At 46.4% G+C, this 71505-nt stretch overlaps 2 protein-coding genes across 3 annotated transcripts in view; one reads left to right on the top strand and one right to left on the bottom strand.

Moving 5' to 3' along the window:
• TMOD2 (tropomodulin 2) overlaps window positions 1–9480 on the bottom strand; it is a 50595-nt gene extending 41115 nt beyond the window's left edge. The window contains exon 1 of the mRNA XM_082198767.1: window positions 9309–9480. The gene's annotated coding sequence lies outside the window, so the exon portion shown is untranslated. The remainder of the gene's footprint in view (window positions 1–9308) is intronic.
• An 11879-nt stretch (window positions 9481–21359) lies between these two features.
• LOC309518441 (tropomodulin-3) lies at window positions 21360–68215 on the top strand. Of its 2 annotated transcripts, none has more exons than XM_082198763.1 (10): window positions 21360–21454; window positions 37568–37773; window positions 40907–41063; window positions 51578–51700; window positions 52105–52194; window positions 55096–55226; window positions 56118–56225; window positions 57054–57197; window positions 58709–58853; window positions 65773–68215. In XM_082198763.1, the coding sequence occupies exons 2-10, from the start codon at window positions 37648–37650 to the stop codon at window positions 65805–65807; spliced, it is 1059 nt and encodes a 352-aa protein (XP_082054889.1). In that variant the 5' UTR covers window positions 21360–21454; window positions 37568–37647; the 3' UTR covers window positions 65808–68215. The 2 variants fall into 2 exon arrangements, with proteins under 2 accessions (XP_082054889.1, XP_082054890.1); XM_082198764.1 differs by lacking the exon at window positions 21360–21454 and adding an exon at window positions 24304–24327.
• Window positions 68216–71505: the final 3290 nt, after the last annotated feature.

Genomic DNA, 71505 nt, shown 5'->3' with positions numbered 1-71505 from the left:
GATGGTGCTGCCAAGACTGGCAGGTATCCTGTCCCACAGTGAATACTTTATCACAACACTCATTTTTATTTCATTTATTGATTTAAGGTATTTATAAACCTTTCGATTATTAGCATTTCTAAGCACTGTACACAAAAATGCAGAGAATAAACCAATAAGACATCATCAGATCCAACACTACATGGAAGTGCCTGCTGGAATAAGAAAGTCTTTGTCATGCACCAGAAGTTTAGCAAGGAGGGTGCCTGTCAGATCTCGGTTGGGAGGGATTTCCACAGACTAGGGACTCAGCTAGGTTAGTAAAAAACAAACAAACACAATGCCTTGAATGCATTATAAACATGTAACACCAGATGGTGCCGGAGAGGAAAAGAAACTTCTATGCAATTTTTACATAGTGTTTTTCCCCCCCTTTTGGCGACATTTTTCCACCTTCGCCACATCAAGCAGTTGGTCCCTTACCTTTCCCGCCCCGACCTGGCCACAGTGATCCATGCGACGGTCACCTCCAGGCTTGACTTCTGTAATTCGCTCTATGCAGGGCTGCCCTTGAAGCTGTCCCAGAAACTCCAGCGGGTGCAGAATGCTGCAGCGAGGCTCCTCACGGGGTCTCTGCCATGGGAGCAGATTCACCCAGTGCTTTTCAAACTGCACTGGCTCCCGGTGGAATACAGGGTCAGATTTAAGGTGCTGGTTTTGACCTTTAAAGCCCTTCACGGCCTAGGACCCTCGTACCTACGGGACCGCCTCTCCCGGTATGCCCCACGGAGAGCCTCAAGGTCCATAAATAGCAACACCCTAGAGGTCTCGGGCCCTAAGGAAGTTAGATTAGCTTCAACCAGAGCCAGGACCTTTTCAACACTGGCTCCAGCCTGGTGGAACGCTCTGCCTCATGAGACCAGGGCCCAGCGGGATCTGATTTCTTTCCGCAAGGCCTGTAAGACAGAGTTGTTCCACCTGGCCTTTGGCTTAGAATCAATTTGATTCCCTCCCCCTCTTTCTTTTTTTCCTTTCTCCTCCTGTGATGAGGCTGCATCTTAATGTTTTAATGTCATATTTTAATCTTGTTTTTTAACTTGTATTTTAATCAACTTGTTTTTATTATTGGTTGTTAGCCGCCCTGAGCCCGGTCTTGGCTGGGGAGGGTGGGGTATAAATAATAATAATAATAATTATTATTATTATTATTATTATTATTATTATTATTATTATTATATAACAATTTAATTTCTGACTTATTTATAGCGATCCCCCCACCCCGTGTGTAAATCCATCCTTGGGCCACAACACTGAATGCACGGCTTATCTAATAGCTACTCTGAGCCACGGGGGACCGCCAACAGATATTTTCCCCATAATCTCAGTGATCAGGCAGCACTGTATTTTATTTACTGCTTCATTCCGTTTATATCCCATCTTTTTCTCCAAGTAGCTCAAGGGGGCATACCTGGTTCTCCCCTTCCTCGTTTAACCCCCACAACAAGCCTATGATGTAGGTAGGGCTGAGAGTCAGTGACTGGCCCAAGGTCACCCCGTGAGTTTCATGCTCAAGTGGGGATTTGAGCCCTGGTCTCCCAGGTACAGTCATACCTCGGAATAAATATGCTTCAGGATAAGTATTTTCAGGTTGCGCTCCGCGGGCGACCCGGAAGTAACGGAGCGCATTACTTCCGGGTTTCGCTGCTCACGCATGCACATGCACAGAAGGTCAAAAGGATGTCACGCACATGCTTGGAAGCGGCAAAACACAACCCACGCACGCGCAGACGTGCAGTCGCATCTTATGTTCTATTCAGGATGCGAACAGGGCTCCGGAACAGATCCCGTTCACATCCCGAGGTACCACTGTACATGTCTGACACACTAATCACTACACCATATAGCTCCAGATCACGCACTCAGGCTCAAATGATTCACCATGCCCACCTGCATCCATTGTGGCTAAAGGTAAAGGTAAAGGGACCCCTGACAATTAGGTCCAGTCATGGTTGACTCTGGGGTTGCGGCGCTCATCTCGCTTTATTGGCCGAGGGACCCGGCGTACAGCTTCCAGGTCATGTGGCCAGCATGACTAAGCCGCTTCTGGCGAACCAGAGCAGCACACTGAAATGCCGTTCACCTTCCCGCCGGAGCGGTACCTATTTATCTACTTGCACTTTGACGTGCTTTAGAACTGCTAGGTTGGCAGGTTATGCATCTTTCGGGTGCGTATTAATCGGCCTTTGCCTGTACACACTAAGAATAGCATGTGGGATACAGTAATGCTTTGTAAACAAGCATTTTGGTTTCCCTGCAAATGTCCGGGTCCTCAAACACTCTGCACTTCAATCGGGAGAAAGCTGGTTGTGAAATGTAGACCACTTATAAATGTCATCCCCAACTCCTCAAAAGATTCCATCAACGGTGTCTCCGAAAAATTTTACATATCACCTGGGAAGACAGGCGAACTAATGCCAGTGTACTGGAAGAAGCAAAGATCACCAGTGTTAAAGTGATGATTCTTCAACATCAACTTTGTGGGACCAGTTACAGGTAGGTAGCCGTGTTGCTCTGCCATAGTCGAAACAAAATAAAAAAAATTGGTATGAGAGCTCACACCAATAACAAACTTAGTTGGTCTATAAGGTGCTACTGGAAAGAAAACCCCCCCATCACAGCCTCTAACTAGGACAATGACCATTGACACAGGCACCATACATACATCCCCAACTCCTCAAAAGATTCCATCAACGGTGTCTCCAAAAAAATTTACACATCACTTGGGAAGACAGGTGAACTAATGCCAGTGTACTGGAAGAAGCAAAGATCACCAGTGCTGAAGCAATGATTCTTCAACATCAGCTTCATTAGACTGGTCATGTTGTGCGGATGCCTGATGATCGTTTTCCAAAGCAACTACTCTATTCCAAACTTAAAAATGGAAAGCGTAATGCTGGTGGTCCACAAAAGAGGTTTAAAGACTCTCTCAAGGCAAATCTTTAAAAAATGTAGTATAAACACCGACAACTGGGAAACACTGGCCTGCGAGTGCTCCAATTAGAGAACAGTTTTTACCAAAGGTGTCATGGGCTTTGAAGATGCTTGAACTCAGGATGCAAGGGAGAAACGTGCTAAGAGGAAGGCACTCTTGGTAAACTCTCACTATGATCAACTCCCGCCCGGAAACCAATGTCCCCACTGTGGAAGGATGTGTGGATCCAGAATTGGCCTCCACAGTCACTTACGGACTCACTGCTAAAACTGTGTTTATGGAAGACAATCTTACTCGGCTATGAGTGATCGCCAAAGAAGAAAAAGAAGAAAGAAGCAGGTTGGATAATGGATGATGCACATCCAAAAGAGGTCATGTATTAAAGGTGCTCTCAAAGACATATCACTCATGAGCTGGAAATATAAATCTGCCTTCCAGCCAGTTCCAGATCTTAATACATAATGAAAAGTCTGGCACATGATGTTCTGCTCTGTGCCAAAAGCGGTGCTAAAAGGCTCTCCGAACATCACCTGGCAACATGTGGAACTGACTTAGGTCACCTCCAGCCCGCCAGCATTTCATGAGAGAGATCCAAGCGCATACCGGAAATTTAGGTTTGCGCAACTGAAGTAGATGAAAGTGCTATGTTGCAACACACCCAGTCTTTTCGCTCTTAGGAAAATACAGTGGAGAGCTCAGGACGAACACATGATGAACAGCAAGGCACATAAACACCCCAGAGGCAAGTCTGCTTGAGTGCTCGTTATTGTATAACCTCCCCACCAGCAAATCAGAACAAATGCTCAACAAAGACCAGACATAGTCTAAGCTCTGCAGAGGGGGCGGATAGCTCAGTTGGTTAGAGCATGGTGCTCATAATGCCAAGGTTGCAGGTTCAATCCCCGTATGGGACAGCTGCATATTCCTGCGTTGCGGGAGGGTAGACTAGATGATGATGATGATAATAAATTTTATTTATACCCTGCCCTCCCCAGCCAGAGCTGGGCTCAGGGTGGCTAACACCAATAACATTACAGTAAAAACATAATAGGGGGAAAAACCAATTTAAAATACAGGTGAAAATGCAATTTAAAATGCAGCCTCATTTTAAAAATAGCCCATAATCAAAACCATAAGGGGAGGGAAACATCATGGTCAGACTGAGTCCAAACCAAAGGCCAGGAAGAACAGCTCTGTCTTGCAGACCCTGCAGAAAGATGTCAAGTCCCGCAGGGCCTTAGTCTCTTGTGAAAGAGCGTTCCACCAAGTCGGGGCCAGTACTGAAAAGGCCCTGGCCCTAGTTGCGTCCAATCTAATCACCTTACGACCTGGTACCTCCAAAATGTTGTCATTTGTGGACCTTAAGGTCCTCCGTGGGCCATACCAGGAGAGGCAGTCCCGTATGTACATGGGTCCTAGGCCGGTCCCTTCCAACTCTGCAATTCTATGATTCTGTAAGCTTCGGGCCAGAAAATCAGGACAAACACTCAGTAAACAGGATTATTTGGAGGAGCCCACATATTGAGTCAAGTTCCTCATTGATAGAAAGTCATGTATATTCTCAAGGGCAGCATCTCTTCAGGGCTTCTTGTAGAATCATAGAGTTGGAAGAGACCGCAAGAATTATCTATTCCAACCCCCTGCAATGCAACACGGGGCTTGGACCCACATCTCTGAGATCAAGAGCCTCATGCTCTATGGATTGAGCTATCCCAGCTTACTCCCATAGGGCTGATGTCCCAGTCTCTGCTAGCTGGGATCTGAAATGCGAATACAGCAGGGGTCCCCAAACTAGGGCCCGCGGGCCGGATAAGGCCCAAGGGACTTGTCTATCCGGCCCGCAGCGACCCCCGCTGCCCGCTCTTACCGGAGGAGCACCAGAAATAGCTTGTGCTCATGCGCAAGTGTTATTTGTGCATGTGCAAGCATTATTTCCGGTGCACATCAGAGTCGGAGGAGGCCCATGCACATGCGCACAAGCTATTTCCGGTGCTCCTCTGATCCGGAAGAGCGTCAGAAATAGTGTGTGCGCGGTGGAAGAAGATTGGAAAAAGTTTAAAGAATATCTACAGAAATACTGTAAAATTTATGAATGTTAAAGGGACGTTGGATGGAAAATAAGCAGTGTTGGTAAAAAGATTAATAAGAATATGTAAATATAGGTTGATAATGAGGGAAAATGTATTTTCAATAGAGGCTAAGATTTTGAGTAAAGTTAAGGATAGAGGGTAAGGATTTGCTGAACTAAATATCTGAACTGGAATACAAAAAGGGAGGTGTGAGGAGGTCAAGAAACTAGTGATGAAGTATAGGATATGAAAACTCTTTTTCTGTCCTGTTTGTTGGTGTTTTTTGTTTTTTTGTTTTTTACTCTGTTAAATGTTTTTTTTTATTCTGTACCTTTATTAATTGTTCAATAAATATTACTTAAAAAAAAGAAAGAAATAGTGTGTGCGCACCCATATGGGCACTCGCTCCCCTGCCCTCCAGCCTGCCGCGTGATTGGCGCTGGAGACACCGGCCCGAGGCGTGGTAAGTTTGCTGACTCCTGGACTGCAGCTTCAAAGCATGTAGAACGAAGCTAATTCAGCACTACTTAGCACTCATCTCATCTCATCTGCGCATCACTTCTCAAGAAAAAGGGGTTTTCGTTCAGTAAGGCTCAGCAGCAGCGGTGGGGAATCCCCTATCTGGGGGGCCGCAAGCCAGTGGCAAGTGCGGCAAAGGCTGGGGTTGGCAAACACACAACCACTTTCCATCCTATGCCCAGGCAAACGAGAGGAATTGTCACAGTTCAAGGACACATTTCAGCCAAGTAAAAATCACTAGAGGAAGGCGGGGAGCAGGATCCGTGCTGGGTGTGACCTGGGAGGGAGGGGCAGCATGGGGTCAGCAGAGTCCCGAGGGCCAGGCAGAGATGCCTGGGGGGCCACGACCCCCAGGTCTGAGGCTCACCACCCCTGCTTGACAGTTCCATTCTCAGGATCCAGCTGGTTGCCATGTTTTGGATTTGTGGGGAAAGAGAGAGAAAGGAGATTTAGCTCTTGGGTACAGTGGCTGACGATCCTAAAAGCTTCTTGCTTTGTCCTGAAGCAAAGATGTGAAATGGTTTGTTGTAATTTTTTTCCTTATTGTGCTTCTTTTGGCATGAGCATTTGGCAAGATGCACTCTCCTTGTTCTTAGCCTCTGCTGATTACACAACCACAGCTGGATTATACAGAGGTCCTCTGCAGGGGATGCTCAGTCAAAGATAATGCGGGAGAAAAGCTGTTTGACTCGGGCAGCTGGGTCCATTTTAATCTCTTTTTTTTAAAATGAACTATCTTAAGGATGTTATCTGGTTGTTGTTGTTGTTGCATTTTAAAAAATGCATATTAAGGGGAAAGGGTCAGCAACCCTGCAGTCATTTTTGTTGGAAAATTGGGTCTTTCTATCATGTGTTGGCGCAAGAAAATGCAAATCCACCCACAGTGTGAGGAGCACTGTGAAATATTCGCGGAAAGAATCTGTGCATTGTATCTGCTAGCATACAAGAACCTATTTTATTTATTCGTTTGTATTTTTTACTTAATGCACCATCCTGTCTCCAGGTACTGTTTTATGTTATGCATTTATCTTATTGAAAAAATCCCTGTCCAATCTATTAAAAAAAAATACAGGACACTAAAAGTAATATTTTAAATTGCTCTTCTTTTCAATGCCCCACCCATTCGGAACTAAATAGCACAACCACCTCCCTTTCTTCTTATCTATTACATCTGCGGCACTGGGGAGAATCAAGGCAATTCTGAAAGGTTAACTATGCTAGGTTGAAATTCCAAACACACGGACTAAGGTGTGTAAGCGCCATTCAGCACAATGGGACTTTACTTCTGAGGAAACACACACAGGGTTGTGCTGTTCATCTCTTGCAGCAGCTGGGAAGGGGGCTGCAGTTCAGTTTGAATCACAGAATTGTAGAGTCCGAATGGACCCCAAGGGTCATCAATTCATCTAGTTTGCTTTGAAGGAATGAGGTCCCAGGTTCCATCCTCTCCAAATAAGGGCTGGGAATTTTTCACAGGCTGAAACCCTGGAGAGCAGCTGCCAGTCAGTGAAGACAATACTGAACTAGATGGACCAGTGGTCTGACTCAGTATAAAGCAGCTTTCTAGAAACCCACCTAAAGAATCCTAGGTAAAGGTAAAGGGACCCCTGACCATTAGGTCCAGTCGTGACTGACTCTGGGGTTGCGGCGCTCATCTTGCTTTATTGGCCGAGGGAGCCGGCATACAGCTTCTGGGTCATGTGGCCAGCAGGACTAAGCCGCTTCTGGTGAACCAGAGCAGCGCACGGAAACGCCGTTTACCTTCCCGCCGGAGTGGTACCTATTTATCTATTTGCATTTTGACGTGCTTTTGAACTGCTAGGTTGGCAGGAGCAGGGACCAAGCAACGGGAGCTCACCCCGTTGTGGGGATTCGAACCGCCGACCTTCTGATCGGCAAGTCCTAGGCTCTGTGGTTTAACCCACAGCACCACCAGCATCTCTAGGACACCTTAAAATGCTTAAAGGGGGAGGGGAAAGAAGAGGCAGAACAGCCTTTTCCCATCATCTAGTTCTGCCTCTCCCACGCCACCAGAGAGCCTACTCAAGAACCATCTTGCCCTGAACAGAGGAGAAAGAGAGATTTTTTTAAACGCCCCCACCCTGTCCTTTGTAGCTTGTGCTTGCTATTTTTATACTATTTTTAAACAGGTGCCTACTGTTTTAGCATTTCTATGTGAGCCGTTTATCGAGGACCACTAGCAAAGGGCTTTATAAATATCTTAAGTGCACACACACCTATTAAAGAACCACCACATGCCACAGAATCGTAAGAGTCAGAGAGAGGGCTCTCCAGGTGTCATCTAGTCCAGCCCCATCCTGGTCAGGGCAGGAAGTTCAGTTCGAGCAGCCCCTTGCTCTCCCACCAGTCGCGTAGCGTGGGGGGTGCAGGGGGGGGCAGCCGCACCGGACGCAACATCTGGGGGTTAGGGGGCGCAAATCCATGGGTTAGGGGGCGCAAATTACTTGCCTTGCCCCGGGTGCTGACAACCCACGCTACGCCACTGTCTCCCACGGACCACCTGACAACACCCACTTCTCATGATAGAAGCATTTTAAAACACACACACACACACAATAGCAACAGCAATCCATTATTATCCTAAAACACACACAAACACCAAGGAGCCCAGTGCTGCAAGATCAAAGTGAAACCTCTTTGGGATGAGGAGAATTATTGCTATTATTATTCATTTTTTTACTATTATTTGTATGTGTACCCATTCCCTCTGCACTTTTCTGACCGAGTCCCCTTTGGCAAAGCTCTAATCCGGATTCCTGCTCATAGGGGCCTTCGCACACACACCCCAATAAAATAATTGAGGGGGCCTGCCTCCCCCCAAGTTAATGGGCATTGCCAACAAATGGTGTGTGCATGCTGCGTCTTGCGATCGATTATGTAAGGGTGAGGCTTACCTGGGGGACTCCCCCCCCCATATATTTTATTCAGATTGGCATCCCTGGCCCTGCTCGTCTTGAACCCGCTCGCCTCTGCCCCTTTGCCCATTTCCTGGCGAGTGACTCCCTTTGGCAAAGATCTGCTGTATAATTGGAAACCGCTCCTCCGTGCCCCACCTCTGCTTCCCGGGCGGGTTCTCCCTGGGAAAAGACCCGAGAAGGCCCCACATCCAATACATCGCCCCTCCCCATAGCGCCGTCCCCCTCCCCCCAACCCACACACACGGCCCGCACCGCCTGGCAACAGAGGCGGCTGAGCCTCAACGGAGCATCATTGCATAGTACATCTTTAGGAGATGTAATGCAAGCAGCGGGCAACGCGGGGACCATTCTGTCCCCTCCACGGCTCAAATAGAGGAGTGGCTTCACCCCCAGGCAGATCCAGGAGAGGTGGGGTGAGAACGCACCATTGCACCCCATTGGGGTGCCAACCTGAATAAAATATTGGGGGGGGGGGAGCCCCGCATAATCGATCACAAGATGCGGGGCGCACATACCATTTGGATGGCAATGCCCATCAACTTTGGAGATCCCTGGAGCCCTCAAATATTTTATGGGGGGGGGGCAAGGGACCTCGGCTCCCAGGAATTGGCTGCTATGTACCCCATGCCATCATCTCCGGCTCTCCTTGCAGAAGGGAGTTTGGCTGGTGAAGGATGCTCGGCTCCATCCTTTTCAGGGCAGGGCGGGTGGGGTGGCAGCGAGCGAGCGTGCATGCATGCACGCATCCCGAGATGGGAGAGATCCGGGGGTCGGGATCGGGATGGGGGGGGGTGACGACCGCAGGCTTACCAGCTGCTGCGCCGTTGCCCGCTGCTCCTTGGGCGGACGCACGATTTATCCCGTCCGCCTGCCGGCCTTTCTCTGCATGGCGCGCTCCCCTCTCGCCCGCGCGCTCCCACCCACCCACCAAAAAAGAGAAAAGCCCACCCCAGAGGGCTGTCAACAGGCAAGGCGCTCCCTCCTTCTCTGCAGCCAAGCCCGGCAAGGCGGTTGCGCAGCCTCCGCGCCGCTGCTGAGCACTCTGGGACTCGTAGTTCTTGGGACTCCGGCGCATCCCTGGCCTGCCCGGGGTCTGCCCGCTCCAGAACCGCACCTAATGCATTTTTTTGGGGGGGAAATTGCAATGCAGGAGTCTATTTATCTATTGCATTTGCACCCCAGCTTTTCCTCCAAGGAGCTGAAGGTGGGTCGCACAGCCATAGGCTGTCAACTTTTCCCTTTTTTGAAGGGAAATTCCCTTATTCCGAATAGGATTCCTCGCAAGAAAAGGGTGAAGTCAGTGGCGTAGCGTGGGTTGTCAGCACCCGGGGCAAGGCAAGTAATTTGCGCCCTCTAACCCATGGATTTTAGCACTCGGGCAGAGAGCTGCGAGTGCGAGCATGGCCCCCCCCAGATGTTGCGCCCAGTGCGTCCGGCCCCCCCTGCACCCCCCACGCTACGCCACTGGGTGAAGTTGACAGCTATGCGCACAACACAGGCATCTTTCCCCACTCTCCATTTCATCCTTACAGCTTCTTTGGCGATCACTCGTAGCCGAGTAAGATTGCCTTCCATAAACACGGTTTTAAAAGTGAGTCTGTGGAGGCCAGTTCTGGATCCACATGTCCTTCCACAGTGGGGACATAGGTTTCCGGGCCGGAGTTGATCACGGGGGGGGGGGGTTGCCAAGTGTGCCTTCCTCTTAGCACAATTCTCCCTTGCGTCCTGAGTTCGAGTGCCTTCAAAACCCAAGTCACCTTTGATAAAGGCTGTTCTCCAATTGGAGCACTCACAGGCTACTGTTTCCCAGTTGTCAGTGTTTATACTACATTTTAAAAAGATTTTAAAGATTTGGTATATAGAAAAATCCTAGGATTGGAAGGGACCTGAAGAGTCATCTAGATTCTAGTCCAACCCTCTGCAATGCAGCAGTATATTTACCGTATTTTTTGCTCCATAACACTCACTTTTTTCCTCCTAGAAAGTAAGGGGAAATGTCTGTGCGTGTTATGGAGCGAATGCCTGCGGGTGGCGGAGGGATCTGCTGCAGTCGTGAGCAGAGGATCCATGGTTCCCCTTCCTTCCCTCCTCCGTGGCTCGCTTTGCTCACTTTGAAACAGCAAAGCGGGAGAAGAGCCACTGAGTGGGGAGAAGAGAGGGACAGAGAGCCTGGTTACAAAGCACGGATCCACATAGATCCTCAGGATTTTTGCATTGGGTCACCCCAAATTCACCATCAGATCACATAGCATGTCCATGGCTACAGCTTGCACCAAAAAAATCACGCACCCACTGTTGCCTGGGGCCGCAGTGGTGCAAAAACGTGGTTACAAAGCATGGATCCACATGGATCCTCAGGATTTTTGCATTGGGTCACCCCAAATTCACCACCCGAGAACATAGCATGTCCATGGCTACAGCTTGCCCCCCCCCCAAATCACGCACCCACTGTTGCCTGGGGCCGCAGTGGTGCAAAAACGTGGTTACAAAGCATGGATCCACATGGATCCTCAGGATTTTTGCATTGGGCTACCCCAAACTCACCGTCAGATCACATGTCTGTGGCCACAGCATGAACCACAAAAATCATACATCCACTGTTTCGTTTAGAATATTTTTTTTCTTCTTTTCCTCCTCCAAAATCTATGTGCGTGTTATGGTCGGGTGCGTGTTATAGAGCGAAAAATACGGTATTTACTTTATTTGCATGACACCTTTTGCTCCAAAGAGCATACAGGCTTCCTCCCACCCCTCCATTTCATCTTTATAACAATATGACAACACCTTGTGAGGTAAGTTAAGGTGACTGGCCCATAGTCACCTGGTGGCCTTCCCTGGCTGAGAAGGAATTTGAACCCTTGCCTCCCAGCTCCTAGTCTTGACAATGTAGCCACGGGGCAGCCAAGGGGCAGACCAGCATGTTGCTGGTCAACAACTCCCATCATCCCTGACGATTGGTCCAGGGCCAGATTAAGGCCTTTAGAGGCCCCAAGCTCTGAAAAGATTATGGTACCTCCACCCAACCCAATATGTAATTCGAAATCAAAACAATGCTATAAACCACAACATAAACTTGTAGAATAATAAAACATAGATTTACTGCAACGCGTAACAGAATCTGATTTCCTCGCGTTATTTCAATTTGTGTTAACAGGTCAGGATGCCTCCATTTCCACCTATTTGTAGCCTTGCAACTGGGGATTATTTTTCGGTGGTTAGCGGAACAACATTCTGCATATGCTCAGAGGCATGTGCCCAAATTCTGGCACACAAGTTCCGAGGTTGAATCTGATGTTCAGGAGGACGAGGCATGGCTCTCATTGAGCCCATCATGATTCGGGCTGAAGGTCGCATTGGGAAATTGCCAGCCCTACTTGGCGCTGCCAGGGCATTCCTGCTGGTAGGGGGTTGGACTAGATGACCCTTTGGGTCCCAGTTCTACACCTGGCGCCTTCTGTGTGCAGAGCAGATGCTCGGCCGCTAAGCTATGGCTCTTCCCCTACAGTAAGTCAAAATCCAGACCTCATGCCTACAACATCCAGCCTAATTTTTGTTGCTGTTCCCTTCCCCTCAGTCCCTTGGTTTGTTGCCTGGCAAGAGTTACGGAAAACTCAGAAAGTTTGCTCACTCTTTTGTGACATTCTGGTTAGCCCCAATACCAAAGTATTGCCCAACTGTGGGTTTTTGCAGGGGGACGGTGGTTCCTAATGGGGGAACCTATCTTTGAGTTTTAAAACAGAATGTTTAGCAGATCCTTCACTGGGCAGAAGGAACCATAAGCTTAGATCATGTAGATCACGGGTGTCAAACACAAGGCCCGCGGGCCGAATCCGGCCCGCCAGACCTCGTCATGTGGCCCGTGGCATCAAGGGCGAGGAAGTGAGCTTCTCATCCTTTTTACTGGTCCCGACCCAGATTTTAGGGTCCGCACTCCGGCGGAGGCTCTCTGCCTTTCTAAAAAGTGACCCACACAAACAGCCTTCCCTGCCTGCTTGCAGACAGGACTCCAACCGAAGCGCCCCGTCGGCGCTGCCTACCGGCCGGTCCCACAACTTTCGCCTGCCTCGCGGGCCGGGCAAAGAGGCTTTCTGCTCGCTCGGTCCAGTCCAGGACTCGCTGCGGAGGAGGCGGTCCCGCGAAGCCGAGCTCGGAGCCGGCTGCCTCCGCCCCTCGGAGCCTCCCAGGCGCGGCTGCTTGAGGGGGCGGGTCACGCGCGCGACAACTTTTGGAGCGTGAGGGAGCCGCGGAGGCTGGCAGCGAGGGCAGGGAGCGAGAGCCACGCTTGGGACGCCGCTCGCTCGGGCCGCAAGAAGAGGCCACTGCGGCGCTGCAGCTGGCGAGGAGATGGCTGAGGGCGCGGGCGGCGGGGCCAGGGGCTGGCTGGGGGTCGCCCTGGTGGATAAGTAGAGGGGCCGGCAGGCGGGGAAGGGAACGGCAGAGGCGAGTGGAGAGCGGGGACCCAGCACAGGTCTTGCCGCAGGCGGCGCGCCCCGGCTGGGCTTGGAGAGGCGAAGCTGCTGCTGGTTCAGCTGCGCAGAGTGGGGTGGAGGGAGCCGGGCAGGTGGGCGGTGTGCCACACCGCAAAGCAGGGGCGCCTCCCACCCCAAAGAGGACCGTGCCGGCATCTGGAGCAAAGTGGGAGCCTGCCAGCAACTTGGCTGCGGGAGCCTGGCTACGAAACACCGCCCCCCTCCCCACGCCAATACATCGGCTTTCTCCGGGCCGGAGGACTTGGCGGATAGACCCCTCCCCGGGAGCAACTGCAGCAGCTCAGGCCCCAGCAGGACATCCTGGCCACCCGCGCTCGCAGTGCCGCTGGGGCTCCCTTGCAAGGAAGAAACTGCTGCTGCCCAAACTGCAGCTCCGTATCCTCCGACTCCTGAGTGCGGCCGCAGGGCGGGGGGAGGCAACATTTGCTTCTGCTCTGCTCTGTTGGGACAGGCTCCTGTCTCCTCCCCGTTGGAGCTCCAGTCTGCCTGGAAGCCCATCTCGTCATCTTTTTAAAAAATCATTATTATTTCTTCTTCTATTCTTATTTAAAATCGTACTGGAATAGATATATTAAATAGTGTATAGGTTCAAGACAACACACACCAGTGCCTAAGGAAAAATAACTTTGATAAAGTCCTACAGATACAACCGGCCCTTTGAGGGTGACCAAACTGCTGATGTGGCCCCCGATGAATTTGAGTTTGACACCCCTGATGTAGATAAATCTCAGTCCTCCTAGCTCCCAGAAGAGTGGTCTCGAGTGGGAGTGGGGCAGATTACTTACAAGTAAGGTTATAACACACTCTCGCATGCATTCAAGGTTAAATTCCCATAAAGCACCGTAGATTTCCCCTGCCTCAGAGAATTTTTGACTGTTAACTTTTTATTATCTCATCATAACCAGAGAACTGGGTCCTTCTGGAGGAATAAAGGTAAAGGGACCCCTGACCACTAGGTCCAGTCGTGGCCGACTCTGGGGTTGCGGCGCTCATCTCGCTTCATTGGCCAAGGGAGCCGGCATACAGCTTCTGGGTCATGTGGCCAGCATGACTAAGCCGCTTCTGGCAAACCAGTGCATCGCACGGAAACACCATTTACCTTCCCGCCGGAGTGGTACCTATTTATCTACTTGCACTTTGATGTGCTTTTGAACTGCTAGGTTGGCAGGAGCAGGGATCGAGCAACGGGAGCTCACCCTGTCGCGCTGATTCGAACCGCCGACCTTCTGATTGGCAAGTCCTAGGCTCTGTGGTTTAACCCACAGCACCACCCGCATCCCCTCTGGAGGAATAGTAATATCCTAACTCACTGAGACTGAAAGGTGGGGACTGCCTCTCTTCCTCCCTGAACGACACACCTGTCTGTCCCAGCCTTTCCTTGGGGGCAATCTTAGAAATTATCTTGATCACAAGTTCTAATTATAGCAGAGCACCATCCTTCCAGGTTCATGTGGAAGCGCTTGTTAAAGAGGAACGTAACCATAAGCTGCAATCTTGATTCCTAAACTGGAACCACCAGAAAAGCCAGTCTGGTAAGCATCAAAGAAATCTTCCCCTATCATTGATGTATAATGAACCATGCGCTCATTTAATTAAACAGTGTGCCTCTTTGCAGTGACACAATATAGATGACTTAATTATGAGGAAGGTATTGGAACATGTCATCCCAAGACGCTTAGCTCATTTCTGTCACCACCTGTGAAGATATGCACTCATCAAAGGACCTGCATGTATGGGGCTGGCTCCCCACTCAAAAATGCACTCTTTCAGTGCACCTTATTCCTGATACTGAAACGGCACCAAGATTCAGGTCGTGATTGTGCATCTGTTCACCTAGCAAAGCCATTGAAGTGTTTTTCTCAGCCTTTGGCTAATTAAACAATCAATGGCCTTTTAAACTGCAGGTGGGGGTTTTGTGGGTTTTTTTGTTACTATGGTATGTATTTTCTGTACTTGAATATTGTAAAATACCCTGTAATAATAATAATAATAATAATAATAATAATTATTATTATTATTATTATTATTATTATTATTATTATTCACAGGAAGGGTGCAAGTGTACTCCAACAAATATAGGTTTGCACAATTAGTGGATTTAAACACTCAATGGTTTGCCCTAGTTTAAAAAGTCCATCTTTAAAAAGAAACAGACTTCTTGCAGTTAGGAAAGAGATGGGGAAATGAATTCAAACATGCAGGATGAGCTAATGATTAACAGGAAGACATCTAAACACCACACAGGCAAATAAGGATGAATGTTCTTTGTTGTATAAGTTCGCACAAATAGATCGGGATGAATGCTCAGCAAAGACCAGGCGTAGTCTAACCTCTGCATAAGCTTTGTGCAAGCAAATCAGGATGAATGCTCAATGACATATGAGGAAGCTGTAAACCTACATCTGCCAAGGCATACTATTATTTTCTCTTTTCCTCTCCCAAGCTCAAGCCATTCTATGATGGGAATTCCAGGTTAGACAATCAGGGCTAGTTCAAGACATGTGGAGGCCAAGGATGAGGTCGTTCCTCCCAACCAACTGCCATAAATAGAAGCCTACTGGATTGACAGCTGACTCTTCAACTTTGCGATAGAATTGCATCCTCCACTACACCTGAGAGCTGTAGCCCAGGTAAGGGGATGCTGTCACAGCTCTGTAGAGCAAACACTTCTGTCCTCCTAAAAAGGAAAATGGCCCAGAGATATTGGAAGCAATGGCAAGGATGGGATAGGACTGCTGCTGCACACACACTTATTGTGTCAATCAAACAATTTATTGGATCAATGTGGACTCCTCCCCCCCCCCATTTACAGAAATCTTAGTCAATTAATCCTATGCAACTTTATTCATCTGTTAAACCTGCACAAATGTGAGTTGACAATTAAAAGTATTGGGGGAAATGACAGGGGGGAACATGTACTCCACCTTGAGCTCTATGGAGGAATGGTGGGATATAAATCTAGTAAATAAATAAATGGTGGAATGGAGTGTTCTGGAAAGGGGTGTGACTTGCTGGCTGGAATGTGAACAGGAACACTGTGCACCGCTGCGTTTTGTTGCAGCAGGTCCCGCTTGTTCTAATTAACAAATCACAGATTCCCTCTTGCAATGTTTCATTGGGCTCTTTACTTGAGTTTCTGCAAAAAGAGCTTCTTTCTGTCTTTGTTCGTCTTTCTTTCTTTCTCTCTTTATATTTCTGAAAGACATAAGCACTGCCAACTACTCATCTCTTCTGTGTGCCTTTTAAACATTTTGTGTTTCCCCGAGAGCTGGTACAGTTTAAATTTCTGTTTCATGGTAGATGTCAGAAGTTAGGCTACTCCTCTGAAAAGGAAGTTTTACTATTACTATATATTTTTTAAAAAATCTCCCTTGCTCAAGCATGTAGTTGCAAGTTTGGGAAAAGACTCGCCTTCTAAGGAGCACTGGAGAATTATAATAGACCTCTGCTCAATGGCAGGCATACTCTTGAGCATACAAAAGCCTCTCTTCATCCAAACTATGGGCAGGGTGCCAGAAGTACTCAACTTGGCTTGGTGGCATCTCTCAGCGCCACCCCCCTTCCCGCCTATCACACTCAGAGGAAACTGTCACAGCCATTATACAACTCAAGCAGATCAGTAGCAGAAAACTCCCGGTTTAGCATAGAGGGAGCTTTTCATGGGATGGAACAAAGAGCTCTAAGATAGCGTTGTCTTTCATGTGGGACTCTCCCATCCCGAGCCCCCAAGAAGTGGGGAAACGACAATGGACCATAAGTATTGTTAAGGCAAGCGGTAAAAGCAAGGCTACGTCATGGAAAAGCCTTGTAAGATTCTGCAGTTTACAAAAACGACATTAGTTGGGCTAATGACACGAAATGCGGTGTATGTGAACTACCCGATGTTCACATGAGGTCTGAGAAAGTGCCAGATTCCAAACTCATCCGATAATAATTGCCACCGAAGCGACAAGTGACACTTTGGCCTTGTTTTCCCTATTAAGAAAGCATATCATTTATTTAGGGGACACGGGTGGCACTGTGGTCTAAACCACAGAGTCTCTTGGGCTTGCCAATCTGAAGGTTGGCGGTTCAAATCCCTGCAATGGGGTGAGCTCCCATTGCTCTGTCCCAGCTCCTGCCAACCTAGCAGTTCGAAAGCATGCCAAAAAAAAGTGCAAGTAGATAAATAGGTACTGCTCTGGCGGAAAGGTAAACGGCGTTTCCGTGCGCTGCTCTGATTTTGGTGTTCCGTTGCTCCAGAAGCAGCTTAGTCATGCTGGCCATATAACCCGGAAAAACTGTCTGTGGACAAACACCAGCTCTCTCGGCCTGTAAAGCGAGATGAGCGCTGCAACCCCAGAGTCGTCTGCGACTGGACTTAACTGTCAGGGGTCCTTTACCTGTTTTACCTTTATCGTTTGGTTATTTCCAATTTGGGGGGGACGGGGGACCACTGATGCATTTTATTCAGGCTTGTAGTCGACCTGACCTTTTCATTGGCCTGATGAAGTTCTGATCAGCGGTTTGAAAGTTATTAAGGTTTTTCCTCCCCATGTTAAGACCTATGGCAAAATAGGTTGTGCCCTGCTGTCTTGGCAATGGACCACCTAGGGATGCAGAACTCTGTTTCCCATGTGGTGCTTCTGCTTATTCTGGGCACCATTCTCTATCAAAAATGTAATAGACTCTTCCCTGCATTATGCAGTTCTTAGTACTACATCAGTTTGGGATCAGAGCTTTTCCTTTATGCATCCTTGAACAAGTCTTTCAGGTGTGTCTTCCTGATCATCCTGTGTGTTATGTACTGAGTTGAATAGGATCCAAAATGCAGCAGTCTGATTGGTCCTAGAACAATAGGATTCAGAATGCAGCAGTCTGATTGGTCCTAGAACAATGCAGCAGTATGATTGGTTGGCAGGAACCACCCAATCCTGCTCCAGATAGAAGTGAATCCACAACCTGATTGGCTTACAGTAGAATTCCGGAATTAGCCAATCATGTGCAGCCCATTGTGTAAATAATGTATATAAAGCAGATACTGTGAGGGGACTTTCATTCATTCCTCCTGACCACTATGAGCTGAATAAAGAGCATGAAATCACTTTGCGACTCTGAGTATATTTCACTGTGCTTTGATGGCAAATGATATCAAAGGCCGTCCATCTCCGGTCAAACTCTCTCTTGTCCTGCCACCACTATAAACATATTGATTCATGTGCTAAGGTGAGTGATTGCTCAAAACTGAACCTGGTTTGAGAGAGGTAGTAAAAAGGATGATCCTGTTTTTGTCCACTATTGTGGATGGTGGTGGTGTGAACTGAAGTTGGCAGTGCTCTGGGTGGATACAGAAGACCTGGCATTTCAGTGGCAGAGGCATTTCTGACTGTTAAGTCGAAGGTATTGCTTTGCTACACGAGTTCCAAAATTTCTGTTTCTTTTTAGAGCATAGTATGAGTACTAAGGGACGCGGGTGGCGCTGTGGGTTAAACCACAGAACCTAGGGCTTGCCGATCGGAAGGTCGGCGGTTTGAATCCCCGTGACGGGGTGAGCTCCCGTTGCTCGGTCCCTGCTCCTGCCAACCTAGCAGTTTGAAAGCACGTCAAAGTGCAAGTAGATAAATAGGTACCGCTTTGGAGGGAAGGTAAATGGCATTTCTGTGTGCTGCTCTGGTTCGCCAGAAGCGGCTTAGTCAAGCTGGCCACATGACCCAGAAGTTGTACGCCGGCTCCCTCGGCCAGTAAAGCAAGATGAGCACCGCAACCCCAGAGTCGGCCACGACTGGACCTAATGGTCAGGGGTCCCTTTACCCTTTACTAAGCTGAAACTATTTATTTTTCTTTTCTTTTCTTTTTTAAATTTTAAATTTTTATTGGAATTTTATTTACAACATAACACAACCCCCAGCCCCCAATACACATTAAACGTGAACATATCATACAGTGAACATAACATACAACAATACAAACAACCAAATAAAAGACTTCCTTTAACTTGTTTCTGGCCTCCTTATTTACTTCTTATAAACTGTGTCCTTTATGAATAATTATTAAGATTTTTCTAATTATAACTTAAATATCCACAAAGTCTCCTGCAGACATTAATCGAAACAAGCCCAGGTATGTATTTTAGGGCACTGTTTTGTGAAGTATTCTCTGCATTTCCCTCATGCTTTTTGAAACTCTTGTCTAGTGTGATCTCTAATTGCCTCTGTTAATCTAGCCAGTTCAATATATTCTAACAGTTTATCTTGCCATTCCTTTTTTGTTGGCACAGTTTCTTTTTTCCAGTTTTTAGCAGTTAGGATCCTTGCCGCTCCTGTGGCATAGAGGAATATTTTCTGATCTTCTCTTGCTATGCCTGTGTCCGTTATCCCTAGTAGAAAAGCTTCTGTATTTTTCATAAATTTATACTTAAACATCTTTTTAAGCTCGTCATACATTGTGTTCCAGAAGCTTTTGATTTTTTCACAAGTCCACCAAACATGTATAAGTGTCCCCTCCGTTTTACCACACCTCCTGCATAGATTTGTTTTTCTCTTATACATTTTAGCTATTTTGGTAGGTGTTAAGTACAGTGGTGCCCCGCAAGACGAATGCCTCGCAAGACGGAACACCCACTAGACGAAAGGGTTTTCCGTTTTGGAGGTGCTTCGCAGAACGAATTTCCTATGGGCTTGCTTCGCAAGACGAAAATGTCTTGCGAGTTCCTGCGGGTTTTTTTCCCTCCCCCCCTTTCCCCAAGCCGCTAAGCCGCTTATCAGCTGATCTGCCAAGCCGCTAATCAGCTGATCCGCTAAACCGCTTATCAGCTGATCCGCTAAGCCCGCTAAGCCGCTAATAGCGCTAATCCGCTAAGCCGTTAATGGGCTTGCTTCGCAAGACGAAAAAACCGCAAGACGAAGAGACTCGCGGAACGGATTCTTTTCATCTTGCGAGGCACCACTGTACCATCTATAAAACATCTTGATTAGGTTTTTCCTCAGTACTTCACAGGCTGTAAATTTCCAGTTCTTTCTCCATAGTTCTTCTTCCCATGCTGATAAGTTAATGGTTTTCCCAATATCTAAAGCCAACTTGATCATTAGAAACTATTTATTTTTCTTTAAGAAACATGCATGTTGAAATGTATGTTTCTTTTCTGTTCCCCTTATGTCAGCTCAGATAGTCAGTAGAGCATGAGACACTTAATCTCAGGCTCATGAGTTTGAGCTCTAGGTTAGGTAAGTTTCCTGCACTGCAAGAGTTGGGACTAGATGACTTGCATGGTCTCCCTTCCAACTCTACAATTCTGATTCTATGAACTTTAATTCAGAGAAAGGGCTGTAAAAGTCACTGCTTTGTAGGTTACAAGGGCAAGGGTCCTGTCCCCCCATCCCTGCCACTCAAAAAACCTTTGTTTACACCCCCACCCCAACCCTGGATGAATTGGTGGGAAAATGTGGAAAAGAAATTACTGGCCTCTGGGTGGAGTGTGTGCCCATGATAAGTGTCCATAAGGCCTCTCTGGGTAAGAACTGGAATGGGAGTGTCTGCAGTACCCTAGGTGAGACACGGATGCTTGAAGGTTGAGTCTTGGATCCAAATTACTGGAAATAAGATATAGTACATCATCTGGAGCATGTTGATATTTTGCATACTACTTTTTAATTTCTGCATTAGGCAGTATTTTCTCTCCCATCTAGTTTTAAGCTGTTAAATTGTTTTATTTGTATTGTTTTATACAAACACATGGATTGTGTTTTTTTTACATATATTGGTTGACGACGTTGTTGTTGTTGCTGCTGCTATTTATTTTGAATTGACCAGGTTACACCAACACCTTCCCAGTGTTGGTGAAGAATGCACCCCCCTCTAATCAATTTCATGAAACAATTTATTTTAAAAATAACAATACAGGCACTCAAAATTTGCAGACAAAATGTCAGTATTATTATCATTAAGTATATAAATTATGTTATGAATCCGCTTTAGTGGTTTATTTTTAATGGAGCAAGCAAATTATTATATTATATTATATTATATTATATTATATTATATTATATTAGGCCTGCAGAAGTGGAATGCCATTCGGTGGAGTGCGAGACCCTTAATGTCAGGGTCGCGGGTTCGAACCCCACGTTGTGCAAAAGATTCCTGCATCGCAGGGGGTTGGACTAGATGACCCCCGTGGCCCCTTCCAACGCTACAATTCTATGATTCCTTCTTTGGGGGAATCCCAGGTCTGTATGTGCAACGGAAGATAAGGCGGCGGCGTCATCCCCGGGATTCTCCGCTCCCGCTCCATCCCTCGAGCGAGAGGCTTCCGGACTACAGCCCAAATCAATGGCGGACTACGCCTCCCATGATCCCACGCGAGCGCCGCCTCGGAGCCCGTCCTGGGAGGGGCGCGCAGGCGCAGTGGCCGGGCGGAGACTCGGCAGCCGCAGCCTTGTACGTTTCCTCCCCTTCTTCGAAAAGGCTGGGAGAAGTTCGCTGCCTGGCTGGGTGAGTCCTCCGGGGGCGACGAGGGTGGTCGGGGCGGGGAGGGCGGGGTGGAACTAGCCGGGCCCGGGTGAGGCTCTTGCATCTGGAGGGAACCTCTGTCATTTTGGCCGCACTTTGGGAAAAGTTGGGGGGAAAGATTCCTGCCTTGCCGGGGTTGGACTAGATGACCGCGGGGGACCCCTTCCAGCTGCATAGGAGAGGCGGAAAGCGGAGGGAGCTAGCTGCCGTTGTGGGAAAGCAGGCGTAGCTGCTGCTGCTGCTTCTTATTGATTATTATTGATTATTTAAAAGGGTGGTATGCACAAGGACAAAGAGTCAGTTGAAGCTTTCTTTTGTGGGAGCAGTTGCTCTGCAGATCCAGCAACGCGGAGCAGGATCCGGAGTCGCTCCACTTCCACACCCGCTTCAGTTCTTCCCCCGTGCCTCCCTTCCCCGCAGCTCTTTTCCTCTGCAAACTTGACAAACTCACACCCAGGAAGCTCAACTCCACCCCTTGTCGCATCGTGAATCTTATCCACCCCCCCTTCTCCGTCTGCTCTGCAAGGATTTCCTCCCTCTCTGACTACATGCCGGCTCCCCAACTCAAGGAAACTTCCTTCCTATCTCTCTCTCTGAGGGGAAGAAAGGGGGGGGGATGTTTTGCAAGTGGGGTTTGGTGTTCTGTTGGATGCTTTTGTCTCCCCACCCCACCTTGGGCTTTTTTGCTCAGGACTGCAGCGTGCAGAGCTTAGGGTGTGTGTGTTTTTTTGTCACCAATATGATTTCCCCATAAAGAGGACAGATGTGTCACTTTTGTTTCGCAGCTGATTAAAAAATGGCCAAGAGTTTAATGGCAGGTGAGAGTGAGCCTTGTTTTGCCATGGTGCCTGCCTCCCCTCGGCTGTGGAACATTTTGTACTACGCCCAACATCTTGGTACAAGCGAGTCCTCTTTTGCTTTTCGGTGTTTGCATTCCTGTTGCATGCAACAAAAGATCGCTCTTTGCATTACATCTGTTCTAGGTGTGCAGGGTGAATGGAAAGGGAATCCTTTCTCACCACGGTCCAGAGTGAGCAACTTTTAATTTAGACTCTGGACTTGCTAACCTTAATGCCCTTCCTGTTTCCCCAGTGCCGGCTGAGGTGGTAATGTAGGAACTAGGAAGTGACTCGCACCATATCTTTGAAACACATTCTTTCCCTCGAAGAATTCTGGGCACTGTAGTTCGCAAAGGGCTGCTGGGAACTGCAACTCTGCGAGGGGTAAACTACAGGGCCCAGAATCCTTTAAGGGAAAGCATGTGCTCCGATTGTGCTTTAAAGGTACGGTGTCTTCATAGCCTTGTTTTGGAACACCTTGTGCAACTGATGCTCCTATATTTCCACCCTATAATGGTCATTGGGATCCCACCAAATTTTCTGGGCACATCTGTAGGCATGGATTGACATGCCCATCTGGGGGTGTGAGGCTAAAGACAAGGAACTGTCGCTGCCTCTCTCAAAGAAGTACATTATTTATATATTTACAGTGGTACCTCGGGTTAAGAACTTAATTCATTCTGGAGGTCTGTTCTTAACCTGAAACTGTTCTTAACCTGAAGCACCACTTTAGCTAATGGGGCCTGCTGCTGTGCCGCCGCCACACGATTTCTGTTCTCATCCTGAAGCAAAGTTCTTAACCCGAGGTACTATTTCTGGGTTAACGGAGTATGAAACCTGAAGCGTATGTAACCTGAAGCGCACGTAACCCGAGGTACCACAGTATTTCATTTGCCGTTGGGTGGAGGGCTGTCCTACATGCCTGTCTGATTGGCTTTGTGCTGGTATGCTGTTGAAAATGCTTTCAGGAGAGTAGGGTGCTAGAAATGAAAATAGTACCGATGTTACATGATAATCTGCGTAAAGAAGGTGGTCTTAAAGGGAAATGTGCCGTGGAAGCCCATCATGTATGCCTCGTTGGCATCAGACCTTTCTCAAGCAGCTCACCAGGCTGAGGAAGGCTAGAGGCTCATTGCATGAGGTGACTGAAAAATACAGCAAATAAACAATCCAAGCTTGTGGCTATCGGGCCTGTGCTTAAATAAAAGACTGGCCTATCATGGTGGCAGTTAAACAAACAAACAAATGTCCTAGAATCATAGAATCACAAAATTCTGGAGTTGGAAGGGACCATGCGGGTCATCTAGTCCAACCCCCTGCAGTGCAGGCTTCTTTTGCCCAAGCCGTGCCTCGAACTCGCAACCCTGAGATTAAGAGTCTCACGCTCTGCTGATGGAGTTGTCATTGGCATCCATTTAGCGTACTAGAAGAGTTCAAAGAATGTCAACAGTGTCTATTGAAGTATTCCCATGTTTGTAAGGTGTTGCTTTCAGAAGTTGGGGTTATAGCCAATGCTAGTCCAGACCCCATCCACGCTAAACATTTAAAGCAGTATCATGCTACTTGAAACAGTCATGGCTTCCTCTAGTCTTGGGAACTGTGGTTTGTTATGAGTGATGAGAGCCGCTAGGAGACCCCGATTCTCCTCACAGAGCTGTAACTCCGAGGGGTTTAACAGTCTGTCCCTCTTCCCAGGGAACTCTGGGGATTGTAGCTCCTTGAGGGGAAAAGGAGTCTCCTAACTCTCAGCACCTTTGACAAACTAAATTTGAAGTGCTGTGACACTCCTTCAAGTGTATTGTACAGATGGGACCAAAGTTAATGAACATGACTAACGTCTGTTTAAGCAGATGACTAACTTACGTCCAGGAATTTCACTGGGTCTACTATGAGCAGAACTTGGTTCAATACAACCTCGAGATCTCCTACTTTTCCTTTTCTTCTGCTTGTATTATTGTGCTACAGTTTCAAATGAGGTGTTTTACCTTCCATGGGACTTTTTAAAAAGCTGCACAGGTATGTGTCCGTCCCCCCCAAGGTATCTTGACTCAGGAATGCTCACCTGATGTTGGTGTGCCTAATAAAATGTTAGGTGTGCACCGTCACTCTTATTAATGCAAAGCAGTTCCGGTGCTGAGTGGCGTAGCTGAGTAGAAACAGGAAATAAGAGCATTCGAAAGGTATGTTTGGCTTCTAGAAATGGTACTTTGAATGGCAGGGCTCCCTCCTGTCTCTAGGCTCTGTTTGCTATGTAAATGTGTACATACTCGAAATGTTTCCATAATGCTTGGGGCATCTCCTAGACCAGTTTGTTTGCTTTGGCCTCCGGGATATAAAGTTCAGCAGTGGGACGGTTGTGGAAACAACCAGAGCGATTGTCTTTCTTCTTTTAAAGATAAACAAACAGTGGGAAGAGAACGGGGTGGCAGGCAAAGCACCCCAACCTTAGTCCTCGTGATGCTGGGTGTGTCCCTCACGAGACTTTTTTTGAGTGGTGCGTTCTTGGGAAATCTTATAGCAAAAGCAGATGTGAGGAGTTGCGAGCTGATTCCCAAAGGGGACAAGTTGTCGCTGCTGGAGGAAAGGGAAGAGGGGGAAATTGGTTCAGGCCAAAATACAAATTAAAAAATAAAGAAATCTGGCTTGGGATACCTAGAATCACTGAGTTGAGAGGGAACCATGATCAACCAGAAATATCAATTAGGCTTACACTCTCCCCCAATCTACTGATAGCTCAGCCCACACCACAGATGTGGCACCTCAAGTTCAGGGACTAAATGTTGCCCTCAAGCCCTTTCAGTCTGGCCCCCATGACCAGGGGTTGGCAACCTAAGGCCTGTGGGCCACAAGCAGCCCACAGGGGTCGTTTAACCGGCCCATGGACCTCCACCGTCCACTCAGTCGGCTTTTGTGCGCTGGGCTAAACCGGCGCGGAGGAGAGCAGGGACTGCCTTCCGCGATGCTGGCCGGCTTCCCATTGGCTGCAGGAAGCTCCTGCAGCCAATGGGAAGCTGCATATGCCTCCTCCACGCTGGAAGGAGCACAGGAAATAGTGTTTGCGCATGCGTGCGCGCGCACTCCGGTTCCGGGACCGTGAACCGGCCCAAGCTACAAAAACTTTGCCGTTCCCTGTTCGTGACTCTCCATGGACCTGTCACACACCTGTTTGCACACTCAGCAAATGTTTTCCCTCTAGTTGGAATGCATCTCTGAACCCTGATAATACTTCACTTTATTTTATTGTTGAAGTTTCCACAGTACAATTAGAAAGAACAAACCAATCTACAAAAAATTAAAGAAAATAAACCATGGAAAGAAGAAATGGAAAAAGAAACTACAAAATCCTCTTTCACCCCTATATCTTAACTTTCATCCCCTACAGAGGAAGGTGTGCTCTCCCCTGAGCTCGTCCCTCTCTTGTCACAGTCTCCCACCCTTTGAGATCTTCCCTTACCCGCCTCTCACACGGGGTCCTCAAACTCCTCCTCCATCATCTGTATACAGTTCTTACCAAAATACGAGAGAGACAACAACAGCAACAAACAAACAACTACCAAGGGAAAGGAAAATAGAGGGGAAAAGGTAGGACGTCCAGCTAGAGCCATCTGTCAGTTGTGTATGCAATATTTTTTCCAAATCGTCAAATGCTTAATCTAGGTTATTTGATTGTTCCTTCCTTTGCTGGAAGTTGTTTTTTCAGCCTTCTACCCGGTACAGTGGTACCTCGGGTTACATACGCTTCAGGTTACAGACGCTTCAGGTTACAGACTCCTTTAAGCCAGAAATAGTGCTTCAGGTTAAGAACTTTGCTTGAGGATAAGAACAGAAATCGGGCTCCGGCAGCGCGGCAGCAGCAGACGCACCATTAGCTAAAGTGGTGCTTCAGGTTAAGAATAGTTTCAGGTTAAGAACGGACCTCTGGAACGAATTAAGTACTTAACTTGAGGTACCACTGTACTGTCCAGTTCATTTACGAAAGTGTAAAGAAAATTCTCAGTTACTGTCTTCACCATTATAAAACATTCCCTCTTTATTCTTTTATCTCCTTCTCCAAAAGAAAAGCTGGGGTTTTTAAAATCTCTGTTGGTATATTAACACATAGTAGTTCAGTCGCTTTATGAGCTTCGTTTGCGTCCCAGTCCATTTCCTGTGTCATTTCCATCTGAATATCAGTTCTGTACCTGATAATGCCTTCTGATGGGTGGCTGTGCATAGAAACCAGCCAGCTCTACCAAGATAAAATATATTCCTCCACCCACTTTTGCCCGAGCCCCCAACCACCACTGGCAGTCGTCCCCCAGAAGAGAACATGGCCCCCAGGTTGAAAAGCGTTCCCCATTCCTAGCCTGCGCAAACCAAAACTGAGCAGAGAACAATTGCACCACAACAGGATTGGGCCATCTCTGGGCCTCCCAATGTTGTCGGGCTACAACTTTTGACGGCCCAGCCAGCGTAGACCAGCTTCTTGGACCTGGGGAGGGGCAGGGGAGGGTACAAAATGTGCCCGTGTCTGGAATAGAGAGTCGCGAAAGAATGCTGGCAGACTGTGCTTAGAGAGAGGAAATGGAAAATCACTGTGGGTGGGTGGGAAGATGCAATGGAGTGTCCTGGGAAGAGGATTGCTGGCTGGCTGAAAGATTGAATAGGAGAACGTTTTTGCTGAATCCATAAGGCAGATTTTTATGGCACAACTGGAGCAGGGATGTCCGAACTGGTTTCCCGGCTGTTGAAGAGTTAACGCTGCTGCCAATGTGGGGGTTCTCTGGTGAGAAGGTTGGAATTGGTCTCCCTTAAGCAGCTGGAACCCTTTCAAGCCTGTGATTGATGGTGGAAAACTGATAAACTTTGCCTACAAAAGACCCTCCCTTCTCCTGTTGAGGTTCATCCAGAGGCTGATTGGAATAAGAGGCGGACCAAAAATAAGGACCATGTTTTAAGGCTTCTTAGTTCCAAACCAGCTCTTGTTTATTTGCCTCTGATGTCATTTTCTATTTTAAAACTTCAGCAATGGGGCTTTGTTTCGCAAAGATCCTCAGTAAATTTGGAAGCCCTGCCCGCCTTTTAAAGAGAAAACAATTAGGACTCTGTAACTTTGCAGGTCACTCGTCTCCAGTAACCTCTTTGTAGCCTTGCTAGTGCCTGAGGTCAAGGGGTCCTGAGTGCATGTATTTTGCATGCCTCTACTAAAACATTTATTTAGGTCTTAATTCAGGACAAATAGCAGCAGCTCCGTTGCTGCGGGTAGATAGCTCCAAAGTTTTCAGGCAGGGGACCGAGAAACTCTGGAACATTGCTGCCAGTCCAAGTTCACTCTACATGAGTTAGATGGACTAATGACTCAAGGCCTGGTATAAGACAAATATGTTTTATCTAAAGCAAGTTTCTATCCCTCATCGTTGCAGAGGAAAAACTTGAATATGCTATGCATACAGGCCGCCGTTTGAATCCCTGGTATCTTCAGCTTTTGGATGAAAATCCACAGGTGAATCACATGCTTTTCACGCCAGGGGCCCTAGGTTCGAATCCTGGCATACTTGGTCATTATTATTAGCATTTTCATTGATGCATTGCTTCCCATAGTGTTTTAACAATGAAGTCACTGATGCTGAAAGCACATTAAAAATATATATATCAAGTCTGGTACAGATAGTACTGTAGGATTTGGAAAGATCACAGAGCCGCTTCCTGGGAAAGTGTAGTTTACTAAGGTTGCTGGGAGTTGTTAGGTCACCTCTTTCCCTATCACAGAGGTACAATTTCTACAGTGGTTTAACAGTCAGTCCCTTTCTTGCTAAATGTAGGTTCCTGGATTCTGGGGGGGGGGGGAGCCATGACTATTTTTTATATATATAAATATTTTTATTGGTTTTTGTCATACAAAGTTATAAAAGATACCACACAATTTATCACAAATACAATCTTATTGGACTTCCATCAACACCTCTGATAATCCTCCGTCTTAATCACTTCTTATGCATTTCCTAACTTAATATTGCCTTTACATCTCTTAACATATCATCTCTCCTTTTCCATTTTTTACAATATTTCTAATATTAGCCCTCACAGAACTTCTTGTAAACCTACAAACGTAGTCTGATCGTCACAAATACTTTTCAAATAATCCATAAATTTACTCCAGTCTTCGGTAAATTTCTGGTCCCACCGGTTTCGGATCCTTCCTGTTAGTTTGTCAAGTTCCGCATAGTCCATTAATTTCATCCTCCATTCTTCCATCGTTGGTAGTTCTTCTTGCTTCCATTTTTGGGCCAATGGGGAAGCCATGACTAATACAGTGGTACCTTGGGTTAAGTACTTAATTCGTTCCGGAGGTCCGTTCTTAACCCGAAGCACCACTTTAGCTAATGGGGCCTCCTGCTGCTGCCGCGCCGCTGGAGTACGATTTCTGTTCTCATCCTGAAGTAAAGTTCTTAACCTGAAGCACTATTTCTGGGTTAGTGGAGTCTGTAACCTGAAGCGTATGTAACCCGAGGTACCACTGTACTGCCTATAGTACAGAGGAGCCCTAAGTTCCTGTAAGAGAACATTGTAAGCAAAGCATCACCTGATCAGGGTTTTTTTTGGGGGGGTGGGGGGTGCTGTTGGCTGCATCTCAGTGTGACATGCATCCTGAACCAGTCTAGCGTTTGCAGTGTGTTCAAGCTTCTTAAAATGGGCATCTCATAGGATGGGGGATGCTGACAGACGAGGCGCATTAAGGAGCAAAAATGATAGCAGCACTGATGGCCAGATCACATTGTAGCGCAAGAGATGCTGTTATTCCACCTGTTTACAGATATTAAAAAACACACAATGGGGACCATGACTCACTTGGGGACATTTAGTGATTCTTTGGAATAGAATGATGCAGGTGTAAGATTGGGATGGAGCTCAGTAACAAACTAGATCTTCCTGTGACAGTCTGGCTTATAAACAGCCAGCTGTACCAATGCTTGATAAGAGAACATAAGGAGGCCTTTGTGCCAACCTTCCTTTAAAAAAAATAAAATGCCGGCTGTTTGTCTCTAGTCCCCAGCACTCGTATTGGAAAAGGTTCCCTTCTCCTCCCAGAGTATTGTGGTCTGGTCTGATTATAAACAGATTTGCACTACGCTGGGAGAAGGAACAAAAACAGAGCATAGTGTTGACTTGGCAAATGGATAGGCGGCTTGGCAGCCAGCAGTTCTGTGGTCATTAGCTGCAGGAAACCATTTCCCTTTTAAGATGCTGGCTCACATTGGAATGGGGGTTTGGGAGGTGGGGAGAGGCCCCTTCCTCTGATGGGAGCAGGAACTTTTGTTTGCTTTCTAAGCTTTTCTCCCCCACCCCACCCAAAAAATACAACAGGGATGTTGCAGTGGCAGCAGTACCACAGTGTTGCAACGCTCATGGAGAACCGCCGTGGCCCAGTGGTTAGTGCAGCTGCTTTGCATGGAGAAAGTCCCAGAAATCTGGAGGCAACTGCTATCTGTCAGTCTAGACCAGGGGTCAGCAAACTTTTTCAGCAGGGGGCTGGTCCACTGTCCTTCAGACCTTGTGGGGAGGCAGGACTAGATTTTTTTTTTGGGGGGGGGGATGAACGAATTCCTATGATCCACAAATAACCCAGAGATGCTTTTTAAATAAAAGGACACATTCTAAAAAACCTGCTCAGAGCTTATGGTGAAAGGCGGGTAAATAATAATAATAATAATAATAATAATAATAATAATAATAATAATAATAATAAAATGCACGCTCCATCCTTCACGAGGCACACCATTCCAGACTAACCTGGCCCAATTCAAGCCCATTTCCAATACAGAATAGAATTTCCATTCCTCGCACAATATCTTATTATATTTCTATCCTTTGCATCCAGGGGGCTTTGGGTGGTTTGGGGGGATTTCCCCCGCTCCCACTGTTATCCTCACAACAATCCTGTGAGGTAGGTCAGTTAGGCTGGGTAAAAGTCACCATGCAGCAGTGTTACTCCTATGCAATCCTGCTGATGTAAACAAGGCTTCCAAGGAACTCTACAAACACCCTCAGTGAGGATTCAGGCCAGGATCCTGGCTCCCCAGCTTCCACACAGCTCAGAAGCCTGCAAACGGGTGCCTTCCAGTGCGGCATCCTGGAGAGGGAGACAAAGTAAGGTGGCGTGGGACTCGGTGGCGACGTTTAAGTGTACAACCCACTCTCCACGGCTGCAAAGCTTTAAGAAGATGGTGGGAAGGAATGCAGGGAGATCGAAAGAAATAATTCTGAGTCTCACAAATCTGAAAAAGAGATCGCGTGTTCCTAAGAGAGGAATCACGTGGATGCCTTGACTTTAAACCTGTCGTTCATCTCAGAATCTCCACTGGGTGGAAAGAGGCGATACCTGGCGAACATGGAAGGTGATGAAATGCAAAGCAGGGATGGGCGACCTGTGGCCCTGTGGATAATTAATGTTTGTCTACAGTTCCCTTTAGCCCCGGGCATCATGGTCAGTGGTAAAGGATGATGGGAGCCATAGTCCCAACGGTATCTGCAAGGTCCCTTGTTGTCTACTTCTGGGTTGAGGGATCTCCAAAGGCAGTAAAGGATTGAGGTTGAATCCTGACAAGGCAGAAGTACTGTTCTGGGGGGACAGGGGGCGGGCGGGTGTGAAGGACTCCCTGGTCCTGAATGGGGTAACTGTGCCCCTGAAGGACCAGGTGCGCAGCCTGGGAGTCATTTTGGACTCACAGCTGTCCATGGAGGTGCAGGTCAATTCTGTATCCAGGGCAGCTGTCTACCAGCTCCATCTGGTGCGCAGGCTGAGACCCCACCTGCCTGAGGACTGTCTTGCCAGAGTGGTGCATGCTCTGCTAATCTCCCACTTGGACTACTGCAATGCGCTCTACGTGGGGCTACCTTTGAAGGTGACTCAGAAACTGCAATTAATCCAGAGTGCGGCAGCTAGATTGGTGACTGGGAGTGGCCGCCGAGACCATATAACACTGGTCCTGAGAGATCTGCATTGGCTCCCAGTACGTTTCTGAGCACAATTCAAAGTGTTGGTGCTGACCTTTAAAGCCCTAAATGGCCTCGGTCCAGTGTACCTGAAGGAGCGTCTCCACCCCCATCGTTCAGCTCGGACACTGAGGTCCAGCTCCGAGGGCCTTCTGACGGATCCCTCGCTGTGAGAAGTGAGGTTACAGGGAACCAGGCAGAGGGCCTTCCTGGTAGTGGCGCCCACGCTGTGGAACGCCCTCCCATCAGATGTCAAGGCAATAAGCAACAAGTTTACTTTAAAAAGACAACTAAAGGTGTAAAACCAATAAAAAAATTATAAAAAAATAAAATAAAAAGACAACTAAAGGTGGCCCTGGTTAGGGAAGTTTTTAATGTCTGATGCTGTATTGTTTTTAATGTTCGGTTGGAAGCCGCCCAGAGTGGCTGGGGTAAATAAATTGTTGTTGTTGTTGTTGTTGTTATTCTCAGCTGCTGGAGTGACTGTGCCCAACCACACTGGCCATTGGTTCTCCCTAACAGGAAATGCTGTAACAGCTTCCTGTTCAGGCTAGGCCTAGGGTGTTGCCTGAGCAATTCTCACTTTGCTTTGACTGGCCATGCTCACAGCTCTTTCTCCCTGCCTAGACCTCTGCTTCCCACTCAACAGCTGCCTCTGGTTTCAGACCTGTTTGCATGCCAGCGGCACTCAAATTCTTGTTTGTATACCTGACACCTTATTTAGAGAGCTGCCGACTTTCACTTTGTATAGAAGTTGGACCGCAGCAGTGTTTTATTTTTGCTGCTAATGGAAAAATAGCAGGATGTGAGTAAGCACATGTCTGTAACATAGATGTTAGGTTAATGCTGATCCTTGGCTTACGTTCTTAACTGGTCCTTGACTTGCAAGCAGATGTCACAATCTTGATATTTCCTGCCCCCTTCCCAAAATATACAGAATTTACCGGCAACCGACGCAGTTTTTGATATTTACTTTATGTATGATACGTTGATATGAAATCTTATGTTTTTGGAGCAAGCGAATGAAAGCTCCGACATTTGATCCCTGGAGTCAAAGAGAACATGGCCCAGTGGGTGACATATTGCCAAGATCAAATAGTTAGGCACTTCCTTTAAAGTAAACAATGACGTTCAAAGAAATCTGTAAGCCGAGCTCTAATGGAATCGAGTAAGAAAGCATCTTTGGACTTGAGTGAGCAGGGATGTAAGGGAAACTGTGTAATCAAATAAGAGTGAAGTGATAAAATGATGAAATCCTCCCAGATTCACATTCACGCAATGCCTTGAGGCCAATCAAAATACCACAGAATGATTTGCAAGCTTTTGAGTTCTCCAGGACTCTTAATCAAGAGTAATTAAAACGGGTGGGGTTAGAGCAATGGAGTCTTGCCCGTAGCACTATTAAGTGCTGTGCAAGTTTCAGGTTGTAACTGGGATGTCTGGGGAAGAGAAACACGCAGTGCTTGATCCACCATCTTTGAACATATAATAAATTCCAGGTGTTGTACCCAAACTAAGTCCTACTTGGAGCAGACCCACTGAAATGAATGGGTCTTAGTTAGTTGTGTCCACTCATTTCAGTGGGTCTGTTCTGAGCAGGACTAGCACAGGTTCTTTTGTAGGTGAAAAACAGGAATAAAAAGAAGGCAGGCAGCTTTTAATGAAGCTGGAGGTTATTTACAGCAGGTGTGTTGAGTTTTGTTTTGTTTTAAAAAAGTCAAGTGAAGTCAAATTGGGTAACTTATCTATGGTGGTGGTGAGCTTTTGGCCTACCAGATGTTGCAACAGCACCATCAAGCATGACCAATGGCCAGGGAGGATGGGAGTTGTTGTTCAGCAGCGCCTGGCAGGCCAGAGATTCCCCACATCCTGTAATAGATGGAAGGAATATGCTTTCCGAATGAAGTCTCCTTGTCTGGTGGCTTAAGATCACCTTCCTTTAGTTTAGGATCCTGTTTCTGAATGGCTTGAATTCTGCATTCTCCAAGTCACCCCAAAATCAAAGGGATCCATCTTGGCAGATAAGGGAAACTATGATAAAGTGTGCTTGCTCTTGATAGCTGAATTGACTCTTTGGGTTGCAAAGGAAAACAGTGGAAGGGAAAGAGATGTGGCTACTACTCTGTGGCATGCAAGAAACCACTCCTTGTTTCAGCTGCAGCGAGAAAAGGGTTGTCGTAGAAAAAGATGTGGAACCTGGGGCAGAAAAGAATAAGTGTGTTTATTTCAAATAGGCAACACATTTTATGAAAAAGTTCTTGAGGGCCATAAAAAGAACATGGCTGTATTGTCTACTACTGAGCCAAGGAACATCCCCCCAGATGTGTTTTGGAGACCACATCTAACCCCAAGTTCTCAGCCATCCATCCTTGTCATAAGGCAGACATGGAGAACCAGTTATCCTACGAGTGCTGTTGGGACTCGGATTCCCATCAGTCACAGCCAGCAAGGCATGTGATCAGGCAGGATGGGAGAAGTAGACTGGCAGCATTGGGAGGCCCATAGATCTCCCCGCCTCTCCCTATAAAGGTTTCTAGGATCATAGAAGTGTAGAATGGGAAGGGGCCTCCAGAGTCATCTAGTCCAACCTCCTGGCATGCAGAAATCCTTTGCTCAGTGTGGCCCATGATCCTGAGATTAAGATGCTCTAGCGACTGAGCTGTCTCTGGGGAGTAGTTCATCTCTTCCCTCCCTTGGTTAGCAGTAGAGACTGGTCCTTTTGGACAAAGGGGGGCACTGCCCCACCAACCTCCCTTTGCCCCCAGCCAGCTGCCACCTGCCTGCCATCTTACAGCCAACCTGCCGCCCGCCAAACGTTGGGCTACAACCTCCATCGTCCTGGGTATTGGCCATGCTGGCTGCAGCTGATGGCAGTAGAAGGCCAAAACATACAGGAGTTGGGAGAGGCTGATAGAACCAGTAGCTAGCACTGGGATGCAAGCGACTCAGCGGGGAAAATGTTTTGCTGTTTTTGCTGACTCGTGCACCTGTGCTTAAGTGTGATCCGCTTTGAATGCAGCCAAGGTTTCCTTTGTGCGCCTTCCAGATTCAGACTGTGAAGGTGACCTTGAGCGGGAACAAAATTAATAAATGGTTTCACAAAGTTCCTGTATGCGCAGCTGACTCCAAGGTCCTGGGATTTGTAACTAGTGTTTGAAGAGTAGATTAATTATCTCCTCCCTGTTTTTGCCTAGTATAGCGTCTCTGGAGTTTCCATTGTTGTTTTAACAATGAAAGTTGTGTATTCAGTTAAGCCAAAGGTTTTCTTCTTCTGCTTCTTAAATGCAGCAGTATGATATGGTAGGGGAAAGGGGTTTGTGCATTTTCTGGGCAATGCATGCCCAGCAATGCAGATAGGCGCTAGATTTTAAACAGAAATCTGAGATGCGACCTGACTTAAACTTGGACAGCAGATCTCAAACTTTACCCTTAAGCTTCCTTAGGGTCATTTCTCACTTGACCTTCTGCACTTGAGAGTATGGATGTCTGAATACAAAATGCATGAGCCTCTCAAGCGAAATGTGCACTTCTTGCTGGCGTTTTATCAATACACATATACAGTGGTGCCTCGCAAGACGAAATTAATTCGTTCCGCAAGTTTCTTCTTCTTGCGAGTTTTTCGTCTTGCGATGCACGGTTTCCCATAGGAATGCATTGAAAATCAATTAATGCGTTCCTAGGGAAACCGACTTCAGACCAGGTCCGGGGACAGTCTGTCCCCCGACCTCTTCTGAAGGCTGGGGGGGGGAACAAGGGGTTTTCTTCCCACCCCCAGCATTTTAAAAAACCCCGGGACAGCGGAGGGCTTCTCCGCTGTCCGGGCGATCTTAAAATGCTGGCGGGCGGCATTTTAAAATCGTCCCGGGACAGCGGAGGACTTCTCCGCTATCCGGGGCGATTTAAAAGCCCCTGGGAAGGCAGGCAGGGGAGACAAAGACTTTTGCCCCCCGCCAGCCTTCAGAAGAGGTCCTGGACCTCTTCTGAAGGCTGGCGGGGGCGAAAGTCTTTGCTCCCCCCGCCTGCCTTCAAAAGCTGTCCGGCCAAGGCTTCGCGGACCTCTGCCGGCATGCCGAAGCCTGCGCGCGCTGACATTAGCGCGCCCAGGCTTCGCGGAGCGCTCCGCCAGCAGCGGCAGCGCTGCCGCTGCTGGCGGAGACTTGCCGGCATGCCTCTCCTGCCTTCAAAAGCCGTCCGGGATAGCGGGAAGCGCTTCTCTGCTATCCCGGACTGCTTTTAAAATGCTGGCGCTGGAGAGCAAAGCCTTTCGGCCCCGCCAGCCTTCCTGGACCTCTTCTGAAGGGGGGGGGGCTTTGCTCCCCACCGCTAGCATTTAAAAGAGGTCCCCGGAGATTTCCCTATGGGCTTTCGTCTTGCGAAGCAAGCCCATAGGGAAATTCGTTTTGCGAAGCGCCTCCAAAACAGAAAACCCTTTCGTCTAGCGGGTTTTCCGTCTTGCGAGGCGTTCGTCTTGCGGGGTACCACTGTACTACTTTTCCTTGTATATCATCCTGTTCAAATAAACTTACTGCAAAGCAGGATGAACGTAACATCAGTTTGTTGAGTTTTGCATTTATTAGATTTTTTAAAAATAACTTGCTCTTCCTCCCAAAGGATCATAGGATGGCAAAGAACAATCAATAAAGCAAACAGATCCTAAACAACATGTGAAAATACTTACAAATGGGCACATTTAAATACATGTCTTTAAAGTGTGTGGATTTAAAATATTACGACATCGTAGTTGGGAAGGGATTGGACACCCCCACCTTCTTAATCCCTGGGACAAGTGTCAATAGAATAAGAATAATAACCATAACAATAACGTTGCTGATGAAAACTATTACTCTTTATTTCCCCCCCAGTTCTGATTTGAAATTAAAGGGCAAAAGGCAGGAGGCGAGAGAGGAGGGAGAGGTGTAGGTTTAATATAAAATGTAATATGCTGTAAGAGAGCTGTGTTTGGGGTCTCCCCTGGCACTTTCAAGCAGCATTAATAGCAGGTGCATTGACGTGCAGAAGGTGGTGGGAGGGCGCGCGCATGCACACCAGATTATGGAGGTCCTGATTCTCCCCCCCCCCCACCCTGGGCCTTGTTTTGCTGCTTGAAGCTGCCCCTCTCAAGCTTCTGTTTGCACCACGAAGCAGAAAGTGCAGATATCAAGCCTGAACCAGCATCTTTCAGGTTCACAGCTTGGGGGGTGTAGAGAGGTTTCAGCTAGGACAGTGATGTACAAAGAAAGGTCTAATTGCCTCTCCTAGTGCTGCAGTCCAGATCTAACTTCGCAGGAGGGTACATGGCAGTACAGTGGTGCCTCGCAAGACGAAAAGAATCTGTTCTGTGATTCTCTTCGTCTAGCGGTTTTTTTGTCTTGCGAAGCAAGCCCATTGACGGATTAGCAGATTAGCGCTATTAGCGGCTTTTAGCGGCTTACCTGCTGATCGGATCAGCTGATAAGCGGTTTAGCAGCTTAGAAAAAGGGGGGGGGGGGAAACCAGCAGGAACTCGCAAGACATTTTCGTCTTGCGAAGCAAGCCCATAGGAGATTCGTTTTGCAAGGCACCTCCAAAAAGGAAAACTCTTTCGTCTAGCGAGTTTTCCGTCTTGCGAGACATTCGTCTTGCGGGGCACCACTGTACATGGCAGTAATTCATCTTTTTAAATAATGATGATGATGTAGAGGTCTAAACAGGTCTTCAGCATCACCTCCTGTAAAGTTGTTGATTGACTCTGAATTTCCTTGTTCAGGTTGTCTTCCCCAGCGGAATGTAGGACCTGAGAAGGTTGATATTTGGGTGGTTCGCCAGAAGCGGCTTAGTCATGCTGGCCACATGACCCAGAAGCTGTACGCCGGCTCCCTCGGCCAATAAAGCGAGATGAGCGCCGCAACCCCAGAGTCGGTCACGGCTGGACCTAATGGTCCCTTTACCTTTACCTAACAGCAATACAGGCAATGCTCTTTTTGCACAGGGGTTATGTTCTGGACTCCCTCGCTCATTGGCATAAGAGTGCGCATAAGCCTGCCCGGTTCCGTGCCTGCCACGCCCCCGTTCTGCCCTGTTCCGCCCTTTTTCCTAATGTATTTATGACGTTTGGGGGCTACTTCTGGGTTAAGCTCATGTGCGCCATTTGGATGTGCCTAAATTGCTCCTTGCCTGTAGTTTATATTCTGCCATTGCAGTTGGAACGGCTTCTCTGCACCATCCTAGCTCTCTTGAACTGCCTTCTGTTTGCACACACAGCAAAGTGCCCTTGTTAATGAGTTCTTTGTCCCTCTTTCCACAGTTCCTGTTAAAAATAAAACCCAGGTTGCCAGCCTTGCTGTACACTTGACAAAGCTGCTTGCCCCCCCGCAAGCTGAAGCGATGGCTCTCCCCTTCCGAAAAGACTTGGACAAATACAAGGACCTCGATGAGGATGAAATCCTGGGCAAGTTATCGGAAGAGGAGTTGAAACAACTGGAAATGGTCCTGGATGATCTGGATCCAGAGGTGTGTTTTGGGTCAGCGGGACGATTCCCTCTGTTTAAAAAAGTGCTTATCCTGCTTTCTCTTGTACAAACATTCAGGATAGCTAATGCTGCAAGAGAGTGCAAAAAACAGTGGCTTGACACCACAAGAAGCCTGAATGGAATGAGTCCATGTGTTAGTGCTGTTGCACGAATTGCAAGTCCCAATAATAATGATGATGATGATGATGATGATGATGATGATGATGATGATTTATTATTTATACCCCGCCCATCTGGCTGGGTTTCCCCAGCCACTCTGGGCGGCTTCCAACAAAACACTAAAATACAATAACCTATTAAACATTAAAAGCTTCCCTAAACAGGGCTGCCTTTAGATGTCTTCTAAAAGTTTGGTAGTTATTTTTTCTCTTTGACATCTGGTGGGAGGGCGTTCCACAGGGCGGGCACCACTACCGAGAAGGCCCTCTGCCTGGTTCCCTGTAACTTGGCTTCTTGCAGGGAGGGAACTACCAGAAGGCCCTAGGTGCTGGACCTCAGTGTCCGGGTAGAACGATGGAGGTGGAGGTGCTCCTTCAGGTATACAGGACCGAGGCCATTTAGGGCTTTAAAGGTCAGCATCTACACTTTGAATTGTGCTCGGAAATGTACTGGGAGCCAATGAAGATCTTTCAGGACCGGTGTTATATGGTCTCGGTGGCCGCTCCCAGTCACCAGTCTAGCTGCCGCATTCTGGATTAATTGCAGTTTCCGGGTCACCTTCAAAGGTAGCCCCACATAGAGCGCATTGCAGTAGTCCAAGTGGGAGATAACTAGAGCATGTACCACTCTGGTGAGACAGTCCGCGGGCAGGTAGGGTCTCAGCCTGCGTACCAGATGGATCTGGTAGACAGCTGCCTTGGGTACAGAATTGACCTGCGCCTTCATGGACAGCCGTGAGTCCAGAATGACTCCCAGGCTGCGCACCTGGTCCTTCAGGGGCACAGTTACCCCATTCAGGACCAGGGAGTCCTCCACACCTGCCTCCTGTCCCCCCAAAACAGTATTTCTGACTTGTCAGGATTCAGCCTCAATCTGTTAGCCGCCATCCATCCTCCAACCGCCTCCAGACAGTCAGTGACTAGAGTGCAAACATCTTTTCAATGGAAAGCGAATCCTGGGGGAGCCTGGGGCATCTTGGCTGTTGTTGGATTCTCAGCTTCCATCAGCCCCAGGCAGCATGGCCAATGGTCAGGGAGAAGTGCCATGTGGACAACCCTGCCAGATCATCTGGTCCAGTATCTCACAGTGGCCAACCAAATGCCTCTGGGAAGTCTTTAAGCAGAGCATGAATTCAACCGTGCTCTCCCCACTTTGTGATTCCCAGCAACCAGTATACAGAAAAGGAGGTAGAGCAGGGTTTCCTAAATTTGGGTATCCAGCTATTTTTTTGTACTACAATTCCCATCATCCCCGACCACTGGTCCTGCTAGCTAGGGATGATGGGAGTTGTAGTCCAACAACAGTTTGGTGATACAAGTTTGGGAGAAACTGAAGTACAGCATGGTGAGAGTGACATCTGGGTGGCCACATCTGGAACGGCACGTGCCTTGGGTGTGCAGGCGCAATGGATTTTAAGCTATAAACGTTAACAGGTGTGGATTCCAGAGGCAAAAGTCAGCAGATTGTGTGCTGCAACATCATCTCTGGTTCACTCTCCACACGTGGCACTCTTTTCACACCCAGAAAGGGCCTGTCCGTGAGCAAGAAATAGGGAGCTCGCAGAATGGATCTGGTTCAGTAGAAAAATGCCAAAATAAAAACAGTTTTGTTTCAGAATAAATCCAGCACAAAATATTATACATGTATGCACATTGCAGTCTAGGACCCTTGTACCTACAGGACCGCCTCTCCTGGTATGTCCCGTTGATGACCTTAAGGTCCATATATAGCAACACCCTAGAGGTCCCAGGCCCTAAGGAAGTCAGATTAGCCTCAACCAGGGCCAGGGCCTTTTCAACACTGGCTCCGGCCTGATGGAGCGCTCTGTCTCATGAGACCAGGGCCCTGCGGGATCTGATTTCTTTCCACAGGGCCTGTAAGACAAAGGTGTTCCGCCTAGCCTTTGACTTTGAACCAGCCTGATCCCCTCCCTCTTTTTCCTTTTCCTTCTGTGATGGAACCCCTATTTGGGGACTTCCCTGGCTTTTCTAGAAGGGATGCGGGTAGCGCTGTGGGTTAAACCACAGAGCCTAGGGCTTGCTGATCAGAAGGTCGGCGGCTCGAATCCCCGCGACGGGGTGAGCTCCTGTTGCTCGGTCCCTGCTCCTGCCAACCTAGCAGTTCGAAAGCACACCAGTGCAAGTAGATAAATAGGTACCGCTCCGGCGGGAAGGTAAACAGCATTTCCGTGCGCTGTTCTGGTTCGCCAGAAGCGGCTTAGTCATGCTGTCCACATGACCCAGAAGCTGTACGCCGGCTCCCTCAGCCAATAAAGCGAGATGAGTGTACTTTAATCCTGTTTTTAAGTTGTATTTTGGTCAATTGTTTTTGTACATGATGTTAACCGCCCTGAGCCTGGTCTTGGCCAGGGAGGGCGGGGTATAAATAAAATAAAATTAATTAATTAATATCATCATCGGGATGTATCCCAGTTCCTGCCAAGTGGAAGAGAGCCTTACTTGTATGTGCACAGGGAGGGATCTAAAAGTACATGCACCAGAAGTAGGATGTGATGGATAAATGCAGATATTATCACTGTGTTAAAACTGTCCTCAAACTTGCAAGTCTCACCCTGTCCCAGGAGATAGGGCTGATGCAAGGAAACATGATAGTGGTGATGGCTCTGCTCCCAAGACAGGATCCAGGAGGATTTGGCCTTTTCGACCCCTTCCTAGATACCTTCCTAGATACCACAACAGGGTGAGCTCCCGTTGCTCGGTCTCTGCTCCTGCCAACCTAGCAGTTTGAAAGCACGAACTGCAAGTAGATAAATAGGTACCGTTCCAGCGGGAAGGTAAACGGCATTTCCATGCACTGCTTTGGTTCGCCAGAAGTGGCTTAGTCATGCTGGCCACATGACCTGGAAGCTGCGTGTATTTTAGTGCACTGCTTCGGTGGTTTGTTGTTTTTTGGCGAATAAGAGTGATAGAAGCCATGTCATTTTCGTTTTGCAGAATGCACTGTTGCCCGCAGGGTTCCGGCAAAAGGACCAGACTTCCAAAAAGCCCTCCGGTGCTTTCGACAGGGAGAAACTCCTTTCGTATCTGGAGAAGCAAGCGCTGGAACATAAAGACGTTGAAGATTTTGTCCCGTTCACGGGAGAAAAGAAAGGTAAGGGCGCCCCTCCCCAGCCCCACTGCCACACCAGGCACAATGGTTTGCGCAAACTCGCCCTGAAAGCTAACGGACGTGAGTTTACTTCCTCCCCTTTCTTCCTTGCTTCTGCTGTAAGTGGTAATGCTTGGCTTGTAGTTGTACGTAAAGATCCAGTTTATTTACTTTTATATTTAAAATAAATTTATTTATTAGGTTTCTCAAATTAAAATTTTACAATCCCGTATCAACATACAATATAAAAACAAGAATCCTCAGAATCTCCTGGACTCCCTCCTCCTCCCCTTTGTGGGTCCTGTTGTTATTCCTTACCTCCTGCATCTTTTATAATAATTCAGAACTTTCGCATCTCCATTATATCCCAAATTCACCATTAAACTACAAGTGCTATGCCAACCCCACTAACGATTTTAGCTGTTTACAATGGTTTCTAAAATATATTATAAATCCCACCCCCACCCCCCTTATTAAAGTTTTGGTCTTCCTGATTTCTGATTCTTCCAGTCCAGTCATTTTTGCCATTTCAGCATAGTCCATCAACTTGCATCTGCCATTCTTCTCTGGTAGGGACTTTATCTTCTTTCCATCTCTGGGCTAGTAGCATCCGCGCAGCCATACTCACGTATGTAAATAGTATTTTCTGCTCCCTTGGGATTTCAGCACCTAGAAGTCCTTTAAAAAAGGCTTCTGGGTTTTGTTTTTAGAAAAAGTTATTTTAAACATTTGTAAAGATCCAGTTTAAACCTTATAGCCCCATCTGTCTTCTGAGGAATGAGACAGAGAGGAAGTTTGTGTGTGTGTGTGTGTGTGTGTGTGTGTGTCTGTGGACTCCTTCACATGTATGAACTGGGCCTCGGATGTGCACTTGCCTGCGTGAATCTGAGGTCCTCAGAAAATTCTGCTTTTCAGTATCAAAGCGGAGAGGGCTGCTTCTCCAAAATGAATAGAGCACTCCCTTGCCCCTGTCGTAAGCGGTTGCTAAAACTTGAAAGCCTCACCCTGTCCCAGCTGTTGGCGAACATACAATGAGCCACTGTTGCTGGTGGAGAGGGCTGATGCAAGAAAACTTTCTTTCGCGGAATGACATTTGGAAAGAAAATACAGATTTCATCCACATAACAATGGGAGCTTTGTGGCAAAAAGCATTGTGACTATCAAGAAGGCATGCAAACAATCGTTGTCTGCTGCAAGCATACAGCTCGAGGACCCAGAAGGGTTGGGGAATTGATTCCCTACTTCAGAGGTGGTGAGCTTGGGCCAAGCGGGAGTCCTAAATTGACCCGCAAGCCTGTTTTCCTGAAGCCACACCCACCTTTCCTATATATATATCCTGTCAGGTGTAAGCAGTGCCACATGTATGTATAAGCTAAACAAGCTATAGCTTAGGGCCCCACTCTCTTGGGGGTCCCCCAAAAAATGTAAAGGAAAAAAATCCTGGATGTACATTTCCAAAATATAAGATAAGTTCAACAATCACTTTGATAAAATACATTTTGTTATGTGCAAATGGCTTTAGATACCTATTAGGTCCATAAAGTACCATATAGCATATATGCAACACAAATAACAGTGACGATTTGTTGTTGACAAACGACAGCTGGACATATAAAGGGCCCCATTACCTTCAGTAGCTCAGGGCCTCATCAAACCTAAATCCGGCCCTGGGTGTAAGGCAGATAAAGATGCGACTCCTTTCCAGAAGCAGGCTTTGCAGGCACCGCTTATCATCTGTCCCTTTGCTTGTGTGGCTTGAGTTCACATCACTGCTGGTAAAGGAAGTGTGGTTTTGCAGCTGACCGTCAGTGCTTGCAAACCGTTCTTCGTTTGCCCACATGATTTGCTTCATCTGATTTCACCTGCCTGAGAACCAAAGCCTTTGTGGCTTGAAGTCTACTTGGCCAGTTTTTCTGGCTTCCTATGCTACCTTAGGGACATGGGTGGCGCTGTGGGTCAAACCAACACAGCCTAGGACTTGCCAATCAGAAGGTCGGCGGTTCGAATCCCCGCGACGGGGTGAGCTCCCGTTGCTCGGTCCCTGCTCCTGCCAACCTAGCAGTTCGAAAGCACGCCAAAGTGCAAGTAGATAAATAGGTACTGCTCCAGCGGGAAGGTAAATGGTGTTTCCGTGCGCTGCTCTGGTTCGCCAGAAGCGGCTTAGTCATGCTGGCCACATGACCCGGAAGCTGTCTGCGGACAAATGCCAGCTCCCTCGGCCTATAGAACGAGATGAGTGGCGCAACCCCAGAGTCGTCCGCAACTGGACCTAACGGTCAGGGGTCCCTTTACTTTTAGAATAGAAATCACCCATGGACACCCACAGGGCAATGCAGTGCATTTTGCATTGATTGCCTTGTTTCACAACCCAGGATTGCTCAGCTGCAAGCCAGTCTGTTGTAAGCCAGCATCTAGGCAGTGGGTTCCTAGGCTTTTCCCGTGCACAGCCCAGTTGAAAACTGCTGAGGGTCATGAAGAACCACTTAACGATTCTTGCCTATTGTAGCAAATGTAATGCCCTGTGCTAGATGCTATATGATTCTCTATTGCCTCTGTTATTTTGGATCTGTTGTATTTTATTGCAATACAATTCCATATAATTCAATTAGCTACCAGATGTTGTGTTTGATTTTTGGCACAGGTGTTTTTTTTCTTGCACAAGTATGTGAAATAAATTGATTGAGCTGATTGTGTTTATATTCTGCCTTTTCTCCAAGGAGCTCAAGGTGGTTTCCCCTCTCCTCAGTTAATCCCCACAGCAACCCTGTGAGGAAGGTTAGACTGAGAAGCCGTGACTGGGCCCAAGTTCACCCAATGAGTGTCATGGCTGCATGGGGATTTGAACCCTGGTCTCCCAGGTCCTAGCCCAACATTCTAACCACTGCACCACAACGGCTCTCTATGATTTCTGATGCATAAATGCATCATGTTCATCTTAGCCTTGATTTCATTCAGCTTTTTGTATCAGAGCTGGAGTCTACCAGTGCTTGGAAAACCATAGTTTTCCCACCCTGGTTTGTACACACTTCAGTGATACTGAGCACACATAACCATTCTGACACACTTATGCCAAGCTGTTGGGTGTGGAAGTGTTTTGATTTGTGCATTCCTGCCCCCCCCCCAAAAAAAAATCACTCCACCGTGTGATCTCCTCCTTAACTAAATGAAATGTTCCCAGATTATCAGCAGAAACACTCCTGTGGCCCTTGCAAGCTCAAGTGCAGATGTGTCCTTTCGACAACGTTTGTGTTGGTGTGTGTCGAGCGAGAGGAATCTAGAAAAGCTCTCACTTGGCTCCCTGCCTGTATAGTTATGTCATTGTTTCCAAAGGCTGCGCAGAGTTTTGCCCTCACAGTGACTGAACAATGAGCTTGAGTTTTGAGCGTATTTGCTCATTACCTGGAAAGGAATCTCGGAAGTTTTCTCAGAACAGAAATAAGGGTGGGTCTGAGCAAGACGAGACTCGCTGTGAGCTCCAGTGAGACCAAGTTTACATTTGTGTGAGGGTCCTTTTTGTTGTTGTTGATTGCACGAGGGAGCAGCTAAACTGTGGCATTGATCGCACAGCAGTGTTTAAATTTGGGTCGGTTATGGGGGCTCCCTCAGCCTCAGCCAACACAGCCAATGGTCTGTGAGGAGTTGCCGTCCGGTCACTCTCACACTCCTTATCTTTGAGTACTTCAAAAGTTCTTCAGAGCTGTGTGAGAAAGTTTCTGTCTGTGTGCTTTGGCCAAAGTGCACCCCTGGAGCTGCAATGGAAGCTCTGCTCCAGCGGCTCAGGACCGCCATACCTCAAGGACCACCTCTTTCCATATGAACCTACCTGGACCCTGAGATCACCTTCTGAAGGCCTTCTTCGTGTGCCGCCTCCTTGAGAGGTCCGGAGGGTGGCAACACGAGAACGGGGCCTTCTCTGCAGTGGCTCCCCATTTGTGGAATGCTCTCTCCCCAGGGAGGCTCGCCTGGCGCCTTCATTATACGCCTTTAGGTGCCAGGCAAAAACGTTCCTTTTTAACCAGGCCTTTGGTTGATCTGTTTGACATCCTGTGCCCTTTTAAAATGTGACTCTTTTCTTCGGGGGTGTTATTGGGTTGTTGTTTTTATTCCAATTATATATGTTGTGATCTTTTCTGTGAACTGCCCCGAGACCTCCAGGTATAGGGTGGTATAAAGGTAAAAGGTAAAGGGACCCCTGACCATTAGGTCGAGTCGTGGCCGACTCTGGGGTTGCGGCGCCCATCTCGCTTTATTGGCCAAGGGAGCCGGTGTACAGCTTCCGGGTCATGTGGCCAGCATGACTAAGCCGCTTCTGGTGAACCAGAGCAGCACACGGAAACACCATTTACCTTCCCGCCGGAGCGGTACCTATTTATCTACTTGCACTTTGACGTGCTTTCAAACTGCTTGGTTGGCAGGAGCAGGGACCGAGCAACGGGAGCTCACCCCGTCGCGGGGATTCGAACCACCGACCTTCTGATCGGCAAGTCCTAGGCTCTGTGGTTTAACCCACAGCGCCACCCACGCCCCTTATACAGTGGTATATAAACTCAATAAATAAAAAGAAGGCCATTGCCTGGCCGTCCAGGCTTCCTCTGTCACAAGTATGCTATTATTCATAGTCTACCTCCACTCTCAGAGGCGGTGTTGAACTACAGGTAGATGGCTTCGACCAGCAGGGCTTTCCTTTACATTCTCAAAGGGGTACGTTTATGGCTGTTCTGCGGAGTCTGCCAAGGGAATCCAGGTTAGGTGCTCACAGTAATTTTGGACAGTACCCATTTTGTGCTTTTCATAGAGATTTCATCGCCTCTGTAGTGTTGCAGCCTTTGCAGAACCCAGAATGCTTTGCAGCTGTGGGAGACGGCTGAGCCGCCTCAGTTCTTAACGTGCAGCTTTGCAGTGCTAGGTTTAATAATGGAAACAAATGGACAGGAAAGGCACAAGAATGGGAACTGGCAGCTTTTCCCCTGGAAAAAAACCAGGAGGGAGGTGCTTTTCCCCAGTTGCGCGCTTGCCGTGTTGCCGAGGGGGGTGGCAGCTTGCGCATTTTCGGCAGATTGCCTCAGAGCCCTCTTGTGAAGCCAATTCTGTTTTTAATAACTGGGTTCTTTTCCTGTTGCATACCATGAAGAATAATGCTAATCAGAAGGAACAGAAATGCAATTGTGAAGGCTATAGCAGGCAGAGAAAAGTAAAAGGGAGAAGGGAGCATGTAATGCATATCCATTGCTTTCAGCTTTTTCAGACTTGCTAAATAATTGGGGAGCATTCATAACTCTCTGGTAGAGCACTGTCCTTGTGTGCAGAAAGTCCCAAATTCAGTCCTCAGCTTGGGAGGCAGTGATGGCCACTAACTTGGAAGGCTTCAAAAGAGGGTGAGAGAATTTCTTAGAGGGGAAGGCTGTCAATGGCTGCTAGTTGTGATGTTCTACCTCAGAGGTCAGCAACCTTTTTCAGCTGTGGGCTGGTCTACCATCCCTCAGACCATGTGGTGGTACATTGGGTTCCATACGCTTCAGGTTACAGACTCCGCTAACCCAGAAATAGTACCTCAGGTTAAGAATTTTGCTTCAGGATGAGAACAGAAATTGCACGGTGGTGACAGCGGAAGGCCCCTTTAGCTAAAGTCATGCTTCAGGTTAAGAACTGTTTCAGGTTAAGAACGGACCTCCAGAACGAATTAAGTTCTTAAACCAACGTACCACTGTATATGAAGAAAGCAGCTCTCAATTAGTTGTGATAAATCTTCTGTCTCCCATTTTGGTTCTGAAAACTTTTGGTTCATAGGATTGGACCCATTGTCAGGCCTATTTGGAGCACACCCATTGCAATTAATAGGCACGACTGGCTATTGTCCGTTGATTTAAGTGTGCTTACCCTTAGGTAGGATTTAATAGGCTGCAACCTACAGGCCCTATTGTACATGGTGTCTTGGAGGCCTTGCAGAATCAAGTTCAATATCAGTCATATTTTTTATGACATGGACCTCTAAAGACTATAAAACGAGTCCAGGGCAAAAGTGGGTCTTGAGTCATAGAATCATAGAGTTGGAAGAGACCACAAGGGCCATCGAGTCCAACCCCCTGCCAAGCAGGAAACACCATCAGAGCACTCCTGACATATGGTTGTCAAGCCTCTGCTTAAAGACCTCCAAAGGAGGAGACTCCACCACACTCCTTGGCAGCAAATTCCACTGTCGAATAGCTCTTACTGTCAGGAAGTTCTTCCTAATGTTTAGGTGGAATCTTCTTTCTTGTAGTTTGGATCCATTGCTCCGTGTCCGCTTCTCTGGAGCAGCAGAAAACAACCTTTCTCCCTCCTCTATGTGACATCCTTTTATATATTTGAACATGGCTATCATATCATCCCTTAACCTCCTCTTCTCCAGGCTAAACATGCCCAGCTCCCTTAGCCGTTCCTCATAAGGCATCATTTCCAGGCCTTTGACCATCCCATCAGATCTACGTCCAAGTCTTCTGTGCCATAAAACTCCGACCCTTTAGTCTTCTATTGCTTGTAATATTGCTAAGATGGATTCCAGACATATTTGATTCCCCCCACCCCGTTTCATTTCCTTTTATCTTGAAGATCAGAGTTGGCTCTTGCCAAGACTTGTGACAACGTGAAAGTGAATTCAAGGAAAACAGAACCAGATGGTGATGAGCTGGAAAGGGAGGCTTGACACTGTTTGGCGAGATTCACTTTTCAGCAAAAGATGCTCCCCTTTCTTGCTTCATTATTATGCCTGTATCCCAGCCTTTCTCAGCCTTGGGTCCACAGATGTTGTTGGACAACAACTCCCATCATTCCTGACCACTCGTCCTGCAAGCTAGGGATAATGGGAGTTGTAGTCCAACAACAGCTACAGACCCAAGATTGAGAAAGGCTGCTGTATCTTGTTCTCTGTCTTGTTTTTTTTTTAATATACAGAATCCACAACGTAAAATAAAAGCACTTGGTCCAAGTAAAATGGCTAGGGGAATGAGAAATTACTTATCTATGTTAATAATAATAATAATAATAATAATAATAATAATAATAATAATAATAATAATTTATTATTTATACCCCGCCCATCTGGCTGGATTTCCCCAGCAATCTGGGCGGCTTCCAAAAGAATATTAAAATACTGTGATACATCAAACATTAAAAGCTTCCCTAAACAGGGCTGCCTTCAGATGTCTTCTAAAAGTCTGGTAGTTGTTGTTCTCTTTGACATCTGGTGGGAGGGCGTTCCACAGGGAGGGCGCCACTACCGAGAAGGCCCTCTGCCTGGTTCCCTGTAACTTGGCTTCTCGCAATGAGGGAACCACCAGAAGGCCCTTGGTGCTGGACCTCAGTGTCCGGGTAGAACGATGGAGGTGGAGACGCTCCTTCAGGTATACTGGGCCGAGGCCGTTTAAGATGATGATGATAATTATATGTCACTCATCTGACTGAGTTGCACCAGCCACTCTGGGTGGCTTCCTACAAATTAAAAACATGAATAAGTATCAAACATAGCAAGTATAGATTCATCAAAATGATTGGTCCCACAAAACAAAATACCTTAACTCTCAAGTAAATAAATAAGTGTTTCTTCAGCTTATAGGGGAATATGCAGTGAAGATGCCTGTGTGAAGAGGGATTTCTACAAATTAGGGGCTGCCACAGAGAAAACCCTTTCCCATACCGCCATTCCTCACACTTATGGGAGTGGTGGAACTACTGACAGAGCCCCCTCCAATGACCTTGACACCCAAGAGGGTCTCTAGGGGTGGAGACAGGCTTTCAGAACCTTCTTGAGTCTCCTTCAGGGTCTGCAGAAGCCCTCAGAATCACAGCTTTTTCTGGGATCTGAAAGCCAAGAAGGGATGGAGCAGAGTATTGGTCCCAGAGCAAGGGAGTCCCGTAATCTCAGTGCCTGGGTTGCCACTCTCTGTAACTCAGATGGTGGGTAAACACAGAGCAGGGGCCTTGACTGTGGTCTGGAGGTATGGTCCAGTCTGCTCCAGAGCAGTGTCCTACAACTCCCATCATCCCTGACTATTGGCCATGGCAACTGGGGCTGATGGGAATTGGAGTTTGAAGCTCCTGTTTTGATAGCTCATTGGTAGAATATGTGCTTTGCATGCAGACGGTTCAAGGCTTCATTCGACAGTAATGGGGATCAGGTAGCAGGGCGAAGGGAAAGAAGACCCTTTCTGCCAGGAGAGCTGTTGCCAGTCAGAGTCTGCTATATTGGGCTAGATGGGCATTAGTCTGAGCTGGCTTAAGGCAGCTTCTTAGGTTCCTGTACGTCTCTCAATCCTCTGACTCAAGGGTAGGAAAACTTGGCCCACCAGATGTTGCTGGTCGCCATTGACCATGCTTGCTGGGGATGATGGGAGTTGTAGTTCAGCAATGTTTGGAGAGCCAAAGGTTGCCCACCCCTCCTCTGGGTTTTCCTGTTGTACAGGTTGGTTGCATCTATGTGCATTCACAACTTTCTCATACAGAACACATATATTCAGCTCCTGTGTTTGCTCTCAGAGGAAGCAGCAAATTGGGATAGGAGTGCCATCTACTGAACTACTCAGAATGCCTTAGCAGAGAAATATTTCACGTACTGCTGTCAGGCATCCATCAGAGAGATGTCTGAAGCACCGTTTCCAGCAGCCTTTCCCAACCTGACGTCCTGGAATTTGACAACCCATCAGCCCCCATCAAGCCTGGCAGTGCCAACCTGGTGCCATCAGGCATCCATACAGAACATCTGGCAAATGCTGATTTAAGCTTTTGCCTGCAATTTAAAGTGGGCCGGAAATCGCTCCGATGCATTGCAATCAAAAAACTGAAGCCAATCATGTTGTCGGATTACTGAGCTACTCACTGATCTCTATCTCGATGTAATAGCTGAATTTTTATGTTCAATTTGGCAAATGCAGTCTATATCAAACTGGCAGACAGGCTGACATGTTTGTTGTGGAGTGCAGCCTTTATGATGCACAGTAACGGTGATAATGATCTAGACCAAGATCCAAGGAAATACCTTTGGGGTAGTTCCTGAGGGCTTGGATATGCTCATTAGGTGCTGTGATTAGAATTATAGAATCGTAGAGTTGGAAGGGACCATGAGGGTCATCTAGTCCAACCCCCTGCAGCGCAGGGATCTTTTGCCCAACATGGGATTCGAACCCACAACCCTGAGATTAGGAGTCTTGTACTTTACTGACTGAGCTATCCCAGTAATTTAAATTAATAAATAAAGCCATTTTTGAGTGGCAGGTGCCCATGCTGTATATTAGCAGTGGGGAATCTCTGGCCTGGGGTGGGGGTGTTTAATGTGACCCTCTAGGCTTCTCTGTATGTGCCCTTGGGACTCTCTCAGAGCCACACACGCTCCTCATTTTTTCATCCTCCTTTAGCGCATACCCTCCAACATTCCTCTGATGAAAATAGGGACACGGGTGGCGCTGTGGGTTAAACCACAGAGCCTAGGACTTGCTGATCAGAAGGTCGGCGGTTCGAATCCCCACGACAGGGTGAGCTCCCTTTGCTCGGTCTCTGCTCCTGCCAACCTAGTAGTTCGAAAGCACGAACTGCAAGTAGATAAATAGGTACCGTTCCAGCGGGAAGGTAAACGGCATTTCCATGCACTGCTCTGGTTCGCCAGAAGTGGCTTAGTCATGCTGGCCACATGACCTGGAAGCTGTACGCCGGCTCCCTCGGCCAATAAAGCGAGATAAGCACCGCAACCCCAGAGTCGGCCACGACTGGACCTAATGGTCAGGGGTCCCTTTACCTTTACCTTATTCAATAATAATCATTACAATAATTTTTTTGTTTGTATCCTTCCCATTAGGCTGGGTCGCCACAGCCACTCTGGGTGGCTTCCAGCACATATAAAACATAACAAAACAAAACATCAAACATTAAAAAGTTCCCTACAGAGGGCTGCCTTCAGATGTCTTCTAAAAGCCGAATAGTTGTTTATTTCCTTGCCATCTGATGGGAGGGTGTTCCACAAGGCGGGCGCCACTACCAAGAAGGCCCTCTGCCTGGTTCCCTGTAACCTTGCGTCTCTCAGTTAGGGAACCGCCAGAAGGCCCTGCCTGCTAGATCTCAGTGTCTGGGCTGTGTGATGGGGGTGGAGACACTCCAGGTATACAGGATTGAGGCATTACCCCTTTAGCGATGTGGTTTGGTTTGGTGAGTACAGTGGTACCTTGGATTAAGAACTTAATTCGTTCCAGAGGTCTGTTCTTAACCTGAAACTGTTCTTAACCTGAAGCACCACTTTAGCTAATGGGGCCTCCTGCTGCTGCTGCGCCGTCGCTGCACAATTTCTGTTCTCATCCTGAAGCAAAGTTCTTAACCCAAGGTAATATTTCTGGGTTGGCGGAGTCTGTAACCTGAAGCGTCTGTAACCTGAGGTACCACTGTATTGACTTTGTAAGCTACTGATCATCATGCAATGTGATTTCAAGATCCTGCAAGGTTGTCGAAAGCTGAGCACTGATAATATCCTAAAACAACTGTCCTCCTCTTTTGAACAGGGAAAGTATTTATTCCAAAGCCAAAGCCAGTACAGTCTTACACAGAAGAAAAAGTGAGTCTTGATCCGGAACTGGAGGAAGCATTGACAAGTGCTACAGACACTGAACTATGTGACATTGCAGGTTGGTTGGTGTGTATGTGTGTGTTGAGTTTGATTTAGCTTTTCTAAAAGCATGCTCCTGCATGTAAGTATTCTTAAGGCTTCTTCCTACAGCAGGGATGGGAAGCCACAAATGGTTGGACTACAACTCCCATCATCCCTAACCATCCGCCATGTTGGCTGGGGCTGGTGGGAGTGGGGAGTCCCAACAATATCAGGAGAGCCACAGGTTCCAGTTTCTGGCATAGATGATGATGGTGTGAGCCATATCTCAGAAGCAGTGCATGCATGTTAGTGGCGCTGTACAAGGAGTCGTAAGAATGACTTTGGTCTTTGGGAAATTCTGCTGCAGATTCATGTTTCCGTCACCTTAAGGGCCCAGCTGCAAAACCTAACCGCTGTTTGTTTCTCCTTTCTCCTGAACAGCTATCCTGGGAATGCACAACTTGATAAGCAACTCTCAGTTTTGCGATATTGTGGGAAGTAGCAACGGTGTCGCCAATGAAAGTTTCTCAAGTGAGATTCATGCTGAAAGTCCAGAAATGCAACATTGTGGGTTCGACTGAAAGTGAGCCTCGCTGATTGCATTGGGGTTTCCTAATGCAATTGAGCACATGCAGACGCAGGGTGGATTATTTTTGTGTGCCATTTTTATTTTAAAGTGTCCTAAGTTATTGTCCTGGACAAGGCAGCAGCTTAATAGGATTCCTTCGGAGTGCCAAGGCTACTCTGTTGTGAGAGGTGACTTTGTGGGTCTCTTATGCCTTTGTTAAGGAGGTAATAATATTCCTGTGAGGCTTAATTGCACAGTTTTATGCCCCATCTGCACAACAACAACAATTTATTATTTATATCCCGCCCATCTGGCTGGGCGGCTCCCAACAGAATTTTAATAATAATAATAAATTAAAGTGATAAAACATTAACATTGGTCCAAGGAGCATTTTTAATAACTGGGCATGGGGTGGGGGCACAAATCTTCAGGATGTCTCCCCTCTTTCCCATGACTTTACCTTCTGCACAACAGCGGCACATTGTGCCATGGGGGTACAAAACCGAAAAGGTCCAGAAAGTCAGTCAATCCATCTGAACAGCTTTCAAGACAAGAACAGAAGAAGGGATCGGAATGGCTGCTAACTGGTCCAACTGACTGGGCTTTCAGCCAGGGATCCTTTCAAAGAACTCACCTGGCCTCCTAGGAAACAAAACATTCCCCAGGATTCCACAGCTGTAAGGCGGCTGAGGGAGAGGCAGTAGGCAGACGCAAGTCCCACGCTGCCATTTCAGGCAGACGGAACCTGCAGGCAGCTAAGTCACCATGTCACTCCTAAAATGTTTCGTGAGCCCTTTAAAAAAAATAAAATCATTTTGTCCCGTCCGCCCAGTGATGACACCTGGGGCGGGGCACCCCCCCTTCCTCCGCCACTGTGCCTCCCATCTTTCCCATGACTTTACCTTCTACACCACCAGTGGCACAAAGATCTTCAGAACCAAAAAAGGTCCAGAAAGTCAGTCAAACAACTTCCAAGACCACAAAAGAAGAATCACTGCTTTATGGGCTGCTAACTGATCCAACTGGCTTTCAACTGACCCAGGGATTCTTTCAAGCAACTCACCTGGTTTCCTAGGAAACCAAACATTCCCCAGGATTCCACAGCTGGTTATGAGGTCAGAGCCTGGCCAGGGACTGGAGCCAATGGGCTCTGGGCTCCAGGAACACTCTCTCTGCCAGGCCCAGGGCACCACTGGGCAACCTCAGGAAGCTGCCAAGCGTGTGACCCTCCTTCTTTCCCTCAGAGAATCCCGGGCAATGAAGTTTACCTCTCACAGTTGCAATTCCCAGCAACTGAATAAGAACAAGAATAAGAATAGTTTACTTATACCCCGCCCATTGGGCTGGGTTTCCCCAGCCACTCTGGGCGGCTCCCAACAGAACATTAAAACACAATAAAACAGGCTTCCTCAACCTTGGCCCTCCAGATGTTTTTGGCTACAACTCCCATGATCCCTAGCTAGCAAGACCAGTGATCAGGGATGATGGGAATTGTAGTCTCAAAAAACATCTGGAGGGCTGAGGTTTACAAAGCCTAGAATAAAACATCAAACATTTAAAAACTTTCCTAAACAAGGCAGCATTCAGTTGTCTTCTAAAAGTTAGATGGTTGTTTTATTTCTTTCACATCGGATGGGAGGGCGTTCTACAGGGCAGGCGCCACAACCGAGAAGGCCCTCTGCCTGGTTCCCTGCAACCTCACCTCTCGCAGTGAGGGAACCACCAGAAGGCCCTGCATGCTAGATCTCAGTGTCTGGGCTGAACGCTGGGGGTGGAGACGCTCCTTCAGGGATATTGGGCTGAGACCATTTAGGGCTTTAAAGGTCAGCACCAACACTGGTTTTTTTCCAATCACCCATCCTTCCCACAAACACTATACATTTAAAGCAGCGTCATACCACTTTACATAGTCATGGCTTCCCCACCACAATGCAACAGAGCTCATCATGATTTAACAGTCAGTCCTTCTTTCCAGGGAACTCTCCTCAAGATCCTTTCTGCTGGAGGAAGGATTTTTTGGGAGCGCCAACCCATTGGCGGTCCAACACAATACTCATAAAGGGATGTAATGATTTGTTTGATTGGTTGTATCAGACTCATTCAGAGCAGACCCCCTGATTTCAGCTGGTCTACTACGAGTACAATTTAGTGGGATACAACCTGTCATTTATCTTTTTACCATTCCAGATTTTTCATTTAAAGTTCTCCCAATATCAGTAACACATGACATCTTGAGGAAGCGGTGGGGCATTGTAAAGAATTTTGTTTTCCAGTGAAGGGTACTATTATTATTAAAATTTATATACCGTCCTATATCCACAGGTCTCAGGGCGGTTCACAAGATAAAATCACAATATTAAAACACAAAATACATAATCAAAATAAAAACAAGAACGACTCAATAACCTCCCACAAATAGAGAAGGAAAATTTAAAACACACACACACACAGTATTTGTAATAAAACATATAAAAATAAGCAACCATCAGATACCGTCATGGAGTAAATTAAAAGATCAATGTAACTGTCTTTCAAATTAAAACATTTTAAACATTAGTTTTTTACAATTAAATTGGAATAGAATTGAGTTTCCTTTGCATTGCATTGGCATGGGCTCTGGCAATATATTTTTTAAAGAACTCAAGATATGGGAGCTTGTGCTGTGTACTTTGGTCTGTCCCTATGTTTCCATACTACAGACTTCTCCCTGTGGAATTTTGTTGATGGTAGTTGACAGTTTGCCCTGACAGAAAAATGTTGCAACAAATGAACCTGCATTTTAAAACTAGTACCTGCGCCGTTTGGGGTGTGTGATCAAAAAATTCAATGTTTGTGTTTCTCACATTCCCTGTCTCTCGATTCAGATGTGGTCAAAGGCGAAAAGATGATGCCCGTCTTCAATGAGCCACCAAATCCCACAAACGTAGAGGAGAGTTTGCAAAGGATTAAAGACAACGATTCACGCCTTGTTGAAGTCAACTTGAACAACATAAAGGTAACTGTGAAGCATACAGAGAACAGCAGGGATGGAAAGCCAGTGGCTCTCCAGATGTTGCTGGACTACAACTCCCATGATCCCTGACTCAACCACATTGGCCAAGGCTGATGGGAGTCCAACATCATCCGGTGGAGTACAGGTGCCTGTTCCTGGAGTCCAGAAATGTAGCTTTCAAAATGACTGGAATTTCTGTGTCCATGGCAATGTGACGCCAGTGTTTTATGATGGCAAATAGTGTGCTTAACTTACTACAATGCAAATTGTTATTTAATTAGTAATACCTTGGATTCTGTTCGACTTCCAAAACCAAATTGCGGCTTCTGATTGGCTGCAGGAAGTTCCTGCAACCAATCAGAAGCTGTGGAATCCTCGTCGGAAGTTTGGGTTCCAAAAGAACATTTGCAAACCAGAACAATCACTTCCGGGTTTGCGGCATTTGGGAGCCAAAGCGTACGAGTTCCAGGGCATTCGGGATCCAAGGTACAACTGTATTGTTTTTATTTTGGTTTCTTGATCTGTGGATATTTACAGTGGCACTTGCTGTCCTTGCTGAGAGTTTTTAGGAAATCCCTGTTCCCAGAGTTCCCTGGATTCACTGTGAACCACTCTGGGAATTTTAACTCTTTGAAAGGGAAAACGAACCCCCTAACAACTCTCGGCACCCTTAACAAAACTACAGCTCCCAAGATTACTTGCTGGAGGCCATGACTGTTTAAAGTAGTATGATACTGCTTTAAATGTTTAGTGCAGGTGGGTCATGTATCTGCCCACCCACTTTCCTCCCTCGTGAAAATAGACCGAGGTCCCCACTGCTCCCAAGTTGAAGGAAGGAGGGAACTGCCGTCATAATATTAATTGTGTCTTATTCTCTTTTAATTTTGATTGAAGAACATTCCCATTCCAACACTGAAAGAATTTGCCAAGGCATTGGAAACAAATACTTACGTGAAGAGCTTCAGCCTTGCGGCTACTCGGAGCAACGACCCTGTTGCTGTCGTAAGTGAGATTCCAGGGTTCGCTAATCTAGGGTGTTGTCTTGACACGAGGTACTCAAAACAATTGAGTTAAGGTAAAAAGTGGTGCATGAGGGAGAGATGCTTTCAAAAACTGTCGTGCTTTGGATAAGCTCAGACTAAGGCTGACACTAGGGGTCTCATTCTGGTGCAAGAGCCAGAGGACATAGTCAGAAGGGTCAGGGGCACGACAGGGTTGCTTTATTGATGATAGTTTAGATATTATTGTAACTGTTGAGTGGATTTCTGTTTAACTTTTATATGTTGATATTATTATTTTATACTATTCCAATGATTGTTGAATGTTACTTTTTTGATGGAGGTTGCCTATTTTAAAGTTATGGTTTATTATCACATTTTTGTATTGCATTAGATTGTTATAAGATGTACATTTTTTGTTTCTTCAGCTTGTAAACCGCCTTGAGTATTGTAAGATAGAAAGGCGGTATACAAATTAAAAATGATAAAATGATAATGAGGGGGGAGATGAGGCAAGACTAGTCTCTTCAGCAGCTTTTCACAATAATGAGTTGTTCAAACTGAGAAATTGACTTGGATGTTTGGGTTTTTATAGGGCCTGGTGGGCTCTGATTGGCCAGGGGTTGGTCAGCTGACAGTGTTCTGGTAGTTTCTGAAGCCTAGGTGATACTGTTGTGCTGTAGAATTTAGCCAGGTTTGCAGGATGAGGCAAGACATCGCCTTTTGGGTATTGACCGTTATGGTGTAGGCTTTCATTCATGCCTGACACGGTCGCACTCTGCTTTGGTTTTCCATATGGGCTGATTTCATTGACACCTCTTTGTATTTCAAGGCTTTTGCCGACATGCTGAGGGTGAACAAAACACTGAAGAGTCTAAACATTGAATCCAACTTCATCACCGGTGTGGGCATATTGGCATTGGTCGAAGCTCTCAAGGAGAACGAAACCCTGGCCGAAATAAAGATCGATAACCAGGTAACTTCAGCTGCTTCTTATGCAAAGTTAACTGTCAAAGTGCAGGCTACCCAGGATCCAAAGCTTTGCTGTGAAAAATAAATAAATCTAGTTTGGTGGGGGTGAGGCTGAAGGTTGAGCTATTGGTCCACCTCTCAAATGACACTGTTTGGTGGAAGCTGTAACTGCAAAGATTCTGCATTCAGACCTTCTACCGAACACTCAGAGGGCTGAGAGATTGAAAGTGAGGGCCTGTTGGCCGCATTACACATTTCAAATGTCTCTTCTCAGCCTGAATGTTGTAGTGGGACAAATTAGGCAAATTTATTCTTCAGAGGAGTGATGCCTTTGGAGTAATTAATCCTTTCCTGAAGCATTTTTTAAATTAAAAGATTCCTTCCAGTAGCACCTTAGAGATCAACTAAGTTTGTTATTGGTATGAGCTTTCATGTGCATACACACTTATTCAGATTCTTCGTGCATGCACACGAAAGCTCATACCCAGAACAAACTTAGTTGGTCTCTAAGGTGCTACTGGAAGGAATTTTTTTTTATTTTGTTTCAACTACAGCAGACCAACACAGCTACCTACCTGTAACATTTTTTTAATCTACAGCATGAATTTAACTCTCCCTCGCTTAGTTCTGTGTTGGTCTTGAACAGCCGCCTTCCAATGACAGTAATTGCCCTGTAACTTTAATTGCTGAGACTAAAAATAGCTGTGTTTGGGTTTTTTTAATGTTAGCTACTACTTACATACTAGTTATTAAACAAATAAGTTTTGACAGTTGAGATAGGGATGTTGTGGTTATTGTTTTTAACATGCGGTTTGCAATCTCTGCACACACGTAGTCCATATCTGTCCTGTGCTTACAATTTTCTTTTTTAATAATTAGATATGCTCTGATGTCTTATATTTTACAAAATGGTCTGTCAGTTCTTCTCTCTGTGCATTTGGACACCTCTTAAGATACCGTAGCCAAATACGCATGATGGTTTCTGAAAGCTGGTTTTCATCTATGTTTGGATAAAACTGAGCACCATTCTGAATCAAGATGACAGACTGAACCTTTCAAAATGGCACTGACTTCTTAAAATGGCCATCCAATATCTGCTGAAAAACCTCCTAGGAAGAAGAGTCCACCACCTCTCTTGAGAGTCTATTCTACTGCCAAACAGCTCTTAACTGTCAGTTGCGAGGCTGCCAGTGCAGGATCAAAGCATTAATAATAATAATTTTATTTTTACTGTATCTGACTCTTAATGAAAGCAGGAGACTATTTGCCTCGAGGTTTAATTTGGTGCCTGAAAGTTTAATCGTTTCTGAATTCGAAACATAACTCCTCTTACCTGAGAGATGGGAGAGAGCATCGCCACATATGCCGTGCTGTGCCTTACTCTTGTAGAGTCAAATCACCCATCTCACTGTTCCCACTACTGATCTTAAAATCCCAAGGTGCTTAGGAGACTTTGTTTTGGGCAACCCTGGACCGACGTTTGCTGATTTTCCAATGCTTTGCTGATTCCACCAGAGGCAGCAGTTGGGGACCCCTGTAGAAACGGAGATGGTGAAGATGCTTGAGGAGAACACAAAGATCCTCAAGTTCGGATATCACTTCACGCAGCAGGGACCGCGAGCCAGAGCAGCGGATGCGATTACGAAAAACAACGATTTGGGTAAGGCGTTTTCTGCTGCAGACACTGAGCATGGTGTCAGCTACTTGGCATAATTTGTGTAAGAATATGCCTGTAAGGAAAACTGACACCAAAAATTCAGCTCCTCCAGCTGATATCCTCCCCCTACACATTGATTCCTCTTCAAGAGCTTTGTTGGATCAGGCCTAAGGCCTATCTCAGGGGTGAGGAACCTCAAACTAAATGCTGCCCTCTAGCTTGCTCTTATCTTGCCTCCTCGTGCTTTTGCCTGACTGGAAAGTGTCCTTCAGCTCTGATCATGCCTCTTACTTTCCTGGATGAAGGTGGGTGTGAAACTGCTGTATTTGTATAATTGGAATACAGTGGTACCTCGCAAGACGAATGCCTCGCAAGACAAAAAACTCGCTAGACGAAAGGGTTTTGCGGTTTTTGAGCTGCTTCGCAAGACGAATTTCCCTGTGGGCTTGCTTCGCAAGACGAAAACGTCTTGCAAGTTTGTTTCCTTTTTCTTAAAACCGTTAATACAGTTGCGACTTGACTTCGAGGAGCAACTCATAGAACGCGGTGTGGTAGCCTTTTTTGAGGTTTTCAAAGACTTTGGTGATTTTTGAAGCTTTTCCAAAACTTTCCCGACACCGTGCTTCGCAAGGCGAAAAAAATCGCAAGACGACAAAACTCGCGGAACAAATTAATTTCGTCTTGCGAGGCACCACTGTATAACCTGCCGAACAAAGGTTAAGAGTCACATGCATTGCTCCACCCTTCAGTTGCCTTAGGACCCCACATACTACTCGTGTGTAGTCCTCAGAAGGTTGCCTGCTGTGGAATGTGGCCTTCTGCCTGCAAAAAGTTCCCCACCTCTGGCCTATTGAATCCCGCATCTAGTTTTTCCTCATGGCCAACCAGATTGATTTACTTAGTCAAGGGATAATAATAATACAGTGGTGCCTCACAAGACGAAAAGAATCCGTTCTGTGATTCTCTTCGTCTAGCGGTTTTTTCGTCTTGCGAAGCAAGCCCATTGACGGATTAGCGGATTAGCGCTATTAGTGGCTTTTAGCGGCTTATCTGCTGATCGGATCAGCTGATAAGCGGCTTAGCGGCTTAGAAAAGGGGGGGAGGGGGAAAAACCAGCAGGAACTCGCAAGACATTGTCGTCTTGCGAAGCAAGCCCATAGGAAATTCGTTTTGCGAAGCACCTCCAAAACGGAAAACTCTTTCATCTAGCGAGTTTTCCGTCTTGCGAGGCATTCGTCTTGCGGGGCACCACTACTATAATAATAATAATAATACCAATATATTCTGCCCTTCATCCAAAGACCTCAAGGCAGTTCACAATAGAAAAATACAAAATGCGAACTCAAAATACAGTGGTACCTCGGTTCTCGAACGTCTGCATTGACGAACGTTTCGGAACCTGAACACAGAAAACCCAGAAGTAAATGCTTCCGTTTTCGAACACACCTCAGAAGTCAAACGGCTTCCACTGCGTGTTTTTCGATTTTATCTCTTTTTAAAAAAACAATACTTTATTAGTTAACAAAATAAATACAGTTAACAAGCAATAATACCGTTCTTGTTACTTGTACAACGAGCACAGGAAGAGCATAAAATAATACAAAAAATAAATTTCAATCATGTAGTGAGAATTAACTACATGTAACCTTAAATGCTGTTTGTTACTGTACGAACGAAATATGATTGTTGTATTTAACTTCCAGGGTTGGTTGTTTTCAATTTTCTCAATGCAATTTGCAGACTGCCCTTTGCAGCTCGATTTCTGAACATTACGGATTTCCGGATTATGTTCGAGAACCGAGATACCACTGTATGTAATAAAACAGAACTGAACAAGTAATGCCTCCTTCCACAAAATGCTGCTATTTAACTGTAAAGTTTTCCAGAGTGGCTCCCCTGAGTCTTATAACAAACCCAAGGGAAGAGGAATTGGAGGGAATGGGGAGGAAAGCAAGCAGGTTTAATCACAAGTGTCCTGGGTAGTAGATGTTGCCCATTGGGAGTGGCAGGGCCAAAGGCCAAACAGTCTGCTGTGCCTGAGCCACTGACAGGGAGAGCCAACCCCATTCTAGTTTTGGCCCCGTCCTCTTCCCCACTGAGTTCTACAAAGGGCAGCACTGACCAGCTGTTTATAAATAGGAAGGTGGTTGGGTAGAGGGCTGGCTGAGGGCATTTTGCAATGCGAGAATCTTTTTGCCCAATGTGGGACTCAAAACCATGACCCTGTACTGAGATGAAGTGACTCATGCTCTACTGACTGAGCTTAAGAGTTGCTTGAACAGCTACTAACAAAGAGTACAGTGGTACCTCGGGTTAAGTACTTAATTCGTTCCGGAGGTCCGTACTTAACCTGAAACTGTTCTTAACCTGAAGCACCACTTTAGCTAATGGGGCCTCCTGCTGCTGCCGTTGCCCCTGGAGCACGATTTCTGTTCTCATCCTGAAGCAAAGTTCTTAACCCGAGGTACTATTTCTGGGTTAGCGGAGTCTGTAACCTGAAGTGTATGTAACCTGAAGTGTATGTAACCCGAAGTACCACTGTATATGCAAAGCACCTGTGGGATGGAGAGCAAAAGGTGTCCTCAACACTGCAGGAAAAGAATCTAGGCTTCTAAGGAAATATAACTTGGCCTCTTCTTACTTTCATTTTCAAAAAGCCGCTCAGCACATTGTAAACTTTCCTGTTTTCCATCACTGCCCCAAATTCCAGCTGTGATATGTCATTGCTGGATGGTCTTATCTTTTCTCATCTATTTATATCTTGCTTTTTTATTTTTTATTTTGATTTCCTAGTCTGGCGTATAGGAGTAAAAATGTCATCAAATGCCCTTTCATCTCTTCAGCCCTGAAGCTTCTGAGACAGGTTATTGCAAACGCCCAATTGGGTACTGAACACTGCAAGAGAAACTCTCTTAAAATCTCTCCTTGTCTCTGTATGAGTCTCCTAACAGCTCTTCGTGTGCGCACTGTTGTTCCATGTTTCCATCACACTCTTCTGCATGCTTTTTTTCATTTCATGAAGGCTCTGGAATTCCTTTCTAATAGCATGATTAATTAGGGAGGCGTAAATGAAATCCTGTATAATTCTGTTCTTGAGGCTGTTTCATGCAGCAATGGGTTGCAATATATAGTGCCATAATGGCTCAGAGCTGATTGGGCTCAAAAGTGTAGGGTACGGAATAAAGAAAAATACAAAATAAATGTAACAAGTGGACTTTTCCATTTGCATGTCAACACATTTGGGTGCTGCTGTTAACAAGGTGGTTGTTAAAAGATTTCACTTCCTTTGGGATACCCCTCCTTGATCCAGTTAAATAAAATCAACGTTGGACTAAGTTCTAGTGTAATTCCCATAATTCATGTTATATTCACCACCAAAAATACGTTGTTATTACGTATTTATTACCCACCCTTTACCCTAAGGTCTTCGGGCAGGTTACAGCAATTAAAACACAATGTTAAAAACAGTTCAAACCATCTTGCAAACACAGAATGAGGTGGGTCCTAAATATATGTCAAAAGCCAGGGTAAAGATGTGTGTTTGGTATTTACTGAAAGCTGTACAATGGAGAAGCTTGGGGCACCCTTTTTGGGAGAGAATTTCACAATTTTGGGGCTGCCACAGAGAAGGCCGTCTTCCGAGCCGCCTCCGCCCCAAGTTTCTGAGGATGGGAAAACAACCAATAGGGTCTCCTCTGTCAATCTTAACACCCAAAGTGGTCTGTAGGGCTTTAAACACTAACATGGGCACCTTGAATTAGGCCTGGAAATAAATTCTGCAACCAGTGCACTTGTATTAAAACACGTTAGGTAAGATCTGAACAGAACTGCTGGCAGTAATCTATCTGGCCACGGCATTTTGGACCAGTGGAGGTTTCCAAGTCATCTCCGAAGTAAAACGTGTTCCAAAAATCCAATCTTTTGGGAGCCAGTGTGGTGTAGTGGTTAAGAGCGGTGGACTCGTAATCTGGTGAACCGGGTTCGCGTCTCCGCTCCTCCACGTGTAGCTGCTGGGTGACCTTGGACTAGTCACACTTCTCTGAAGTCTCTCAGCCCCACTCACTTCACAGAGTGTTTGTTCTGGGGGAGGAAGGCAAAGGAGATTGTTAGCCGCTTTGAGACTCCTGAAGGGGAGTGAAAGGCGGGATATCAAATCCAAACTCCTCTTCTTCTCTTCTTTTTGGCATTTTGTTCTTTCCCAGTTCGGGCGCTGCAATGAAGAAAGGTGGAGAGGGGCATCAGATGTTGAGGTGAAAGGACTGTGAGCTCATTTCCAGTACCGAATTAAAAAACAACCTGGGCCATGTGCTCAGAGGCTCCTTTTTCCTTAATTCTTTGGGCCCAGCTACACTACGATAATGGCTTATCATTGCCTTTAAGTCGGGGACGGGGGCACATTTGTTCCACAAACATAACTGGACCCACACAGGTCCCACTTTGGCCTGTGACGCTGTTTCCCACAAATGCTCTCTCCCGATGTCCCATAACATCACTCGCAATTGTGCTTGCTGCCTCCACCAATCAGCTGCGCAAGCCAACTGGGATCAACTGCGCCATTGCGTTTCGCATTGGTTAAAATGAAGGGCTTTTTAAAAACATGAATTGCCTGTGCAGGGTGTCCAGGAGAATCCTAGTATAAGCGGGCTTCAACAACTCTTTACCTTCTTCTGCTTTCCCTAGGCCTGCAAGTTGTGGAATCAAAGCAGCAGCTGCAGTTAAAAGGCACAGATATGTCTTACGTGGTATATAAGTTTCATTAAATTAATCAGTGCGTCTGTAGAAAAAGCAAATTGGATTCTTCAAAGCCTAGGTCTGCCTGTGCCAATGGAGGGAGCTTCTTAGTTACCGATTCTTACAAAAAATGAGTTTTCTGTACATTTAAACTTAGAAGTTTTGAATAACTGTTTCCTTTCAAAATACAGGGCTGATACATTCCCCCCCCCCCTCCTTGCTTAATATACATGTTCAGTAACCTTCTGAAAATATTTACAAGACTGTTTGGACTCTCTCCACTGTTGACTTGATGGACTAACATGTTTTCTTAACCTAACAAAAAGGCCAGAGAATTGTGTGTGCAAAATTGACCAGTTAAATCTTTGGCTTATCAAATTAACTGTTTTGGAATGAATATTTCCCTGCCTGGTTTGAAAAAACAAAACAAGGTTTGCAGTAGGAGACCTCCTTGAACTGTTCCATAATATGCTGTGTTTTTAATATCTTACCAATTCAGGTCAACATGACCTGCTTGCTAAAAATTGAGTTTTCGTGCTGGGCTTCTGTAGTTGTGCTGGTACAACAAAGACTCCAGACCCGTTTTAAAAAGTGCTGAATAACATCAAGTATCTTTGCTATGCAGGCAAAAGGCACAGGAAGAGTAATTGCAGCAACAGCTCCGCAGTCCCAATGCGCTGCAGCACAGATGTGGTTTGTTTTGTTAACCACATCATATACCCACTGCCATATTACAAGCTGTTCTTCAGGTTCGCTGGGGCTTTTAAAATTTGGCTTGCTGGATGGTGAGAATGGACCATCAGTCATGGATGCTTTGGAATGACATGGGATGTGGCTTGGAGCAGCGCAGTGGGAGAGAAAGGGATAGATGGAATGCGAGATAATAATAATAAATTTTTATTTATTCTCCGCCCTCCCCAGCCAAGACCGGGCTCAGGGCGCCTAACAACCAATTATAAAAACAAGTTGATTAAAATACAATTTAAAAGATTAAGATACAACATTAAAACATTAGGATGTGGCCTCTTCACAGGAGGAGAAATGAAAAAGAAAGAGGGGGAGAGAATCAAACTGATTCTAAGCCAAAGGCCAGGTGGAACAACTCTGTCTTACAGGCCCTGTGGAAAGAAATCAGATCCTGCAGGGCCCTGATCTCATGAGGCAGAGCGTTCTACCAGACCGGAGCCAGTGTTGAAAAGGCCCTGGCTCTGGTTGAGGCTAATCTAACTTCCTTAGGGCCCGGGACCTCTAGGGTGTTGCTATATATGGACCTTAAGGTCCTCCGTGGGACATACCGGGAGAGGCGGTCCCATAGATACAAGGGTCCTAGGCCGTGAAGGACTTTAAAGGTCAAAACCAGCACCGTAAATCTGACCCTGTACTCCACCGGGAGCCAATGCAGCTGGAAAAGCACTGGCTGAATATGCTCCCATGGCAGAGACCCCGTGAGGAGCCTCGCTGCAGCATTCTGCACCCACTGGAGTTTCTGGGACAGCTTCAAGGGCAGCCCCGCGTAGAGCGAATTACAATAGTCAAGCCTGGAGGTGACCATCGCATGAATCACTGTGGCCAGGTCGGGGCGGGAAAGATAAGGGACCAACTGCTTGATGCGGCGAAGGTGGAAAAATGCCGCCTTGGCTGTTGTTGTAACCTGTGCCTCCATGGAAAGGGAGGCGTCAGGGATTACACCCAAACTCTTAACAGAAGGCAATGGCACTAATTCGGCCCCCGCAAGAGAAGGGAGTTGGTCCCTCATCCCCAACCATCCTGACCCAGCCAGAGGACCTCTGTCTTTGAAGGATTTAGTTTCAATCGGCTCCCACGAAACCATCCAGCCACAGCTTCCAAACATCTGGTCAGTGTGTCCGGGGCCGAGTCAGTGTGGCCATCCATCAGCAGATAGAGCTGAGTGTCATCGGCATATTGGGGATGGGGACTAGTTGTGTGCCTTTGTGCTCACTCAAGGGAACTTTGGATTCAACCCATAATAAACAAAGGAAAATTTTAAAAACCGCTAAAGGGTAGGAGAATTCAGTCATGGCCACCATTTTTAATGTGTATGACAGATGCTGCAATTAGTCCTCCTAGTTCTTGGCTGTTAATAGACGTCATTCTGGTAACTGAAACATGATAGCCTTACACCAGCGTTGTCTCATGTCTTGTTTCTCTTCCCCCACCTCTGTGGGCACAGTTCGCAAAAGAAGAGTGGAAGGAGACCATCAATAAACCTTAGCGGCTTCCAGATGTGTGTGGCATGGAGAATTTGGAGCTCCTCCAGGTGCATCTGCTGAGATGGTTTCTTCGGCATCCTCAAGATTACTTCTTACCTGGGTAGAAGGGAAAAGACTGGAATCGCCATTCCTCCTGTTGTCGGGTGTTCTGTTTTTGTGTGTCTGTGTTGTAAATGTATATTTGTATGCGTGATATCCAACACATGTATGTTCAAAGCCCTGTAACTACATCTGCCCAAGATCAGTTCTTGAACAGCCTTTCATTTCAGAACTTGGGTCTTCCACAAAGATAAGTACCAATTCTAGCATCTGCGGAGTATCTTCATGACATGCAGTCAAGGATCGGCAGACAGTTTTAAACCCGCGGGGAGGAAGTTTTCAGGCAGGAAACCCAGAGTCCTTATTTAAAATACGGACTCCATATTTTTAGAAAACAAATGTTTTGGGTGGGGTGGGGGTGGGGGAGAGAAAGAGACCCTTCCAAGAAAAAACAAAGGGCTTTGACCACTTACTTCAACTTTGTATGTGATGCGGATAAATCACTGCTGCCGCAGTTACTCCTCTGGTTCTTAACGTGCTTTGACCATGTAGAATGCTTTCTTGATATGGAGATTTAAGCTTGAAACTTCTTTTTATAAGAGATTATTATCCCACTTTTAAGGGCTGCTTCTACTCTCTTACCTCATTGGAGGTAAGTGAAGCCGACAGAAATGGAGATTGAAATTTTAAGCCCACGGCCTTTGCAATATCTGGTGTTCGGTTGGCGTCCTTTTCTGTCAACTTACAGAACATGACGTTTCGGCACCTTTGTTCTGTTACGTCTGAACTGGATGTATTTATGGACCTTTTGGTGTTTTTGTTTCATCCACGTCGTGTCGAGTTATATTCCTTGGAATCTCTCTCTGTGTGTGAGTATATATATATGTGTGTGTGTCTGCGCGCACGTGCACACACACACACACAAACACACACACATACTTCAGTGGCAGCATGCCAAACCTACACAAACGTCATCTGAGTCCTAGCACAGCATCAAGTAGCAGTCTCCTGGTATGCTGTTTTGTATAGGCCAAAACACATGGCAACCAAGTTTTATGCTCTTTGGCTGTGAGTTCTGACCAGTGTGAGACATGGCACGTTTTTAGAAACTTCAGGCTTCCTGGACTTACCAGCACCCACAGACAGCTGCTGCGGCCTTGCAGCCTCTGAGCTCCTCAACAGGGCCCACTTTCACCGATGCCTCCCATGGGCCACCATTTTAAATTACCCACAATGCCCCAGGGCAGCCAACGGAGCATCACTTGGGCATTGTGAGGAATTAAAATGGCTTCCAGTTGGGCGCCACCACTTTTAGTTTCCCACGATGCTGTGGGGCAAAACATTGACTGCTCTGAGATGCCGTGGGGATTTTTTAATGGCGGCTTCTCAATTGTCCAACCTTGCCACTAAGGGTTTGCTGACTTAAAATGCCAAGTGGTCTTTTACTAAGGGCCCCCCCCTCAATCCTGGCTCCAGCCCTTACTCTGCTACATCCGTCATGTGCATAGGAATTTTTTTATTCTTTTACAGTTCTGGTGCAGCTGGCAAGGAAAACCCACAGTTTTCAAACATCTGTTAATAACAACACATACTTTTAACCTTACAACAGCTACAACTAACAGGATGGTTTTGTGACCTGAGCTTGGTTCCCACTATGAAATAAGGACCATTTAAATGCCACTATGTTAATGCCTGCTGCTGACGTACATCTCCAGTTTCATGTGGTACTGGGAATAATCATGCATATTGGACAAAATCCGTCAGGCTTCTCCTACGCAAACCATGATAAAAGTCAATGGAGCACAAGCAGTAGTAGTATATGGAATAGGATTCACAGAGTATACGCCAGGTTCATTTTTTAGTTCAGGGTTCTATCTTCAGAAAAACTAGGAAACAACTCTGCTCAGGTTCGCTCTTGTTTTTCCTTCATTTTTCTGACATCTTTTGGCTCTTGGATTTGTTGAGTGCAAAACTAAATGGCACAGAGCAGAGCATCAGGCCAGGACAAACGCATTTTGATTAAAGTTGCCCAACTCTGATGTGCTGTTTTTCACATCATTGTCTCTTTGAATATGGACCATAACGGCAAACATTTTACCTTGAAGGAAGTTGTGTTGAAATCAGTGATACGTTTTTCCAAGTTGGTGCACTGAGAATACCAAAGCTAAGGTTGTGTGTTTCTGTAGGGCAGTCATCCTAAAACAGATGTCTTCCAGATGTTAGGACTAAAACTCCCATCATCCACAATAGTGAAGGGCTGATGGGAGTTGTAGTACATACTATCTGTAGGGTGCTATAGGGCAGAGGTGGGGGTTTTTGTTCGTTTTTGCATTGTATGCAAAGACTGCGTTAAAGAAACCATATGTTTGTTCCTATTGGCACTTAGGTGTGTAAAACAGAAACTTACATTTTTAAAAACAATTTTGGGAAACAAATCCAAATCTCTTTTCTCACTTGCAAAGCTTTAAAACAGTCCCAACAAGAAGAAAAAAATGGGGGGGGGGAGGTAGTTGCCTCCGTATAAACATAAGCATTTTAAAAGTTTCAGTCTGTAAATACGATGCACCTATTTAGAAGATAGTGTAGATTTGTTCTGAAAAATCAAAGATTAAGTAGCTTTCTCTCCCCCTTATTTTTTCCTCTTTTGACAAAATGCCTGTCAGGTTTACAGCCTGCCAGGCGGCTGATACACCCAGTTTAGTTTGGGGGGGGGGGGGGGCTTCCAAAACAGCCTGCTTCAGACATATGAAGAGCCACAAAGCAGGAATGGCTTTTTATAAGAGAGCTGAGACTGCAAACTGGCAGGCTTTTTTTAGAGGTGTTTTTCCCTCCCTCAAAGAATGAACTTAAATAATCTTAAAGAATGAACTCAAATCATCTGCATGCATTAAAAAAAAAATCTATCTATCTATCTATTGAGACTGCATCCCTGCACTTACTTGGGTACTTGGCTCACACGAGCCACAGTGCATGGGCAGGATTGCTCCACGGGTGTTTTTCAACAAGTGGTGCTATACTAAGTTGACCAAAACATAATAAATACTTGTACAGTATTGCATTGTCTGAAACTCGAGGGATGGGGTGCAGAAAGCACTGCTACTGCATGACCTCCATTCAATTCAATAGGGCTTGCATGGGAGTTTGCCTACATCACATTAGGATCAAGAGGTGTTGTGGAGTGGATGGTTTTCCATTTCTGTAGTGCCTAATACAATATAAAAGTTGTCAACACACACACACAGAGTAAATGTTTCTCTGTTTTTCTGTTACAGGGAGGGTTCTGTATTATTAACTGAGCTGGTTTCCTATTTGTCAGATCAGGTGCAGAGTTCATTGGTGCCTCAATGACCGTCAGAAAATGTTCAATTAAAAGATGAAGGAAGGCAGTAAAATGTGAAGCTCTCTTGTGCTTCGGACCAGGAGCGGTCAGTGGGGTGCCCTATAGATGCTTTGGGCAGCACCTCCCATTGATGGCCGTTGACCATCCAAGATGACCATTGACCACCCTGGCTGGAGGTGGCAGGAGTTAAGAAGCACCTGGAGAGAATCACTTTGGCTCCCCTTGGCCCAGATGAACCATCAGTATTATGGTGATGTGAGCATTTAGCAGCACCTAAATTTAGAGGTCTGTGTGAGCTGGTAGCTAGCCTGAGAGAGTCCAGTGATCATTGCCCTAGTGGAGTAGAAGCAGGCATCCTTTTAATGCCAAGCAATCTATGAGTAGAGAAAAGAGGCAGGGAACCTGGTCTAAGCCATCAAATTGTCCTTTTGAGATAGGACTTCTGAGGATACTTTAACTCTTTCTAGTTCTGTATGCATTCCTGTTTCTACTCCTTGGAACATAAAGCTTTCTGAGTTGCACACTATAATACAGTGCAATTGTCTGACTTTTCATACTTCATTCCGGTTCACTAAGCTTACTGTTAAGGGCACATATCATGAAAGTCTACATACAACGATGGTTCAGAAATGACTGTAGAACGGGGCCATTTCCCGAAAAGGTGAAGGTTTTGTGCATTTTTAGTCTAATGGTTCTTGCTGAGGTGAGAGACTGCTTTATGTTTTAAAATATATGCACTTACCCTTTTTTTAAAACAACAACAACAAACAACCCTTGGCTTTAGACTCCACTTATCTTGAACAGAATGTCTTCATACTATATGACAAAATAATGTGTTTCCACTTAATACTGTTTACAAATGTTATCTTCTCTTACTATTTTTGATACAGATAATACTGTTTGTAAGCTATAAACCTTCTCGAATCTTTGGGCAAAGTTTCTGTGGGGGAAAAACATGAATGGGAATATATAGGAATGCCAGCGCTGTATGCTGCTGTTATTGTAATAAAAATATCCAAATGATTTTTTCAAAGTATTATTACAAGGTGGTTTTTCTCCCGCTTTAAGTAGGTTTATTGTTTCATGTGATTCGGAAGGCATTCCTTTATATCAGAAACTGAGGTCCAAGTAAGGAAGAAAGAAAGAAATTGAGGTCCATGGTCTGCATCTTTGTGTTTCCCAAGTAGTCACTGCAGTGGTTTTCTCACCCTGAAATGTACATGTCACTCTGGTGACCAACTTGGTTCAGTTGGGGATTGGATGGGTCAAAAAAGAAGCACATAGACCTTGTGGATCGTCTTGCGTTCCAACCCCACTACCGCTTTGTTATTAAATTGCTAAGGGAGATATTCAGCCTCTATAAAGTCAGACAAAACTTTCATAACCAACCATTGGGATTCCCCTTCCTCACCATGCAGAAAGAAGACATACATTCCCCCTTTATCATAGAATTTGAACAGACCTTGAGGATCATCAAGTCCAACACCCTGAAACGCAGGAATATGCAGTTGTCCCATTTGGGATCGAACCTACAACCTTGGCATTATCAGCGCCATGCTCTAACCAGCTATCAAAGCTTTCCTTTCCTTTTACTCCATGGGGCTGCATTCACAGCTACCAAGCGCATGAGTTGCATTGGGCTATCAGACAAGAGGGAAGACGGTAGGACTGGTCAGATATTTTTAAGGCATCAGGGTAGGGGCAGTCAACATGTTGCCCTCCAGATGTTGGAGACATCTGTTGGTCTTCTCACAGGCTTTGGACTAATAGAAAGACTAATAGAAGAAATATGGCCTTTTAAACTGGGGCAGGGAGTTATTGCTCTCTGTTCCTATGTTATGTATTTTTGTGTTTTTATATTGTAAACCACCCCGTGATCCTCGGATGAAGGGCGTTATAGAAATTTAATAAATAATAATGGCAATAAAGCTCTGAATAGGCCCTGAGTTGCTGGGAACCACAGGTGGTGCTTGCCTGCTGGCCATGCCTGGGAGCTGCCTGTAGACTTCTGGTTGGCACCATGAAAGCAGGATGTTGGAAGAGATGGGCCATTGGCTTGATCTAGCAGGATGGTTCTACTGCAGGTATTAATATTGTGCAGCATGGATGCATAAAAGCTGAGTCCTTTTGGAAGACAAATTGTCCAGACCCATAATTACGATTCAAAGCTTTACTAACCAGGACTTCTTAAAAAAACAGATACAAAAACATAAATGATGCATCCAAAAAGATGTACAGTGGTGCCCCGCAAGACGAACGCCTCGCGAGACGAAAACTCGCAAGACGAAAGGTTTTTTCGTTTTCGAGTTGCTTC

The sequence above is a fragment of the Podarcis vaucheri genome, assembly GCF_965113315.1.
Source record: "Podarcis vaucheri genome assembly, chromosome: 14".
In the NCBI taxonomy this organism is placed as follows: Eukaryota; Metazoa; Chordata; class Lepidosauria; order Squamata; family Lacertidae; genus Podarcis; species Podarcis vaucheri.
The sequence above is the reverse complement of the archived record's forward strand: the minus strand, read 5'-3'. Positions and strand labels throughout refer to the sequence as shown.

Bases quoted from the DNA above. Each gene is read 5' to 3' on its own strand.
- LOC309518441 (XM_082198763.1), top strand. From the start codon at position 37,648: ATGGCTCTCCCCTTCCGAAAAGACTTGGACAAATACAAGGACCTCGAT. The intron at 41,064-51,577 runs GTAAGGGCGCCC...TCTTTTGAACAG, and splicing joins GTTCACGGGAGAAAAGAAAG to GGAAAGTATTTATTCCAAAG. The intron at 55,227-56,117 runs GTAACTGTGAAG...TTTTGATTGAAG, and splicing joins TCAACTTGAACAACATAAAG to AACATTCCCATTCCAACACT.